The following is a 69007-nucleotide window of genomic DNA, read 5'->3' as shown; positions in this document are numbered from 1 at the left end:
CATAGTTCCTTCATTGTGCCATAAAATGGCCATATGTGTCTGGAAAATACAGAATGCAGCTTGTTTAGTGCTTCGTAGGACACTCAAAAGCGCTTAAATAGAAGTAGAGCTCACAGTCTCCCTCTCCCCACTCACTGAACTTAGTAACAAAAAGGGAGTGTTACTCAGAAAAAAAGTAATTCTTGGATTCTAAAAGATAATCATAAAAAGTCTCAATAGTCTATGAATCTGGCTATAACTCCCCCTATTAGTGAGTCAGATTTTCTCCAGATGCAAGCAGCACGCTGTAATATCTCTAATCCAGAAGGAATGGAAGGGCGAGGAGGGGGTCCCTACATTTAATCAGAATCACCCGACGAGCCAAGAAAGAGGAGAAAGCCAAAATGTCCGGCTCTGATCTGGGCAAATTTGAGTATAGGAAAATGTCAAAAACGGCTGTTAAAAGGATTGAGTTCAATTGGACAGCTAGGAAATTGTGACATGTTTGGAATACTGACGACCAAAACTCAGACGGAGAAGGAGAAGTCCAATAAATATGGAACGGAGTACAAGGAGAAATCTTACACTTAATGCAGATGGGACTAATATGAGATACATTTGGTCAGGTTTAGCTCGAGAAATATGAATGCAATGTACCACTTTGAATTGCACCAGGGCGTGTCGAGCACAGACTGAAGTGGAATGAATCCCAAGTCTCATCTGGAGATCCTTTCACTTGACAGGAGCAAGGAATCTGGTCAGAGTTGGTGGAAAAACACGGATGGATGGAGCTAAACTCGGGGTAGCATTGCTAGAAAACATGTTAGAGGTTGAAAAAGACTCAAGATGGAGGGTGGAGGTTCGCCTTCCAGCAGAAGAACGACACAAAATATACAGCCTGAGCATAGATGGAATGATCTAAACATAATCATGTGTTAAAATGGCCCAGTCAAAGTTCATACCTAAATACCACTGAGAATCATGTTCAGACTATTTGACTGGGCTGGAGTTATTTTGCAAATAGGAACGGGCACAAATTCTTGTTTGGACTTGCAAACACGGTGGCGACACGCCCCAAAAGAAAGGCGGTAGTCACTCAGTAGGGCTCAGCGGGAAACACACGCCACACCTTTCAGATTTTGGTTTGCAAAATAAAAAGATCTGAAAACCATAAATCATTTTCCTTCAACTTCACAATAACTTTCTACTTTATGCAGGATTACAAAATAAAATGAAGGACCTAAAATCCAAAGAAATGCACCCAAGTCTGTGGCTTTAAAGAGACGAAATGTGAAAAAGCTCAATGGACGTAAATATTTTGTTGCAAGGCGTTTTGTTTCATAATCATTTGACGACTGATTAAAGTCTCATCCCAGGATGCTGGAAACATCGCTATGTTCTGAAATTGTAAACAACTTCCCATACGGTCGACGTTTTTCACACATAAGCGCTTACATTAACAGCAATTTAGTCTTTGGTTTCATTCACTGAACTAATATTGTGAATATAACACCACCTAATATGCAGTTCTCCCAGCCCTGCCCTTATTATTCAAACAGAGAAAACATTCTTCAAGATGAAAGACACCCAGTTTCTAGCACTGAACTGGGTCACTCCTCAGATGTTCAGAAATCCTTGTTGCAATATCTAACAGTGACACAGTCAGAGGCCTTTTCTGATGCGAACTGGGTCTGAGAAGTAGTGCAAATAAATATTAATGACATTCAGAAATAAATTAAAAAATTAAAAACAGGCAACAGCAGTGGAGATCTGAAATACAACACAGGATTTAGTTCACTTTCATTGTAAGTTTTACATATAAAAAAAATAGACTTATTTAAAAAAAAAAATAACACTTCTGAAAAGAAAAGTGGAAACACACCGTCTCATTGAAGTCGGTACCTGCTATTGCGCTCTTTCGTCAGCAGATGGCAACATTCTCCTGTGGAGCAACAGGGCTGAACTGCATTTAGATGAACTGAATATTCCTAACCACAAAAGTCGTGTTACTTTTCATTTTTAGCGTCGTGGCTCATTCAATATTTTTACGCCGAGAAACTAAATGAGCTCTAACTGCTCACTACAGGTTCCCGAGATTCTCCTCATCGCCTGAGGAGACGCACCACACACACAAGGGCAACCTTGGAGCAAGAGGCTGATGTGTTGGCGAGAGAAAATCTGTCAGGAAGCAAAACGGTGGATCAACCGGCGCAGACGAAACAGCAGCCTGAGCAGAAGCGATGCGACGAGGGAACACTAGTTTGTTGAGGATCAAACTGGATCCTGAAAGTTAGCCTGAGGGCTGTGAAGATGATAGCTTCACCCACACCGGGACATTTAAAACCCACTCTCTTTCTGCCTGACTCAATAATGCCACATAAATGCTGCCGCATCTCATTGTTAATGGCTTCTGATGATAGAGACAGTAAATGGCCATTTTGTTAGATTATGAGAAGGAAAAACATGCATGAATATAGTTGTGTTAATAAGAAATGGGTTTGCTCCTAATAGATGTCTTCTGATTGTGCTTTTATAATCACACTTAAGAGTTTCAGAATACATTTTAAATGTTATATTTTACTGATATGCTTCCAATTGTTTTAGACACTTAATGGTGCAGTATGTAGCTTTTTTTTTTTTTTTTTTTTAAAGTTGTGGTTTTTTTTTTACATATTTGTTAAAAATTATCATTATGGCATGACAGTATAATGTAACACAGATAATCTGTGAAAAATTTAACTCCTCTGCCTTCTCCCAGTGTTCGGAGAGTACTAACCACAGAAATACACCACTTTGGTAGAAACACCCAATCAGAGCCAGGGGGAGGGTCTTATCGCTGTCAATCACTCTCATGTCTCCTTTGCTCTCTGCTAGACTAAAGCTGGTTTACCACAACATAGCCAACCAGAAATATTAAGAGTAGTTAGCATGGCCATCGATGGTGGCAGACAAACAGTTTTGTTAAGAACATTCAGCAGCACTTACACGAGGTTGCTTGGCAACTCTAAGACCCTCCTCCGGTTTCTGATTGGTTGGTTGACGATGCATTTTTGGAGACAACAATAATAGTACTGCGGGTTTGATTTTTCCACAAATTATCTGTCTCATAACATATTGTCACAACATAAACAGAGTTTTGATAAATATGGAAAAAAAACATATTTTTGTAAAAATCTTACTGCAGGTTTAATAGTAGTTATTTCTGCCCATGGTGGCACAAACAGTTCTAGGTGTAGAGAGCAATTTCTTTTTAACCCAAAAAGTAATTGCTTTAACCAGGTTGACTTAGAGAGCTTTTTCCCTTTAAAAAAATAAATTATTATTTCTGTTTACTCAGTTTTCTTTGTTACTGAAATCTGTTTTTCTTTATCTGAAACATTTCTGAGTGACAAAAAATATAAAACAAGAAAAAAAAAAAACAAGAGGGACAAATCAGAATCTACAAGCTCCAGTTAGCATGTTGAATATTTAAAGTTCATGACCTGACAGGGAAGATAAAAAATTTACCTACCACATTCCTTAATATTGATGAAGATATTGATGAAGATATATATATTTTTAATTATTAGTTGAAGTTGGTATTTTATCTCACCTTTCTTAAAAATATATCTCCAGGTTTTCAGGAATATATTAGAATTTTTGTTAATCGGTTTTTTGTATATTCTTTTCAGAGGACAAATCCGGTCCAGTTCAGTCCAGTCCGGTCCAGTCCAGTGCGGTGCCCAGCATCCATTTCTTCCTTAAAGACATAAACAAATGAAGAAGGCACTAAATGTAGCTCCCGTCGTTTCTTTCCCCTTCCAGAAGCATTTAATTTTATTTGACTGTTTGATCCAGCAGCTCTATGACAAAGTGCCTCGGGTTATTGACTTGTGCCATTGGCAAAGCTGCGACATCTCAAGCCTTTCCTTTCACACTGATCAAGACGGTGAAATATTACGTTGCCGTTTCTATTGCAACAGCAAAAGAATTACTTTCACTCACAGATGCATTAATGGGGTTTGTTTTTCTTCCCTGACATTAGTTGCAGTTTGAATATTCCTTCATTTCAGCTAATGCACGCTTTGGATACGTACCAGCTCCTCGGAATCCTGCAGCAGAATAAAACAGGAGGAGAAATGACCGGATCAGGCCGAGGACGACCTGCAGTCCTTAATTTCATTGAGTTTTAAGCAAATGACAACAACAAAACATACATTTGCATGCGCAAAAATTTTTTTTCTCTAACTTTAAACTAAACATTTTCTGTTTGTTGGCAGGTAGGTTAAGCAACTCTTTCTTTTTGCTAAGTGAAGTGCAAGAATGTTTGAGAGATTTTCTTTTAATCGCTTACTATAAATAGTATAAATACGCTAAGATCACTACGTCTGTAAACAAAAATCCGCAGCGACACAATTCCTTTATCAACATGGACTGAAAGCTCACTCAGCAAGGAAGAAGCAATTACTCTAAAAGCAACATAAAAAAGACAACACTGCAAAAATGTAAACTAAAACTACTAGACAAGTAGTTTTAGTCTAGTTTCTAATCCAAATATCCTAGTGCCCTTGAAATAAGACAAAACTAACTTACAAGTAGCTTTTTTCAGCCAGATAAAGGACCCTGTTTTAAGTAAATAATTCCCTAATATTGATAAAAAAAATCTTAGTTCCACTGGCAGATTATTTCACTTACAACAAGACATTTTTCCCATGTTGTAAGTTATTTTTTCTGCCAATGAAACCAGTACTTTTTCACCAATAATAAATAATTATTTACTTAAAATAAGTCCCCATTTCTTGCAAAAAAAAATAAAAAAAAATTACTTGCAAGTTAATTTGTCTTATTTCAAGTACACTAAGATATTTGTACTAGAAACTAGATTAAAACTACTTGGTAGGATTTTGTGTTTTTGCAGTGAAATTACAGTTTTTCAGATGAACACAGGAACAAATCGTATTACGTCTAAATACTGAAGCAACACCTCAAGACGGCGTTGATTAAAGCTTTACAATGAGCAATGATCGCAAGCAGACCACCAAATTAGTTACACAGTTTCTAAAGGACGACTAAGTCAGTGTTTTGGAGCGGCCATCACAAATTTAGTTCAGTTCAAAGCGGTTGGATTCCATAGATCCCATAGAAAATGTGTGGGCTGAGCTGAAAAGGTGTGTGTGACTAAGCTAACCTACAAACCTGACCTAGTTGGACGCGCTGCATCATGAGAAAAAGGCAAAAATTAAATCAGCCTATTGTGAGGAGCTTACGGAAAGCTGCCCAAAACATCCAACCTAAGTCGCACACGTTGAAAGACAACTCTACCAAACGTTGAGGAAATGTACGCAAACTTCTAAATTTGTATTTAATAAGAACGACATCCTGGCATTCATCTGTTTTATTGTCTTTGGGTGTTTGGGTTTGGATCACTTCTGAGTTCTCTATTATTGTCAAAAGGTCTTGCCATATTTACTTCATCTCTCTCTGTATTTACTGTTGCTGGAAATGTGTCGCCGTATCCGTTTGTTCCTTAGTGTTTGGTTTCTTAGTTTATTCTTGTGTTCTGATCTTTGTGCGTTTGGATTTATTTCTGTCAGGTCAACGTTAGTCTATCTCCTCTTGATTTGTGTTTGATTATTCTCCTTCCCTGCCTGTTTGTTCCCCTCCACAGCTGCTACATGTTCTTCTAATTAAGCTCACCTGGATCCAGTGTCCACTCTCTGCCCAGCATACATACTCACTTCTTTTTTTTGTTTGCTTGTTTTGTTTCGTTCTTTGCCTTTTCCTCCCGTTTTTTCTGCTCCTGCTTTAGTTCCTGTTTTCCTGGTTGAAGCTCCATACGTTTTCTTCTGTCCACTTCATTAAAATTTTCAGCGTTCTCATTCCAAGTTCACGTCTGGGTTTTGGTCAACCTCTCAACTTACAGAACAAGATGCCATCATCTCCTAAATTTAAACAGCAGCGTCACTAAGAGGTCAGCTTTTCTTTTTTTTTCACCAGTAACAGCCGTTTCCACATAATTTCAATGAAAACTAACACGAGGTTAACAGGAACTCAAAACACAGTGGATTATAATAATTGCTGCTGCAGTGGAATGTCACTATCAATACATCAGTCATATTCAAGTCTTTTTTTCTCTCTCTCTCTACACCAAAGCCCAAGTATTTTCATTTCTTGCCAATTTTTTTTATTTTTCCTCACAGGATATTTATTCATCCTGAAGCACGAAAGTACAAAAAGCTGGAAGCTTTTTTGCCTTCAGCCTGAAGAACGAGACCAAATATGAGGTCCAGGTCTCCAGACCTGTCAGATACGAGTGCGTTCTGCAGGAAATGACAGGGTCACACGAAAAGACGGCTCCAATATTCCACAAAAAAAAAGAACCAATATTCCAAAAAAAAAAAAAAGCGGCTTGTAATGCTTTGGTAAGATGTTAATATACGATACAGAAAATGCAAACACGCAGTAGGCGTCGCAACATGACAGGAATTGCAATTAAGGAAATGTTTTTGACCAAAATAATAATAATAATAATAATAATAATAATAATAACCAACACTAAACAATCATGATTGCAGGTTTTCCCTTCTCGGTGTTTTCAACCTCACAATGCAATGTGTGCATTGATTTTGTGACAGTGTAAGGAATGAAGCAGTTAAACTTTGTCTTTCTCTATGTAGGGCATCCTGACAGAATCATTATTTTTGGAAGATTTTAGTTGGGTTTTTTTTTTTGTATTCTTTTTCCTCTTTTCTTTTTACCTTTTTTTTAAAAGCTTTTTAGGCTCTAGTGGACTTTATTGATCAGTGAATAGACAGGAAATGAGGAAAAAAAGAGACAGAAGACACAGGAAGGCAGCAAATGAGCGTTTTGCGTCCTTACTATAAAATCTTTACCAGTTAGTTTTTCCTCACAGGATTCTACAAGAAAGTACATCAACACCGACTCATTCTCATCCATGGACGATAAGTTCAGCAAACAATTTCCCCAAACATGGGCGTCACATAGAGAATGTCTATATTCGCTTAATATGTAAATGCCAAATACCAACAGTCATATAGGCTGTGTGCCTTAGAGTGTTTCAGCTAAGCAACCAACATGTCATATACTGGTGTACAAATATAGGACATAAATTATGTTTTATATTTGATGTCCTGATCCCGTGTGCAAAATTATTCTTAGAATTATATACAGTTTTATAGTTTATTTCAGTTTATAAAGATCCGGCTAGGGCTGAATGAAGACAAAGACAAGGTTATTAAGGGGTATAACCTTTTAGCAGAACTTCACATCAAATATCCTAAACTGTATTTTTAATGTGTCCACTGGAGATGTTAAAGATGTTAAATGATGTTAAAGATGTTAAATGATGTTAAAGATGTTGATGTTAAACATACAAACCTTTTCTGGTCAAAAAGATGAAGAAATGAATACAATTTGGAACTGCAGCGCGTCTGTCAAGCACTAGAAAACAAAAACAAGAGTGAAGTAGGAGTTCTGCTGTGCACCTGACGGAGAGCAGAATATGACCCGTTTAAGTTTACACTAAGTGGAAGTCGTGAGCGGATCCTCAAGCTTGGTTACGTTCGGCTTGTTGTACTCGAAATGCAGCGCAAGGTTCACGTCTCATTCTGGTCTAGACCAGACTGGTTGACACTGAACTGCCCCTTCTCGGTCTACGGGGGATTTCGAGAAATGTTTACATGAGAGGTTCGTGACCCAGCAGGTCGACCAGTGTGTCACGGTTTACAGGAAACCGGTGGTAAATGCATTTTCCCTGACGTTGATGTTGGGCTTTATTTGGGGTTTGCATTAAAGTCGATTTTTGTGCTGTCTTTAATTTTTTTAAAATGAGAAAATTGAGGACAAAGTTAACCGTCTCATCCTTGTCCACAGGAAGCAGCAAGACGTTCGTCTTTACCAACTGAAATGTTTTTGGGTACGTAAGCAAGACCTGCAAGGAAAAGGACCCTAGAGGAGATAATGGACACTGGCAGACAGGAGACTGTCATTGCTGGTTTCCCCCTCTCCCAACCAGTTTGTAAAACATTTACCCTCGTGCTTATCTGACACGGCAAATATCTACCATGTCCTTTCAGTGGCAGTCAAAATCCCTGGAGCTGACAGCCTGCATGGCGGACCTCAGGGACTCTCACTCATCATGAATATTACATTGGGCCCGTTTGCATGCTTTCACATGGACATCAGCTAGGAAGCGTCGCCACGATGTTCTCAGAGTGACTTGCAGAAGTATTTATGTCCGCTTTCACTCCCCACCCACACATTTTGCCATGTTATAACAACAAACTTCAGCGTAGCTTAAAGGATTCGGCATAATGGACCAACACAAAGCAGTATTTTAAAGGGAAAGCAAAATTATACATGGATATTTTATCTTTTTTATTTTGTTTTACTAATGAAGAACAGAAAAGAGCAGTGTTCGTTTGTCTTCAGCACACTAGATTTAATAAGTAGAACCGCCTTTCACCAGTTACTATAAACCTTTTGGAGTATTTCAATACCAGATTTTCAGATTTAGAGACTGAAATTTTCAATGATTGAAATTATCGATGTACAAAGCCACAGATTCCCAGCTGGATTTAGGACGGCGCCATGCTAACACATGAGCACGCTCCTTCCTGTTGTCCTTGTTTATGGTTGCTGACTTGCTGGAAAGTGAACCTTGTCCAGGTTTTAAGTCTACAACGGAGTGTTAGTACCATACTAATAAACAAAAATCTAAAAACGTAAAATTTACAAAAATAAAGTCTCAAGAGGACAGAGAATATAGTCATGAGAATAAAGTCCGAGTACTTTGAAAATAAAGTCGCAATATTATGGCTATTTTCGTAATACATTGTAATATTTCAACTTTATCCCTGTAATTAATAATTTTTTTATTTTCTGGCCCTAAATCTCCCATGTACAAGTCTTCTGCAACCTCTAGCAGTTTTTTTCTCCCTCCTAAGATCCACCTCCATCCATCTTCCTAAGCAAACAGCACACAGCATGACGCGGCCACCTCCGTGTTTTGCCATGGGGGTTGGCATGATTAGGGCGACGTTCAACAACATGTTATGATCTCATGTAGTCAGTCCACCACATGGCTAGTTGCAAACACCAAAGTGAACTTCTCATGGCTTTCTTCTCCTTGCCATTATGCCATAAAGGCCACGTTTTGAAAAGAACATGACCTTTACTTACCTTGTTAGCTCTTGGCTCCTTCTCTGATTAATGCTCTCCTTGCACGGCATGGCAGTTTAGGAGTATATCCGTGTCTTAGTGCGTTTGTAGATTTTTACCTAAAGATTTTTGGTGTTAAAAGATGTTCAAAGCCTGGGAGGTGGTTTTCTAACCTAACTCTGCTTTAAACCCTGACCCATCTGCTGTGTTCCTTGGTCATCATGATGATTTTTTCCTCACTAATGTTCTCTGACAAAAACCTCTAAGGTCAAAAATAAAACAGCTGCATTTACGCAGCTGAATTACATGCAAGTTGATTTGCGGCAGTGGATTTCATCTAAGGGTATCCAAGTAAAGAGCTGAATACACTTTTTGGATTTCTATCGCAAAATATGTTAAAAACTTTAGATTTGCCTGCCAGTTTACAATTATACACCACTTTGAGTTGGTTAATCAGATAATTAATCAGATGTGAATGGGAGGGAAGAAGGTTGTGATGCCTGAAAGAAAGAGCGGGAGTGAGCAGGTTGGTACAGCTGCAGGCAAACAGATGATCCCGTGTCCCCGGGAAACCAAACGAGTTGGGTCAAGGGCCGGGGAGGCGGGCCAAGAGGCCGCGACCCCTGGGGTTGAGGAAAAGACTTCACAAAGAGGTACATCTTCAAAAGCCCGGGGCCCCGGCAGGGAGAACCAGGCACCAGGTTGGGAAAATAAACCGTGCTGACCTGTTTTCACGGTGCACGACTTCCCCCAGGTGTCTCGCTCCAGCCTTCTCGTTGTTGTTGTCTGCTCTCTTCAGCTCCCATCCAGCATCTGCAGCAGGCACTGCATTCTTGCCAGATGAAGTATGTTGGGATGAAAGGAATGCATCCACGTATTCTTCCTTTATTACTTCAAATGGGCTCACAAGGCCCATAAAATGCTAATTAAATCACAAGACTTTAAGTGTGTGCGTGCGCACATGTGTGTGTGTTTGCATAACGTCTGAGGTCGCGTTCAGAGTTCAAAACCTTTGGAGGAGAGAGGACAGCGATCAAACATCTGCCAGCTTTGTTTTCCAGCACAGATTGCCATGACAACGCAAGGCGGGCTTCATATGGTCTCCATGTGAATAAACGGAGCACCTGCTGGGAGAGTCCATCATTAACGACTAATCGACAGACATGCCTGGCGTACGGAAGGGCCCCGCGCGTTCCCATATAGATAAGCCCTCAGCTGCGCAAGCTAAGTGCTGCCATTAAGATGTTTGTCAAGAGAAAAAGCAACTGTAATGTCAGGAAATAGTTTTTTGGGGGCCCTTGTGACTACGGAGGGTCTGTTGTGGGGACTTCCGAAGTCCTTGGCCTAAACACGGTCGAGTCAACGGCGGCCGGGGCGCCTCACATCCTTTCGGCCTCCCGCCGAGGTCAGGAAATCAAAGACAAATGGCCGATTGTCAAGTTTTACACCTTGACCTCCGCTTAAACCCCCACGCCTCCCCTCCTTTATGTTCGCCGCCGCTTCGGCAATCGGGAGGAAATCGAGAGGTTAGCGGCGGTTCAGCCGTGATAAGAATCTTGGAATGGAGAAGTTCACGGAGGGGGAAAGGTTACCGAGAGTTTAAAGAGAGAGAGAGCGCAGCCAGTCATGGGGAGGATTAAATTAAAAAAAAAGGGGGAAGTCAGCGCGGAGGAACTGTGCTGCGGTTTCAAAAGTGCACTGCAAGACAAAAAGACGTCTGTTTTGCACGCTGGACTTGGCGTTCAAAGCCAGTTTAGGGGGGAAGCCAGGCTATGAACTCATCTTCACCTTTAGAAAGCCTCACGCTAAAGCTGTTTCTCTACAGAGCGACACGAGGAGTCGTCAGGCTCGGCCCCTTCTGTAAATGCTGGCACAGAGACGTTACAGAGTCGTAATAAAAGATCCTCTCCGTCAGGGTCAGACACATCCTTGGACACTCGGAGCACATCTGGTGACCTTTTCTGCTTCCTCCCACCGGTCCGTGTCTTTCCTGCTTTTGTTGAGATTCAGCAGCCAGCTCAGGAGCACGAGGCGTTTTTTTGGGAAGGGGGCAAATACAGGACATCCTCTCACTTCACTTTAATAGGGCAGTGTTTGATTACAGGAAGTGCTGTTTGGCTTTGATGTCCTTTTAAAAATAATAATAACTTTTAATATGAGGCCAGAGTCTTTGATGGCGGTACTCAATTTCCCTAATGGTTGCTTTGGTTTATTGGAATTCGATGGAGGAGTAAAACCACACACACATAAACAGGCACATATACAACCCACGGCGAAATAAAAAATAACGAGAAAATAAAATAACAGAAGATCCTGTCTTTAAAAAAAATAGAATCAACAATTGAAGAATGATGAGGAATCGCCATTTATGGTTTAACTTCACAAAAACACGTCTAATATGCAAATGAGCTTCCAGTTGAAAGCAAATGTTTGGATATTTTTTTAAAAGTGCAGTAGTACGTGTTATCGGCATTGGCTTCCATACCTGTAACCGCAGCAACTGTCACAACACAATGAGTTAAGATTTTTAATAACTGTCATAATAATAGACCATATTAGTGGATATCAGGCATCTACACTGTCACAAATGTTTGCAGCTGTTTTTCCTCAGCTGAACAAGTATGGAGAAAGATAACTGTCAAAAAGATGTACCATATAATTCCAACACATTTTACTCCATTAAGGTTCCTTTTACAGGCTAATATGGCTAATCCTCAGCAAGGTGGAAAAATCTACCAACTTTTCACAACGACTCCAACTAAAACAGTAATATGCGTGAAAATCAACACCAGTTTAACAGGTGTTCATTTTCTACACCCTCACAAATAAACTGTGACGTTTATTTATGTCCTCTCAGCTGAACAATGTCTGAATCACTAAGGAAGTTGCCAGGTGGCAACGTGTGAGATCGCTCAGCTGTGAGTTCCCAGTGATCATTTCCAAAATACTCCAAGACCTGTAAAAAGCTTTGTGGAAGTGGCAGAACTGTCACAAAATGAAAATGTTTACTCCACTCTCAGCGGACCTGGAGACGATTGATGAGTCGCAACTGATCAGGTGGATCGACGCAGCCTGGACCAACATGAAAGTTCTATGGAGTAACTCTCAAAAAGATGTGTGCATGATTTCGCACGCATCTTTTTGACAGTTATCTTACTCCATCGTTTAGCTGCTTACTCACATGAAGGCCATTTTTTTTTCCGTCTTTGTGATATGTCATATTGGTAAATGTGGACCCCCAGGTCTCCTGGTCTTGTACTCAATTATGATACTTTGGCTTCACTTTAAACATGATTCTTAATCAAAATTAAAAGAGGGCTCATGCCGTAGAATTCAAAGTAACAGGTTGAATATAAGGGGGAGCAGGAGGGTTTCACCAATTTGCTTCTACATGAGAGTTACAGCGAAAACAACAAAACAAAACAAACAAAAAAGCAGAAAAAATGAAGTTATAGCTCATCACAATGTACAGTGAGTTAATGTTTCTGGCTCTTTCTCCAAAACAACTTTCAGTATCTGGCAGTTATTCAGTAATACTCTGTGTATTTAACGGTGCAATAACAGTTTAAAGGCCAAAACAACAACTTATGCCAAATCCCATCTGTGCAGACTTGATGCTAAAAAGGAAGGATCAAAAATGACTACAAATACAAAACATACCCTAAACGGACTTCTGTCCAGCTCTTACTGATTATATATCATAATGTAGTCTTTTGAGGTATGTGTTACTAAGGCAGAAGGTTCAGTTGAAAGGCAGACCAGCAGTTGTCTCTGTAGATGACTGAATCTGTGGGTAGTTTGGACTTTTAGAGTGAACATTGGGAGTTGAGGGAATCTTCCATCGTACAATTCCTATGGTTTTGCGTTTCAAGAAAACTGCAATCGGTGCAACTCTAATTTAGCTTGGAGAGGCGATTCTGACTGCGGTCTGGCTACAGGAGCAGACAGCCTGACAGACTGCCTTGTTTGATAAAGTACGGAGTAGAAATGCCGCTACTAAAATGAACTAAGTGCATATTTTCCACGAGTCTGTATATTTTACAATGTTATGACATCACAATTATTTTCTTTTCACTGCATTAACAATTGTTATGCTTTTTGTTTCTAAAAATACTACGGTACATAATCATATGCAAATCTGTTTCAGATATTTGTAGGAAACGCTAAAATACTGGCGAGAGCGTTATATTTACTCAAGGTTAGCATACAGTCAGGATCTCAGACCAGCCCAGGGTTAGCCAAAACAACGAAAGTCATTGGTTCCATTTTTAGTGCAACTACATAAGGTGACCACTCACCCATAATCAGGCTAAGGCTTTATGTGACATCTAACAAACTCACTCAAATGTTGCTGAAGCTGATTAATTCATGGAGATGCTCATTTTCAGTTTTAACCAACTGTTAAGATATTCCAACAAATGGTTATAAACTACAGTTCTGCTTGTAATGCCAGCACACATGCTCTCTGGCGCTCGTTCTAGTTATACCAGTACCAAATCATGTCCACATCAAGCAATTCTCTCTGAATTTATCATTTTCTCCACAAAATAAAAACGGCGGTAATATCATATTTGTGTTAAAGCTTTACCAAATGTTTCAGAAAAGAACTTGGAAGAGAGCAAAGGTGGAGAAACAGGAGCCCATTCATAACAGGTCATGCATTTTAGTACTTTATTTTTGAAGATATCAGTGCAAATGAACACCAAAAATGAAAACATAAAAAAAATGAAATATCATTTCAGATCTTCACATGAAAAAGAAAAAAACCCCCATCATTTTATATATATATTTATATATATAGATATATTTGCTGCTACAAATGTATTTCTTAGATGCACAATGCAGATCTATGATTGTACGTCAATCCCCCACTAGAGCCCCATGCTCATTCACAGAGCTTTTGTTAACCAGTAACAGGAAAGAAGGAAAAAATAAAAATCACAAAAATATTCAATCCACATTTATTTTTCACACCTCCCCCCGGCCTCCACTCAGCCTTCAGCTTGGTCAACAGTCTGCTGTTAGGGGGCTGCTCATAAAAGCCGACCTTTTTGCTCTTTGATTCAGGAAAAAAAAAAAAAAAAGAAAAACTGAAAAAAAGAAGAAGACCTATTTTAAGACTTGACATTTTCCCCCATCACCAGTAGGGATACACAGGTAGTTCCCATGCGTCTGCATGCAACAGGCAGCAGTGAGGAGAGTCAGACATTATTACACAACACAGCGCAGGATAGATTATCATTTACCACATAGAGACACATGCAAAGAACAAACCAACCAAAAAAGAAAAAAAGAAATAAAATAAAATAAAAAGATGGGCATAGTATCCTCTGCCTTCGTATGTACACTTGTACGCATATAATCAGTATTTACATTTCAGGGCATTAAAAACTAGGGCAATATCTTTTTCTTTTTTTTTTTTTTTTTAAACATTACAAAATAGTCATCTTCCATACTGAAAGTACTATTTACACAATTTATTTAACCATCGTGAAAACGTAGTAATAATTGAAGACGTATGTCAGAAGTATATGTATTAAAAAGACCACAATACTAAATGAACAAAGCAGAGTGAACTCAACCGGAAAGATTACAGTACGATTGAAAAATAAAGAAGCTAGATACCAGATACCCTTTAAGACAAAAGGAGTCTCGGTGATTAGAGGGCGGGCGAGCGTATCCAGCTGCTCTGAAAACAAATAGAGTACCTGTGGTCTTCTCTTCATCAACATGCAATTCTTTTTGATGTGTTATGAGTAAGAGAGATTGCCACCGAAATAAAACATGTGATGCAGAGCACAATGTTTAAGAAATTATGACAAAGAAAATCACAAATTACCAAATTCAGAAAAGATAACAATACTGACAATATTTTCCCCCCATTACATGCTGTTAAATTATACTTTAAAAAAAAAAAAAAAAAAAGGACACAGAGGGCTCAGTTTCGATAGTGCACACTCCAGGTAGTCTTTTATATTGCATTAAAAGAAAAGCGCCATGTGCATCACACTGAAACTTCTTTGTGGATCTGTCTCTCTCTCTCTCTTTCATTCTTTTTTCTTTTTTTTACCAGGATGGCAAGATAAGTCACTCAGACAAAGCAGCCTTTTTTTTACTGTTGCTCCAGAAACCCGTTTACACAGCGTTGCTCAACTGTAAGCGCCACACGCTCTCATGTTGACCCATCTGCTCAGAACTGCACAATCTGCAAACACATTACCCCGAATTTGCACTGTCGAATCTCGCCCTTAAAGGTTCAGCACAAAAAAAAGAAGAAAAAAAAAGAAGAGAAAAAGCAGAACACAGTGAGTGAATCTCCACTGATGAATTCTTTCCCCACAGCCCTGAATTCTGAGGAAAAGCAAGACAAAAGCATTCATAGTGGCACAACCTGGAACGGAGGGTACTGCAGTGTGAATCTATCGTGTGCGTTGTTTTAATTAGCCCACTGTAACTGTCTGGGAATGGCTTCATCTGAAATCCCATCTGAAATTAGTAGGACGTTATATTTTTGACAGATGTTCTGATAAAGAAAATAAAAACTATCCACCGAGCTGAGCACTAACGTTTTTTTTTTTTTTATTTGAAATCATCAATTATAAATGATGCCTGAAATGTTCTCTAAATGTTTGATACGAGGCAACATCCAGAACGCAGGAAAAACTGATGTGTGATAAATTAAATGTGTAACACAAAATATAATAAACGGGGACTTTACATTAATTAATGTAGTGCAAAAATAATGGTGGATGAGTAGGGGCTAAAAAACCCCCGACGTTTTTGGATCAGTTAGGCTAAAACGGACCACTTTTTCTTTTTTCTTTTTTTTAACCATTCCACGTTGAAGCTATTTAAAATTGAGACAGCAATACATTTTTTAAAATCAAATTAAAAACAAAAAAAGTGAAAAAGTCCTCTCTTTTTTCCATCAAACCAATTTGGCAAGGTACACAAAAAATGAAAACAAGAAGGAGTCAATGGACTTGATTCCACTTTATATGTTTTTGTAGTTGATACAACTGTTTACTGGGACGACTGGCTCAACCCCTGGCCCTCATGGCTGTGCTTGTCATTGTGGGTTGGTGATTGAGGGGTGGAGCTCAGGCTGCGTTCATAGGTGTGCATGTCACTGACTGGCTCCTCTTTGACTCTGATCGCGGGCCGGGCTCCTTCTGCCTGGTCCGGCACCTCTTTCCTCAGCTGGATGTTGCCCTTCTGCAACATGTAGTACAGGATCGGGTTGGAACGTGAAAGCCGCGGGGAGTCCGGGTTCGACTCACAACCCTCGTCCATGCCATCGTTTTCCTGACTGCTCCACCGAATGGGGCTCTCAGGCTCCTGTTTGATTAAAGTAGGGGGCTCTCGTTTTTGCGTGGCGGGCCATGGAACCGGTTGGCGGATCCATGGGGCTGGGCGGACGGGGTTGTTGCCTTCAGGAGGGGTGGGCAGTGGTCTTAGATGATTTGGAAGCCCTGAGTTGAGGGAACCATGGGTGTGCCAGCTAGGCAGGTGAAGGAAGTTATGATTTTGTGTAGGCTGACTGAGAATGTTACCATTGGCTTTGCCAGTGGTCTGCAGGATAGAGGGACTGGGTCCCTGTCGCGGCTGCTGGGACAGTTCCTTCAGACAGTTGTCAGAGAGCAGCAGCTGTTTCAACACGTTGAATCCACGACTCTCTCTGGTAAACGTTTCACTCATAGGGCTTCTTGGTGGAAGCTCCTCCTCTTTTAGACCCCTCTGCTGCTCAGGGTCTGCCTGAAGAGTAGATGAGGCAGACATGTTTGTGTTACCACTGTCCAATGCTCTTGGAGAGCTGATACTGTTCAAGCTGCCTGTGTGTTCGGAGCAGAGCCGTCTCCTTTTAGGACTGGGGTTTGGATAGTCCCTATTCTCCTCTTTGACTTGTCTGGATTGTGGCTCAGGCTGCATTGTTGCAGCACTGGAGTAATAGGTAGCGGTCTGTTGTTTAAGCAGCTGGCTGAGGAGGCCATATTTCGCTATGACCTCTGCAGGCCTTGGTTCCGTCTTTAGGTCTTGTTGAGAATCGGAGAGCGGGCTATTCTTCCCGTAGGAACTCAGTCTCTTTTTGCCGCTCAAGTCCTCTGACTTAGTAAGGGATGACCCTACATCCTCTGGAAGCTCTGATTTTATTTTTACATCCAAAGGGGACCCATTAGAGCTGTCACAGAGGATGGAGGCAGTAGGGCTCCTCTCAAAGCAGCCGCCCTCCATTTCAGCACTCCCTTGGCCACTTCCACTGGGTCTTTCTTTGCGGCCGGCTGTAGCACCAGTTGAACCAGTGCCTAGAAGTAGCTGCAGCACAGTACGTCTCTCCAGAAGGTTCTCAATTTGTGAGGAAGGAGGGGAAGGTTCCTTACGACTGAAAGGTGTGCTACTGCCTGAAGCTCCATCAGACAGCGGGGTAGGGGTGGTCCTGTTGACAGGAGTATTGAGTCTTTCCAACAGAGCATGGGGCCTGCTGTCATTGAGTTCCTGGCTCGCCCCTTTTCCAGAGGAGATAGGTGGGGGTGGGGAAGTCGTGCCACACTGCGCCAGATTTTGTAACAATTTACTGGCACTGAAGGCAGGCTCTGATGCTTTGTCAGCAGGGAAGGTCTTAGACTTACACAAATCAAGTGGACTGGACTGGACATGGGGAGAGGGGTATGAATATGGGGACATTGAAGGACCTGTGTCACGACTAAGTGAGTAGACGGACTGGGACGGGCCTGCAGGCCTTTCGATTGGGCTCTTTGTTGGACCCTCTTCCCAAGTAACTGACCCCTTTTGTTGATTTCGTGACATGTTAGCCATAGTTATATCAAGGGGCGAATCTTGTCTACCTGTGCTCTTATTAGCCATCTCATTATTTCTGCGCTCAAGAAGAAGTTGCATGAGAGTGACCTTGGGGTGGGATTTTAAGTCTGGGTTCATTTCAGGTTCTTTGTTCTTGGACACAGTTGATCTTGATGGCTCTGGCTTCCATTTGTTTAGTAAGGATTCTGTCAATTTGTCCAAGGAAGAAGTGGAAAAGGAGGAGGAAGATGACGAAATTGGATATGAAACAGAAGAAACAGCCATAGAGGAAGGAGAAAAGGATGTTGTGGGAGGCTGGGTAGGAGCTTGAGGAGATATTGTTACTGGGGGTGAGGAGAACACAGTTGTAGAAGAGAACATGGAGCTGGAGGAGGAGGAAGGGGGTGTACTTTTGGGCCCTGTGTCCTGTAAACTGCTGCGGCCTCTCATCGAGAGGTCAATGGGAGAGCAACTGGAGTAGGAGCTCTCAGCATCACTGCTGTCCTTGGTGTTGCTCCTCTCATGGACAGAGCACTCACTGTCTGATGTGACTGAAGAGGAGCCACTTGGTGGCAGAAGTCCACTGATGTCCTCCAGGTGCCCATTCTTGGTCAGTTGCTTCTGGTTGTTGTGGTTGTTCAGCAGCAGCAGGAGCAAGCTGCTGCAGGTTTGGGGTGGGCGGGTTGGACGTGTGTCAAAGCCTCGCTTCTCCCTGGTAGGCAGGCTTGGAGCATGTGGGGGAGAGGGTGGAGAGTTTTGGTTGTGGCCTCTCTGCAGCGAGGGGCTCTGAGGATTGGTAGCAGCCGTTCGAGGGAGTGTCGTTGTTATTGTGGCTGTTGTCATTCCGTTTTGAGTCGATAAGGAGCTTACTGTGTCTGAAGACCCCCCCACACTTGGTGGCCTTCTGTCCTGTCCGTGCTGCTGGTTTGCCATGGCGGCCAGTCTTTCACTGGCAGATCTTCCTGAGAGCTGAGCTTTGAGGGCATGCTCTCTGGAGTATTGCTGGAGATGAGCTTCGCTGGACAGCAGAAGGGCAAGTTGACTGCAAGCTACGCTGGGCTTGGGTGAGGGTGCGGGACTAGAACGGATTTTAACCATGTTGGCCACGGCCTTCAAACGTTCTGCACAGGACACAGAGTCGGTCGCTGTGGGAGCTGCAGGAGGTGTGGCGCTGTGTGCTGACCTGGGGGACTCTGGTGGCCTGTCCTGACTGTGGCCCCGGCGGCTGTAAGGGGTGTTATTGTGGTTCTGAAGTTTGCTCTTCCTCATGAGGCCTTTAAGGCGACCTGAGGCTGTGCCGTAAACAGGTAGTGGCTCTTTATCTGTAGCTGGTGCCTTGGATGGAGAAGAACACTCACCAGTGGGCTTATTAGAGTGCTGAGACATTGCTACACTCTGAAGCCTTGAGCTGAATGACTGAAGCAAAGACGCCAACAGGGTACTCTCTCCAGCATGGGGAGATCCCTCCAGGGCACCATTTTGCAAGGTTCCCACTTGGCCATTCAGCTCCACTGGAGGTGAACTCATTCTCTGGTTCCCTGGATCATTCCATGCTCCAGAGCGCAGCAACCGGGCCTTCTTTAGGTGTTGTGAAGAACCTAGCTTGGGCCCATTGGTTCCAGCCTTGGGTACCATTGGGTCATGGTTTGGTTGTGGTAAAGGCCCACCCACTTTATTGTCCTGCTCCTGATTGCTGTTGGAAGCCTCGGATCTCCCACCTGCCGTGGCCCCAGGCCCGGCCACCACTGGATGCATCAGTAAACCTTCCAGATAAGTTAAAACAGCTGAATCCTTGTGTGTCTCAGGGCCAGGCTCCTCCCCATGAGTCATGTTCAATACTCAGATCCCTTCTTATAGCTCAGCAATGCTATTGGTAAATGATAGCTGTCCAAGTCATCTGGCTGGCAGTTGCACGCACTTATTAGAAACCAAAAAGAGGTTGTGATTTGCAAAGAGTGAGTATAAAGGTTTAATTAAGGGTGCACCGGCTGTATGTGATCCCTCTCTGTGGTTGGCTTAGTGTGGTGAAACAGCCACCATGGCTGGAGGAAATCTGGTGCAGGCAAGCCTCCAAGGCATTGTTGTATGCCTGTAACTGCTACAGGATCCCAGAAGGCCCACCTTCACGCTCACATGAGTGGCAGTGGCGAAGTCAGTGGGACTTTATCACAGAGATGTTGGAATAATCCATTGTTGTTGATATCCAGTGTGTCTGTCCTTCAGTCTGGCTGTTGCTCTGTCAGTGGCGCCTTTATGCTTTGTAGATCTCACAGTGTGTTGCAGGGTGACCTATAGGAGTGAGGGAGAGGGAAAAAGAGGGAGGGAGACGTGGTCGGGGGGAGGGAAAAGAGGAGAAAAATAAGAAATCGTGTGAGAAGCAAGGATTTGCAGTGCACTATATCACATTCATTTCCCCACCTTGTCTGCCATCTCTGTTACTTAGCAACATTTCAGACTGACTGCACACGGCTCCTTCTCCTCTCTGCACTCTTCCCTCTCAGCCACCCAACAGATTAGGCTTGATTAGATCCGAATTGAAAATTCAAGCCCACTACCTTGAAAACATTCAGGTCTTGAGCAGCAAGCCTCTCCCGGCAGCGTCTTTCACAAGTGAAGGGCCTTGTAAGAGCTGTGCATAATTCTTTATGCAGGTTGTCATTTCAGCAGATTATCTCTCTCTACCACCTCCTGCCTTCTTATGCACTTGAGTTACATCTCACACAAAGCAACCCACGGTCTCAGTGGAGCAAAAGCCAACCACCCACCCACCCACGTACACACCAGCAAGCATTTAAGCACTCAGGCTTAAACACACCAATAAGCTTTAGAATGAGGACATACAATAAGGTTCACTTGGAAGATTTTATGTACTAGGACATTAAATTTGAGGTGAATTTAACCTGGACATATTAGGTTAATTCAGGCTTGCCAAAACACACACACAAAATCAAAAATCAAATGGAATACAGATTCATTCTACCCACATTGGTTGTAGAAATTGAGAATGTGCTTAAATCTAAAAAAGAGTTGGTTTAGGAAGCTTACTGCTTTGGAACATAAGCAGTCTAACACAATCACAAAAGAAAAGACATCGACAATGACTTTCATTATTTAGTAGTGCAACAAGATTTAGATTTAGGGACCGCATGATATGAAATTCCATAGCATTTTTCGTCAAGTTGAAGATCAACGTATATTTTCATCTTGAGGCCTGGACATAAAGGGGAGAATTTCAACCTTGGTTCTCTGCATCGGTATTTAAGACTCACATTGAAATAAATAAGCCAGCAGCTCTTGAGTCCTTGCCAAGGTGGCTGACAACCCTCAGTTCCACTAATATTAGAGAGAGACGACTTTGGGGGCACTGTGTGTTGAGTCAGAAAGTATACCAAAGATTTATAATTGCTGTGAGAATAGCACAACTTGCTAACTGTTAGCTGCTAAGGTTAGCATATGCTTCACTGCTTTCTACCAGTGTTAAGCTAAAGGGCTGTTTCTAAATGAGTTTTTACGATTACCACTAATCTCTGGTTCACAATCTAGAACAAGATAATTCTACTTTATTTCTTTTGAAAAAAAAAAAAGAGTTTAATGTTGATGATATCTTTATTTTATCTTTCTAATAAAAAACACACATTTGTAGCTTAATCTTTTTTTGTCATTAGGAACACTTCATGCAGAAACAAGTAAAAAAAAAAGCTGCAAATCTAGAGGTTAAACAGTGCAATGCTCTAACAAAACTAAAAAAAAAGAACAAAAAAGAACTAATTCAAATAATAAAATAGAAACAAAACCAAAAAACCAACTATAGGCTAAAATTCATGATAGTTTAAGACCAGACCTTCCTTTTTTAATTTGGCAACATGTTTCAACACATATGGATCATTTACTGGGAGAAATCCTCGTCTCTGTAACACATAGGCCAAAATAATAATAACCAAAAAAAACTTGATTCAAGCCAAAAACTTTTTTTTTAAATAAAGTATATTTTTCTCCTTTTTTCAGACGTCAGAATATTCATGCTGAAATATAAATTTACTTGAACACATAAGAGTATGCGTTTCTGAGCAGGGGTTCAGTGTCGGTTCATTTTCTAAGCTCCAGTTCAAATTCCTCTGTGGCATCAGCGCTAAGTGTGTTTAGCAGAGATAGAGAGGCCCTGGCTCTTGCCTGTTTTCGAAGTCTACCTGTGACTCTGCGTCTTCAGATAAATGCAGTCCTTTAGCTTCTTACGTCTGCTGTAAGAAGATCACGGCACCTGAGCTTAGATTTGTCAAGCTACCTACAGAACTTCTAGAAAAAGTTCCCTTTCACAGATAACACCGAAGCAGCAATGACTGTCCACAATACACCGAGGAATCCTGATTGGGATACACCTTATGCAGAAGAACAGTCAGGTGTGAGTCAATTTTTTTCTTGAACGAAGAACATAATGGCACCTCAGCTAAGTCTGGAAAAGTTGTGTTAAAAAAACATACACGAGTCCTGAAAAACATTTTAGCCAAAATCCTCAGACATAAATAAGTCTGCTTGTTCCTGGTACAAAGAGCCATGTTTGAAGAAAACATATCAGCACAAATACTGCATACTAGTTGTCAGAGATTGTGGGGGAGGGTTAATGATCCAGACTGGGTTAACAGCTGCAAAACTTCGGCAACATTAAGTTATGAGTTCCTTGTAATGATAAAGTATCTCAGAGTCAAATGTGAGGTCGTAAGACAGCTTATACTTGTCAGGACCTGAAACAAGATCAGGACAGCAAATATAATCTGCAACAAAACTGCTAAAAAACATTTTCTGAAAGAAAAAATAAATAAATGAGGCATTGCAATTGAATAGGACTGGTACAGAAGAGCTACTGAAAAAAGAAAGGCAGAATTTCGACATTAAATTTTTTTTTCACTGGCCCTAATTCTCTTCCATAATCTGGTGGACTTAAAAGAATAATAAATGATTTTCAACTAACTTTAATAAAGTTTAACAGGGATGTGGCCCAGAATCTTGAGAAATTCAGAAGATGACTCCATGCTATTAGTGGTAAAAGCAGTTTGACAGGTCTTTCAGACAGCTCAACATTTTGACGTTGTTCTTAGGAATAGCGATATGGCGGAACTCTGACATGCATTATTATCTAGTCTCAGCTATATTTATCTTATCTGGTGAGGACTAGATGAATACATCATGACATGACACAGAAAACTTGAGCATTCAAACAGGGGTTATGTTTTAATATGACCAAACACGGAGTGTAGGAGCCATATATACATTTTTGGAACTTAATACAAAATGTTATTTTGTGTTTACGTGAGTTAAATTTTTTACTCTGCTATTTGAAAAGGATAAGCATCTGTAATTGTATTGTGCTTATGTGGTGCTTTTTGATTGGTTAGTGACTAATTCATTTATAAAAGATGAAAGTACTTGCTCATTGTAGAAGTCAGACACCTTGAAAGTAACAGTCTTTTGACCGTCACTTTCTATTTGTTTTGAATCTGTTTGTTATTTTTATTTTCTTTTAAGTTCAATAGACTTAAAGATGACCGTCGGATTCAAGACCTCTTTTTTTGGAAGAAATGTGTCGCGTACAAAAGAGCTTTAAGGGGCTAGACTAGTGAGAGCTTGCCGCACTTACACAAAGAGATATATAAAACATGCATAACGCATAATAGCAAATGGACCTAGACAGCTTATGTATTAGAATACAAGAGCAAAAAACATGAAAGGACTTGACTAGCGTGAGGGATGTTCACTGGTAAAAAAACCAACAAAAAACAGAGGTGCAGTCGTAGAGAAACAAAGCAAGGATATGTCAATAAAAGAAGTTGTACTCTGCTGTCAGGTGTGTGTGTGTGTGTGTGTTTGCACAGACATTACAGGTTCTCTCGGAAATTGGGCGGACCTGTCACAGCACACCATTGTCAGGAGGGCAGAGTCGGTAACACCGGGGTGCACGTCGTGCCAGTTGCCATGACAGTGTCAGCGGTGCTGCCCTGGGAGACCTCTGCTCTGAACCCTGTCAGCGTGGTTTCCGTGGATACAGGGCACCGCCGACAGTCCAGGCTGCATCTCATAAAGGTTAATTAATACAGAGCTTCCACTTCGGCTCAGCAGCTGTCCTTGTCCTGTCCCGACGCTGTCCTCACCTTTTGTGTCCGCTAAGCAAGCAGACATTGCAGGTCACATAGCAGGACAGCAGACCTTGTTTGTGAAGAAAGGCAACAGAAAACCTACTTAGCCACAAGCCTGAACGTTTCACAGGGAGCCGAGGAAAGGTCAAAAACCTAGATCAGCCTTCCCATCTCTGAGGTCAAGGTTCACAGGGTGCCACAGGATTAGGTGGTGACAGCAAGGGCAGCGAGGTGGCACAGTTAATGCCACCTTGAAAATGAACTGGGATTAAACACTAGAAATAAACTAATTAGCTTAGATTTAAATCTGAGTAGCAGAAGGGAACAATCACATCGACCTCTTTAATGCTTTCTCAAACTAAAACTTCACATGCTAAGTTTCTTCAGGCTCCGACAGCAGTGAAAAGAACGAGTCCACCGAGAACGCTCCGTCACCATCGATTACAGTTTAAAGACCATCTTTGAACTGCTGACCCAAATTTGGAAATGACAAAGAGCCAACCTGGTCACCCTGGGCCATCTGACGTCTGCTGTCATGCTAATCTTAGCTGCACTGGATTAAGACTATTTTCCCGCCAGTGGGTTTAACACCGTCCTGATGGAATACCCCTAATGCCCGATTTGATCAGTGCAGTCAACATGTAAACATGTTTACCTTGGCAAGATGACTAATATGCCAGGACTGGAATGCCTAGTGAGCAGCAGGGTCAAATGGAAATGGAAAGGAATCACAGACACACTTTCTCTGCTGCTGCCAGAGAACGTTGGAGTCGCAGCCCACCTTTTTTTGCCCAAAGACATATTTCAGTGGATATTGTACCACTGCAGTATAGACGTTCCTACACAACTCAATCCTTACATTTACCAATTACATTTATAAAGTTTTCCATTGGTCACTCAGTTTTTCTTTAGAAATTAGCACAATTCTTTTAAAAGAGACAACTCAGGATTTTTAAGGTGAGGTTCTGTTAAGTGGTGATAAGCCGCTCATTTCTCACCTGGAGACACCACAAACTTTACATTAATCAAAAAGAGAGGCCAACCAAAGCCAACCTTTACTAACGTAAAACAACTAGAGCCAAAAACTTCAGAGATTTATCTGAAGCCAGCTTTAACATGTTTGCACTGGATGGCTCTTTAATAATAGGTCGATAGTTACTTAAACGGGAAATATAGGATGTGGCGGTGAACCTCTGATCTTTCTGAACGAAGCAAATACTCGGAATGGACCTGGTAAAGTGTTTTGAGTAAATGTCTGATGTTCAAGTAGGAAACGGTGGAGCCCTGCCTATTCATCGTTTATTATTTGTAAATTTATTCTATAAAATTCACCTAATTGTAATTTTTCTTTTCATAAAGCACATTTAAAAAAGCTGAAAGAAAATGCAGCTGGGAAGCTGAAATACCTAGGCGCAGTGCTAATTGATACGCTACAGGCTAGTGTTCACAACGTAGCCGATCTAAGGGCGCAATTAATTTCCTTTGGCGGTGACTGACTGTTCCAAGAGTGGAAAAAAAACTCCACTCTTGGTTTACATTGAAAAATACTAATGTATATTTGGAGTATAACCTATTAAAATAGGCATTTATAAGCAGTTTAAGAGGGGATGTCTCAAATATTTGTGAATTTTAGCTACATGAGAGTAACTGTGGTCTGTTGTGCATTGATGATTTTAATGCTGGCATTTGACAAAGTGTAATGTTTGTTTCCGGCTTCATAATTGGTGACTGTATGATAGGTTTATTATGTTTTTATTTCTTCATAATGTAAAACACTTTGAACTACTTTGTTGCTGAAGTGTGTTCTACACATAAACTGGATTGATTGATTGTGTTTAGTTTGGTAATGAATAACTACTAAAAAGTGACAAAAGGTTCCTAAATTATGTATTTGATTGATTTTCAAACTGCCTTCCTTTCCATTACATTGTGACTGACTGAAAATGTTTTACACATTCTGTTCTCAGGTTCACATAGAAAGATAATTGGCAGTGCTCCGCCTCCTACCTCAGCTTCCTGTGTTAATAATCATAATTTTCAGCTTGAATAACAGCACAATGCGCGCTTGAGATTGGAGTCGTTTTCAGACAGCAGAAGTCTGGGTCAGTCTTGGCCTGTGTCTGACCAGAAGTCTCAGATATTTCAACTTTCAAGGTTTCAATGAAACTTAATAAAAAAAAAACATAACAATCCCTCTCTGATTAATTTTCTGGTAAATTTCTACCCTTATCAATTAAGACAATTTGGCAACTAGGCATGTCAAAGCAGAAATATAAATTTTCTGATCAGGTATTCTTCTGCATTTTTGCTTGTTCAGACAAAAAAAAAGAAGAAAAAGAAATGGCAACCAAGAGACAACATTTTTACAAAAACAAATAGGAACAAAAATCTCCACAGTGACGAATGTCTGTTAAACACCTGACCTTAATATAGGGGGAGCTGTCCTCTGTACCGAACCACTAAAGCACACAGCGCTCCACCTCTCCTCACTGAGAATTTGTGATGTGTGCATTACTATTACATTATCTCCTCTGCTGTATACATTGCGAACGACCTTACACATCTGTTAACATGTCATCTCAATGGTGGTGGCACCCAAAAAGCCTGACCTCCACCACCTCCTCCCCCCACAGCGGGACACCACGGCACAAGCGAGCAGCTCTACACTTTCTGTGGTGATTATCCATTATCCTTGACAATGTCAGCCAATGACAGAGCAGGCACCGTTCTAAAGTGATTTTTACCCCTACAGTCTGCCACACACACACAAGGGGTGGTTAGTGATGGGGAGGGTGCGGCTTCATCATCTCCTGGCTGGTTGGTTCTTCATCTGTTTCCTTCTCCCTCTCTTTTCATTTCACTCCTATGCTACTTAAGAGGCATCAGCAACAGGAAAGGTCACTGCACTCCAGCCAAAGAATAAGGTGCATGTTAGCACCAGAGGGCCGGTGTGTATGTGTGTGCATTTATTAGTGGTGTGACTCGATTAAAATTTTAACTGCAAGGTCTTTAATTAATAATCACAATTATATTTTAATTGAAGACTACATATTGACAAGTTATTCACTAAGTAGCCATGTAGCTCAACAAAGATATTTGTGCTTTTTAATCTGATATTTAGGTTATTCAGTCATCAGATTGGTGCAAAGTGCTATCATTAATGTTGTTCAGCTTTTAGGTTTTTCAAGATCCCCATTCATAGAACTTCTAATAAAAGAAAAAACTTCTTAGAAATGTGAACGCTGACAGTGTTGGGGACGTCTCTGCTTCCTGTAACATGTTTAGCACTGAGATGCTATTTTAGGCTTGAATAGCTGTGTTGATAGGCCAACTCCGTTTAGCACAACTTGCACACAATAGTCTTTTCCAGCATTCCATCTGATCGTTTCTTGTAGCAAAAATGACCCGCAGCGGGCCAAGAGAAGCCGCTTTGTCGTCCATTGCTGTTGTTTGCTTGTGTGACAGATTTATACCTGAACCAGGAACACAGTACACAGGTTCAGACTCCAGACTATTTTATGTAAAAAAAAATGCAATTAATTGTATTAAAATTGTTTAAAAGGCTAAAATCTGTCTAATTAAGTCATCAAAATGAACTAGATTATATTAGCTTGTTAGGTCTTTCATATTCTATAGACAGCATAAAGTTAGAGCATTCTGCTCAATTAGCAGTTTTACTAAAAACTATTACTTTCTCCAGTCAATACGTCTCCTTTTGTTCAGAGAAGATAATCAAAATATCAAATGAACGTAGGAACTATTAAAACAAAAATATCTTAATAGATACGCTTTAAATTACATCTTCAGAAGTGGAACAAACTGCTGCTGTTCAGTTTGAACAGAAATTAGACGATGTTCACATTTACTAAAAGTTAACATACGATCAGAATGTCATGGTCAACCTTGACATTCAGTGACTCTTTTCGATGCGAGCAATATGACTCGCCACCCAGGGTGTCACTCTAAAAGGGGCAGCCAACAAAAAGAGAAATAAAAATAGCCGTCTTTCCACAGAATAGTGAGATTCTGATTAAATGCGAACGTGGAAGGATGTCAGTTTTTTAAGATCCTGAACTGTGTTTGATCATCTTTAGGACCAGAGTCACACTTACCAGAGACTCTTTAAAAGTTCTGTCGTCTTTGCTAGCCAATATAAGCATGGCCACACCTGCTGCTAACACTCTTCTTTAATCACACAAGAACTTAGTTGCTAAATGACCTTCAATGTCAAGAGTGGTAATCCATTTAAAATGCATGAGAGCAAACAAAAGAATTAAGCGGGGGTTAGAGCCGAAGCAGCGGCAGACAAAGTCAAGGTCATTCATCCCGCCAAGATTCCTCCACTTGATGCAACAGCTGGTGTCCATGCAAAGCTCTGGGCGTTAATAAAAAGTGACAATCCTGCCTGAGCAGTGTGTCTTCCTAATGTCTGACACCAGCCTGGCAGATGTGTTCTCCCTGCATTTAAGGGGAGTCAAGGTTAAAGGAATTTAAAAAGGGGAGGCGATGCCTAAACACTATTATATCATGTAATCTGCAGCCTAGCACTGCTGCACACACTCAACAGGGTAGCTCCCTTACACATGCGGCGTGACCGCTATTTGTAAATTCAATATGGCCTGACATGATTAAATAAGGCAAAACATAAGCTGCCGGACCAAATGCGGCTGCTCCGAGACCTCCGCGAGCGCGTGTGTGTGCACGCGAGCGACGGGAAGGTGGAATTAGAAGCTCTTGTTCAACCTTGAGAAAAGGTAAACAAGAGAGCAACATGCCGCCGAACAGCAGGGGAGCCGGAGCAAGTAAATGTTTCTGCAGATAAGTCAATCGGGACAAAACAACACCTGAAAGGGAATACGCTGAAACATGCATGCCCACACAATGAGAACTAGGGCGCTGTGACCCATTTCCTTTAGACACACTGACTAAACAAGATGCTTCACACACACACCCACATGTGCGCACGTTGAAACAGATGGATGTACAGCATCACAACGGAAATGTGATACATCAGAGCTGAGAAGTCGAGATACCATGGGCTATGTACTGAAAAAAAAAAAAAAAGCAGAATCCTTTGACGGTGTTTGATGACTAGTTTGTATCGTTTAAGACTTTGGCCTAAACGAGGGCCTGACTGCGAACGTTCTTGGCTGAATCTGGCCTAGCATGAAAAGCGCGGGGGCGGATTTTAACCTCATCTGAACTCATCAGTACAAGGAGTTCTTGAGGTTGAGAGAAGGGAGAGCTTGAAGGAATTCATCCACGCTGATGAGTCATCTAACTGTTTCAGCGGCCAGCTGAGCGGCGGAGGATGGAGAGATGATATCACCGCGCTGTATCGCAGACCCAGACACACTTTCACCGCACTCTACATGCCTAAACAGGTCCGAGTAGATGGGCTTCCAAAGATGTTTGCATCCATGGTAAATATTTGTGTGCCATTTGGAAGACCCACCCAAGGGCCATTTCCTGAGTGGCTGAGAATTAGTGCATCAATTAAACACACACACACATTCCCTCCTAATGAGCCGTGGCTGCCATCAGTCCACACCTGATCCATTTCTACCAGGGCTCAGAGGTAATCTTATGCTTGCATCGCAAGTCTGAAATGGCGCTCATTTCCCTCCCGAAACAACATGCATTTTCCATCTGTAAACATGGGCCTGCAAATGGGAACAGCTGATTGCCCCGTGGCCGGCAGGCTAAAAGGCAGAGTTGGGCCCTTGAAACTGACTGCAGTGATGATGTCTGAGGGAAATGGGCCACTTTGCAATTGAGATCAAATGTCCCACTGTCAGGCTGCCCTGAAAGCTGGATAAAACCAGCTAAAAACCTTGGCCTTTAATGAATCATTTCCATAATATCCCTGGCATGGCTCCTAAGGAGGCCATTGCTGTGAGTCAGCAAGATATCTGGCTTTATTGGGTTAAAGAGAGTGCTGCTCTTTTCTTTTTACTGTGGATAACTCGGGATGGTTTGGGAGTGTTATAGCCGAGCTGCGATGGATGTCTAAGTGATGGAAAGAGAGGAGGACGTATCTCTGCTATCATTTTGCCTTTCATAATGCTCTCATTGACCTACTTCCTGGTTTAAATCATCCTAATGCTTGCTTTGGGTGGGATTGGAGTATTATATTACAGGGCACCAAGATATGTGAGGGAATATTCCATTAGAATCATCAAAAACTCTGTGGCTGTACCTTTCCACACATCTTCTAGAACACAGCCTGATTCAAAGTTAAACAATTAAATGGATCTTTTGAAACAATTATGCAATTTTGACCCAATAAAGCACATGACAACTGCGTTTAACTTTTTAATGGAGAATTTCTTTCAAGCAGCACTGGTCTGTTTCACAGAACGTAGTGCATGCCAATAACCAGGAGACCTGGTGTCTGCTCTGGTTCTCAAACAGAGGAAGCTTCTTCAGCTGCAAAAATTGCTCCAGACTTCTTTATCTCCACAGTCTCATCATCTAACTCAGTCACCATAACTTTTAAATCAAGTTTTTACCCTGAATGCGTCCGTACATCTGTAAACTGCGTCGTGTGGGAATATGCTGATCTCTACATGGATTTTGCACAGATACGAAGTTACAGATGTAGTTCCTCTAGGCCATTTACTTGGACCACTCAACTTGTCTTGATTCATAAGCATGGGAAGTGAACTCCTTTGCAGTATTATTAGCATTTTCTCCAAATCATCACTGACGCAGACCAAAACATGAGACAAACCAAAGCCATGTCAGGTGGACTGGAATCTATATATGAAAGAGTAAATTGATAATTATAAACAACTAGTGATGATCACATACAGTGTTGAAGTCCCTGGCTAAATTTTAGCTCTTGATACCTTTTGGTGGCTGCTGCTTGTGACTTGGTCAGCTCCAATGTGGTGTGTCACTACAATTTGTAAGACTATTTTCTAAAAAAAAAAAAGTAATTTGTTCAATCTTTATGTGTTCACAGAATGTAAAATTGATTACAGTTCATGGACATTTTGTTTTTTAAGGAGTTTGTTTTCCCTGAGATTCTATGGGTTTTCACCCTGAATGTTGGCATGTTTAGAAAAAAAAAACTGTCAAGTAAGCTGATTCCAAGAGCAGAGATAAGAAAGAGTATAAACATTAGCTCCTGTATACTAGACAGTTTCCCCTGTGGCTATTTAAGGTGTATTTTGGTATATGAACTATTACAATAGGCAGTTATACAGTATGTATGTGTTAGATGGGGGTCTCAAGCATTTGCAGATTATAGCTACTCACAGGTGGCCGTGGTCCTTAAACCTTATAAATACTTGATATCTACAATACTTAAATGACCTAGATTGGTATCAAGCATAGAATTTAAAAAATAAAATAAAAATCAGGAAATCTTTAAATTAGAGTCATTTTATTCAACTAATTTCGTTTCATTTACAAGTATAGTAAAAGTCTGAATTCAACTTTTGTTTTAACCAAAATGCACACATTTTGAAAGCAGCATTTAGTTACCCAACAGGGCCAGTATGATAGAGTACATAAGTGGTCTCCAATACTAACAAAATGAAAAATTATACAAATTAGTCAATAAAAGCTTTATTTAGCTAAAAATGTGCACATTTCACCAACACAAACAAAGCTACAGTGATGTACCTGGCGACACAGTAAGTAAGGGACTGATGCTCCGTCACATTCATCACTTTCAAAAAATACATATATTTTTTAAACAAAGTGTCCTAGATTTTCACTCTTCCACCACCACTAGATTTTCATTAGGTTATAAATAAAGGATTTGCTGGTAAAATGAGTTGATATGGCCATCATTAGAGCTACTATCTATTTTCCACTGACACCAGGCAGAATAACAATGAACATGGACTTGTATAAATATTGACTGAACGTTGCACAGGGCGGTTTTGTAATGAGACTTTAAAGAGTCAACGACTCAAGCCTGTCGTATCCTGTGATGTGTGCTTACTTAAGGAAAGTTAGGATCACAGAACCAGCAAATGACAGCAGAGTTGTAGGTCGTATTAGAGAACTGACGGTTCTAAAGGTCATAGAAACGGCTCCGTGACCTGCTGCTTTAGCAGCTCAGAGACACGACAACGGTAGATTCAACTTCAGCCCGGCCATTCAAACAAGGGTTCCACACCAAATGCATTGCAAACCATCCAGATCACTATAAGAACCCAACATAAAGTGTCTTGAAAGTACAACTGGCTAGATACGCTGATAGCATTGACCCAGGGTCAGAGAACTATCAGGCTCTTGCTCAAGATAGCCTGAAAGGCCACACTACTGTGGTTTTCCGCCTATAGGATGAAGTAATAATTTAGCCGTAATTCACAACAAACATCATCATGTCACTATTCAAACTACACAGTTTCACGAGGAGAAAAAGAATTGGAAAAAAGCTGAATCTTTGCAATTTTTTTAAAAGGGTGTAAATACGACTCTTAAGCTACAGCTGGATATTCTAAGATATCAAAATATTTCTTAATCTGAGAATGTCTAATTAGCTGTGTTGGACATTTAAAGGGCTAACCACTCAAATTATAATTCACCTGAAAGATGATTGCATTTATAGCCTACTACAAGTTGTGATTGAAGTAACATGCATTTTTGTTCTTTACTAAAAAAACCCGAACTACCAAGAAATGAAAATATTATGGATTTTAGCTATGCAGTGCATGCGTGACTGTCTAATACTTAGTGTTTTTCCATTGTGAGCATGTCTTCAGATCACTAATTATGTTGAACTAATAAATGCACCTGGGCACTGTCAAAAATCATATGGTACCAACCTGTTATACCACCTCAACATAAAAGATCAGTGTGTTTTCACATTAAAACTCGAATAAACAAAATAACAAATTATTGCTGGTATTTGCATATTTGCTACTGATGCACTGCAGGCAGCAGTGAATTCACACATTACGTTTGGTACCTACATATAACGAGGAGCACAAACATGTGAGCTACAACATGAAGGCCAAGTATTATTAGGTTTTCCTCTTGGGCCGAACAGAACTTTCCCGAGTGAACTAGCCCAGTATGCCATTTCCGACTGAACCACTGAAGTTGGATTTGGTTATTTGTGAAAATAAAAATTGTTTCATTCAGTTTTAGAGCGTCCATGTGAAGAAAAAACCAGTCATCTTTCCATCAGTGGAGTCAGAGTTTACCTTCATATCTCCAATTTTAACTTAAAGGAAACAGAAACATTCTTCTAAACATCATAGTATCACATAAACTACAATTCAACGTTTTGGATCTAAAAAAAAAAATACTTACATTTAACCTAAAGACGAATTAAATATTGTAACACATATCATCCAATGATATGATCCTGGCTCATTATGATTACTAGAAGAGACAGTTTGAACTTCCTCCTTCTCTTTCTGATCTTTGGTCCTGCTCTGCATTCATGAAGCCTCATTTTCAACTCCTCAGGATTTGGGGTCATAGTTCAGGTATTGTTTGAGCTTTGGAGAAGCTACTCAGCTGCTCCCAATTAAATAAAAACAATACCTTGTTGGTACTATTATGCAATATAAAACAACAGTCTGAAAGTAAAAAAAAAAAGAAAGTAGTAGTGAAAATCCTTCCAAAAAGACTGATCAAATCTAATCAGAAACATTTTGGGTATTTTGCTGCATATTCATATCCAAGGATTGGACCCAAACTCCTGACTGAATTAAAGGTACATACACACGCACGCACAGCAGGGAAGGAACTAACTACACACACGGTACTTTGCGACTAAACTAGTGTAACATTTAAGAATTTTAACACAATAATAAATTATGTGTTCACTGACGCAGCTTGATGGCGACAGAATTTTTATAAAATCAAAGTCATTGAAGATATCGACAAACCACAGCAGTCACACTTTGTTCACTTTGCATGTGAACAAAGTGAAAGGTGATTAGCCTATCATCATACACTAATGACTGGACTAATCCCATCCCCATTTTAAAGCTGAATAAGACCCAGTGAACACAGTTCTTTTCACTACAGATCTTGCAGTAAAAGCATCAAAGATCAATCTCCTTTAAAGGCTGTGTGAACTGTGAAAGTGTTTCTGCCAGATTTGCACCAAGAAATCAGCTGCTGATAAGAATCAGACAAATTTCAACTTGATCAAAAGCTAAAACATCTGTTATTTTTCTGATTAGTGAAGGCGCCATGCTAAACGCTACAAGGTCACGCTGACAACACTCTAGTGTGAATGCGGTTGCTGAGGGGCGAAAAAAAAGGACTAAGACTAACTTGAGGCTTTGTTTATTCCATATAACCACATACTCAGTACTAACATCGTTAGACACTATATTTGTCATTGGAGTAGTATTATACATAAACTAAATATCAAACAAACATCTCTTAAATTGCCCCACAGATGGAAGAGTCAGAGGTTCTGAGCATCTTTATGCATGTTTCCAACAAGCTCAGAGAGGAAATTCAGTCATGTTTTAATAATCCTTTCATGCTGTGGGGAAGGAATCAAGAGTTGGTGGACTTCTATATGTCCAGATCAGAATATCTACGAGGAGCTCGTCTGTCAATCGATTTAGTGTCAAAGAAATATTTTAAAAAGAACACAGGGCTACAGTTTGAGATCGTCAGCAGGTACACTGTTGCCCTCAGGCACAAAACGCTGAGTATTAGGTTATTCTCTCTCTACACACATCTGTTCAAACTCCAGAACTTCCCAAAAATAAACAGAAGCCTTTAAATTTGGCAATCCTGGCAACTCATCCCTGGTCAGGTTGGACACAGTTTGCTATATGTGAAGAATAAATGCCTACACAGACTGCAGATGGTGGGCTGAGATATGTGCGTGTATGCAAGTCTGCAGAGTTATGGACCTCAGGTAAGAAAGGATTTTCGGAAAAGCAGTTTATTAAATTACTTGATTATTAAAAGGAATTATTCCACAGAATACTAAATTAAAAATATTAAATGGCTGCAGTCCTAGTGCAGATATATCTGTTGTCCATACAGGCTCCCAAAGAGCAAAAGAAGTACAAATTGTGATATACTTCAAATGTCTTCTATCCAATAACAGCTATTCTGTTATAGCTGCATGCATGTACGGTAACTGGGGATTGTAAAACAGACTGTAGGTGTGATTGTGCGTGTTTTTTTCCTTTATCCCTGTGATGGATCGCTGACCTGTTGAGGGCGTACCCTGCCTCTCACCACAGGACAGCCGGGATAGGCTCCCCTGCCTCTGTGACCCTGAACAATACAAAATGAGTATGAGAAACAAATGACTGCATGAAAATGAAGAAGAAACTGTCCTCTGTGACATAGCTGCTTTAGTTAAAGGTGAGAAAAGTAGAAGTGCTGATGAACACGGGCACACAAGTAAGTGGCTGTCCCTTCTGCTTGTCATTACTCACAGTACGTCTGGTTTTCCATCTAAGCAGACATTAATTGTTATTAACTGCCTTCACCTGGCAGCCCAGGTGCAATCAGTCCCCAACTGAGTAGGAAGAATGAAAACTGGCAGAGCTCTGGAGTAAAAACTCTTTTGTTTGTCGGCGTGTTTTGGTGGAAACCGTGAACTCGGCTGAAGGGTTGACGAAATTGATCAGGTTGCATTTTCCGTAACCAAGAGAAACCCACTAATTGTCTGAGATGCAGACGAGCACGGGGCCAAGGATTACAGGAAATGAGTCTTCCCTCTCTCGGTCAGCCACTGACTATTAAATCAGACAGAGACAGATGGACGAGGGCAGCACCCAACTTCCACAGTCATTTTGCCGTAATGAAGAAGATCAAGAAGACAGGGAGAACTCTATCAGATGGTAAACGGAGGGAAAAAGTGATCAGGAGAGTATTAGAACAAGCTACACCAAAGGCAGATGCTAAAACACCTTTTGTGCTGCAGGTTGGGAGGTGAATGCGGACACACATCATGCTCCCGTACCTTGTCATCCTTAGCCATGGAGGCTGATACAGGTAAAATGCAGTAATCAATTTGCTCTGCTGGCAGGAGCGCTCCTTGAGAATACTAATGAGGCATCCCACCATCCTCTGCTGCCCCCATTTCCCCTTCTCGTTCCTCGTTCACCTTTCTCATGACTTGACACCCCCTCCTCCAAGTGCCCCAGACCTGACCAAATGCTAAAGGAGGGCGGACTGTCTTCTGCACAGATAACTGCTGCCACTAATCAAGCCTACGTGCAGTGGGGCGTGGGATTAAAAGAGCTTGCACAGCTTGACTCAGGCACTGAATGGCGTTTGGCTCTCGCACACACGCACACAAGCTGGTGCGGGCGAACGCACTCGCACAAGATCTAAATGAAAACCCAACGGGGAAGCCGGCACAGTCTTGTCCTAGAAAACGCGCATGTACACAGGAGCCGTGGACGAGCAAACAGCACAACAAGGTCAACTTAAAAGCTGCTGTTAGGTGAACATTCTCGGGCTACAAAAGGAGCACAAGCACAAACACTCTTGCGCGCAAGGAGATTAGATCTAAATTTACTCCGCCAGTCAGAATGGGACTCGGTGGTGAGCCACCCATCTCTATCGCTCTGAACACGTCACGCAGGGGAGCTGCAGTGTTGCGAGCATCTAAAGAAGGAAACAGGAACAAACTTGACTGGGAGTTGACGGGGTCTTAATTCCCGTTCGGTTTCCATTTGGAGAGACGGCTCACAAGGTGTGTTTTGTGTGCAGGCGAGGAAGGGGCTTCTGCTACATATCAAACACACTGTAGAAGTGGAAACAAAGCTTCTTTAATGCTATTTTTATTTTTATGAACACACAGAAACTCTGTTTTTGAGTCAGTGCAAAGTTTTTGTGAGTAGAAGACGTTACTGTGCAAAAAGCACGGGCCATGTCCAGATACTAACATCAGACTGTTACAGTTTCAACCTATTTTCTGTCCCAAGTTGAGTTTATGTGTATAGCACATTTCAGCAACAAGAAAGTTCAAAGTGCTTTACATCATAAAAACATCATACAGTCATCAATTATGAAACAAGCAAACATTACAATATGTCAAATATCATGATCAAAATTACTGCGCAAATGCACATCAAATATGTTGCTCAATCTTCCACTTACTATTAATCAAAGGCAACTCTAAATCTTGGTGGGTTATAAGCTTCGATCTAAAGGAACTCAGGGTTGTGTTGCAGTTTTCTGGAAGTTCCTCCAAATTTTGCTGTGACATTAGTCTTTTGAGCCAGGAACTGTTCTTCAGGTGATAGAAGGCTGACTTTAAAAGTGTCTTTAAGTGTCTCTGAAGGTTCAGAGACTGAGTCCTTTACCACACCCAGATTTCAGTCAATGGTAGGAGCACAGCAAACAAATATATGAATAATCTGAATACCAGGTTCTTATGGTACTCCCATTTCAAAATGTTTTCCAGAGTCAAGATTTTTTTTTCTATAACACAATGAAGTAAAAAAAAATGCCCTAGTTGTCTTTATTATAAACTTTTTGTCATATAATGAAGCACAGTAATTGTGGTGGCTTATCATTCACCAGGGTGATAAAGGGCCATTTCACTATTCTTTGGCATCTTGACTTGGATCAGTTAAAAATCTATACTAAAAATCTATAAAATTGATGGCGTTATACAAGATTAAATCCAGATCCTTTACATCTCAGTTTGTGATTTATTTTCCAATAATTTCCCAAAATAGTAATAAAAGATTAAAAGATAAAAGAATAAAAGTTTATTTTTGGCATCTACACGAAACCCTGTTTAGCCCGTTTACACTGAAGCCTCAAAATCTCCATTAACCCTTTTAGGTGTGAAGGGGTTAAGAATGTTGGGTTCATTTTAAAACCCATCAGTAAAAGGATTTAAAAAGCCAAAAATGTCCTTTTTCATTTGAGAGTGAAAAAATACTAAAATGATTAATCAATTAGAAAAGAAATCTAATTTGTGATATGGCAAGCCAAAACTAAAGGTGCTCACTGGAAAAAAAAACACTTTTACATTTCCAGACAGCCTGACTTTTCCGCTTCCCATGATGGAATGAGACTTTACAGTCTGGAAACTCAAACTTTTTCACAATGCTAACTTAACTTTCTCTGCATTTCCAGACATGGAGACCAGTGTTAAATAAGGAGGTGTACTAATCCCACAAATACTCAAGTAATTCAGGTAATCTAATCTATGCTTGACCAGGTGATCCCTTGACCCCTTTTGTACTTAAAATCCCCAAAAAGCATATGCTTTCCCTTAGAACCAGTGGACACAGACACTTGTGCACACCCTTTTTCCACCATCTACAGTCAATCTGTTTATTATATACCAGAAACCCTTCCAAGGAAATATCCTTTCTACAAAAAAGCTAGAGAGTCACTTTGGTTTTAAGTACCTCTGTCCAGAGATGAGCAGTCAGGATTTGTGCAGCACTAACTGAAAAGGAGAAGGCTTTTGTTTATTCTCAGACTTTCTCTGACTCCATATAAATTTCAGGGCACTGAGCTCCTCCTTGATATTCTAGGTTGTAAAGGATCTAATCAGAAGTTTTCCGGGATTCCCAGGAGGACTTTATGTAATCGAGTGATTTGAGGAATCACTTCAGCCCCAACTCCATGTGTGAAACGGGAGAAATAAATGTTAGAATCGTAATTATACATTTTGAGTTTTAAAATGTGCTATTATTAGTAATAATGTGTGAAATTTTCTCATCCGTTAGGAGTGATGCGGTGGCCGAACCTTCTGTATACATACAGAAACATATTCATACTAGCATGCGCTTGTCAGCAGTAGCAGGAAACAACGCCACCCAATGCATAAGCAGGGATATTTCATTATGTACATAACGAGTACCATTAATCGCTCTTAACAAGAGGACACAACCTCACCTTGGCAGTCTCAAACTCAAACACGCAGCAGGAAGAAGGTGGTGATGGTGGTTAGGGAAGGGGGTGAAGGGGAAAGAGGGGAGAGCGGGGGCATGGAAATATCTATAGAGCTGAAAGGAATTAAAATTCTCCACACTCAAGGACCTGCTGCCTCCTTTTGACCGAGCACATCGCGGCCCGTGGGCGTGTGGAGGCGAGCCAGCAGTCACACAGAAGCTGCTCGTCTGAAAGGCGCATAAAAGAAGTAGAGAAGAAGAGAGGAGGCGCGGAGGAAGAGGAGGAGAAGGGAGGAAATAAACATGAGAGGAGAGAAGAGCGCGGTGGGGGGAATGCCGCAGTGGGGGCTCGTGCCCTTGACATACTGACTTAGGTTCACAGGAGGGAGGGAGGGGTCTGGGGGGTATTGTCATGTGGTATTTGTCATTTAAATGTCTGATCCTTCTCCTGTCTACCTAATCACCTTCATTCCAAAATTTTTTGCCCACCTTTACTTGACCTTATCCCTTCCCTGACCTGGAGGCATCAACCAATCGTTCCCTCTGCTCCCCCACCGTTCTGCAGTACCAGTACCCCATCCGCCCCTCCAACGCCCATGGACTCCTCTCTCTCTCTCCCCCTCCCTCCATCCATACCTCCACCCCACCCCCCCAGCGGCTGTGCAGCAAGGTCAGGCGGGTCACCGTGTCCTCATCTGTAATCCGCTGCCATTCGTCAGCAGCCCTGGCCCGGGCTGGAGGAGAGGGGGGAGAGGCAGCCGCTCCGACGAGGGGAGAATGCCCAATTAGGCAGCTGTCACACACACGCACACACACATAGCTTGGTACAGCAGAGCAGGAGAGAAGGAGGGAAGCTGCAGAATCAGCCCACTGTCCACAGACGTGGAAGGGGGGTGTGAGGTGGGATAAGGGGGTGTGTACAGGAATCCTTTCAGCTGTGAGGGTGCGTGTGTGTTGTTTCTGGTGTGTATTTGGAGCAGTTGGACAGGGTCATCTACAGTGTGGACATGTATGACTGCTATGTGTGAGCTATGAGAACAGGGAACGAGGAGGGCAGCAGACTTCTGAGGTTACAACAGTCATTTAAAAGGTCCAGGACACACCACTCTGATCCCAAAACAGACCAGCATTCTGCTTTTGTCAAATATCTTCTATTTTCTGAAAGAATCGTGGACATAGACACAAAACTTCCCCATCCTAACGTCCAACTGATCCGTTAAACAATCCCTTTTTTTATGTATAGACACACACTAACAGCAGGTATCAAATGGGTGACAAATATTCCATAATTGGACCATTCATCACCGGCAAACACATCTGTTTTGAGTAATGGGAAGAGTAATCAGCAAAAATGATACAGAGGCGACTCCACGCCAGGCAGCAGGAAGATTTATACCCGAGCAATTCAGGACTCAAGCCTGTACGCATTGATTGTTTAGTCTAAATGCCTTTGCGTTTAATCAAAGGGAAGAGTCGAAATGGTGCTATGCCAGCTGGGTGATGCATGGGCCTGGCACAACTAACTGTTAACCATGTAATCTTGCATAACTCTGAGAAACGTGATTGTGTCGGCAAAAATCATCACCATTGCTTTTGTGAGGAATGGCTGGATGAAAGGACCAAGGCTTTCCATCATGACTCATTGGGAGTTTATATGCTTCTAATAATGTTAATTAGCACAAGGCACGGGCTGATTAATGATGTTGCGGTTTTAAAAAACGTTATGGTTACAAAATCACTGGCAGCTTTATAATCATCCCATCATCCTGAGGTTTAAAGTTTTGTTAATGAGATCAGCGTGATGGGAGTCAGTATGGATCGTAGAGTAATACACAGCTGCCCCTCCTCCACATGTTGCTGCACATTGCTGTCTTGCTGACTAACAGAGGACGCCTACATTTATTATTATATAATTATTTTTGGTTATTTCCTGGATTGGTTGCTTTGAAACTGCCAGCCACTATATGGAAAAATCAGCAAATGGGCACATTTTCTGCAAGTAATTAAGAGAACAATCCGAAAATCTGCGAATCCTGAACCGCTAATAGACAGGGTTCCACTGTATAATAGTAAGAATCAATACATTATTTCAGTAGAAGCGGAAATGATTGTTAGTTTTATGATTTAAACAAAAGCAGTTTGACTATTTTATATACCTCTGTTTGAAATTCTAGTGCCAATACGATAATCTTGTCAAGCTGTGATATTTTCTCCAAGATTATCAGACAATAAAAAAAAAGAAAAGACCATCAGTAGCAGTATTTAACAATCATTTACCCAAATCATGGCAGTTTTATTTACAGTTAGGAGATTCTTTTAGAAAAAAAGCAGGAATCTATTTTTCCTCCTACTTTTCAGTACCTTTGAATGTCAAAGTTCAACAGAGTTCACTGGAGCTTCAAATCCAGCTTTGAGTGGTCAGTGTTCAAAAGGATTGCGTCACCGGCGTTAGGGACACTTATCCAGAAAATCCCGTCTGAGTAGAAAGTACACTTCATGGGGACTTAGGCTAGATGTCACCCGGGCTGGATACACAAGCTCCTCTACCCCATTTTCCCCCGGCGACTGTTCCGAGCTGAACCCAAGTCCCTGCCAGACATCGAGCCCACACACCATCGCTAAGTTCTTTAGGACTGTGGAAGAAAAATACAGTTTTTTGCTTACTTTTATGCAGCTGTACCTAAAAACTGATCACTTTATTTCTTCGAAGGTACACCTACCTAGTCTCGCAGTTCACAGAACACATTTCAGTCTTGTTTATACAACCATCACCTATCCTATCAAAGCAAAGTCAAGATTTGAATTTTCCTCAGACATAACAATCCCTTGACTTTGAGAGAAATGTAAACAAACGATTATGCTGAAAAAGTAATTATGTGCAGAAAAAACTCAGTAATTCCACTGTTATTATATGAGTGCAGACATGGACGGCTCCAGTGGGCAACTTGTGCTGAGGTGGCTTAATTATCAGACTTGCATTTTTTGGCCATTTTGCTGAACTATTTTAGAAGGTGGCTTCAAGATTGATATGCATCTCAGTTTTTCCTAGAATATTATGGAAAGGTTTTGTGGGGCCAGGTGTACTTTCAAATGAGCCAGGTTCTCACAATAAAGCATTTCTCTGCTACCAGCTCTTTATTATAAAGAGAAAGGATGCGTCAAAACATCAAAATCTGTTCCAAGTATCAATTTAGTACTTTGAGACACATAAATGTGGTGACTTTGGATATGAGAAAAGGCCTCACCATCAAAAAGTACAGTTCATTCATTTTTTTAAATACATAAAATAACACGAGGTGGATGATCCTGATTCTAATTCCAATAATACCAACATCTGTTCCTGGCCTGTCCAAGTCATGTGACCTGCTCTGTGTAGAGCAGGCCATAGAAAGCAGCAGAAAGCACTTTTTATTCAATTTTACAACATGTAAATCAAAGAAGGGATGAACTGAACTGAATCCAATAACAAAATCCGATATCAGTATTGCTGTTTTTGCCAATAACCAATGTTACCAGAATTATCTACATTTCTCTAACCTTTTGACATCATGAAAAACAACTACAATGATAACTTTCCCGATTCTAATCCATGATACGTCATTTAAACACCCCACAATCCAGTGCAGCATCCCTATTACTCTCACATGACCAAACCTCTCCTCTCCAGAAACACAAATGGAGAGGCAGAAATCAATATCAGTTGTTAATTATTAGACATGTTTTAAAAAATTACTAACATCGGCCGATACCGATGTTAATGCTGACATATTGTGAATCCTCAAAGCAAAACTTAAATTTTTTCTTTTTCCAGTAACTGCAACTAAACAGAGCAGAATATTTGTTGCTGTCAAGATAGAGAAGTGTCTGGAACGTCATTAGTGAGGGAGGCAAATCCTCCACAATCATAATACTAATGCAGATCATGTAGCATTGCTGCACCGCAGTGTTTTGGTGTCAATCCATTTTCTATAAATGCTTTCCTTGTAAAGTTGTAGGGATGAAGGAACAGTTTCTGACACACAAAAAAGTCCTGAAACAAGCATCTGTAGTTACAACTTCATAAAGAATTCAGTGTATTATTAGCCACCTCTTACACACTTTTATCACCTTTTGAAATCCACAAAGGGATCGAAATCAACTGCATTTCCAAACTTCTCAAAAGCTAAAACAGTCCTGAACTTTGAACTACGAATCAATATAATAATACTATGACGCCATGTTAAACACAAGATGCTATTAGGTTCAATACAGTCAAATCCCTATTAAGCCCCACAGCCTCACGACAAGTATCCATGGGTATACTTAAGTAATTTCTGTCAAGCTGTATCATTGCACGGCTCCACCCATCTCCGCAATTGTTATTATAATGACTCAGTGCTTTTTCGGCCAGTTCTCGCTCTGTTCTCCCTGCTCTGAAAGTACCTAAAGTGCTCCCAAACTCTAAAGATTGTAATCTGGGATGTCATATTGATGCATAGCCTGAAGCGGCTCCATTAGCGGCCTGGAAGACTGACTTTGTGGACTCCAACAATGAATCCGCCTGTACTTTTTTCCATCTACAAGGGAATGTAGATGATGGTATGGCTATTTGTTCAACTCCAAAAAAGAAGAAGAAAAAATAAATTAATTTGTCTATGTCTATCCTCCCCGCAAAATAACAATTATTCTCTGCATTCACATTGAGTTTCTCTTCCACCACCTGTATGCTAGTGTAAAACAACAGACTAAGTAGTTCTTCTAATTCCCTGCTGAGAATGATAAAAGTTGCTGTGCTACAAGGGGATGACGTACCGTCATGGCCAACAAAAAAAAAAAAGTTCTGTAGGACACTTGCAGGTTTAACGGTGTTCCTGCCGATGGAAGGTAAGACATTAAAAAAAAAAAAAAAGACTTTTACAGGTCAGTTCACTGGCACTAACACAGACTGCAGCGCAGATCCTCAGGCTGTAGGCCAACCCTGATGTGTGCAGCTGTGTGTTGCTGTCAGACAAGACATTGCTGTTGCACAGTGTAAGCTGATACCAGGCTGACCAATAAAAACACACGACCAGAGTGAGAACAAAAAAGGGGAGGGGCTTAAGTACTATCCTGTAAATCCTCTTTTCTGCTGATGTTTTGGTCATTTGGACTGAAAATGACACAAAGCCTTTTGACTAACTCTGTACCTTTAATACTTTTACAACAGTTTGCACACTGAACTGTTCCCAGATTTTAAAAAGTTACCATGTTTCTCTATTATTTATTGGCAAAAACAAAAATGTTGTGTTTCTTATCGTACCGTATGAATGTAATCATTTTAAAGGTGGCAGACCATCCTAATTGGATATGTGGTAAAGGGTAAAAAAGGAGGGGAAAAGGAACAAAGGGCTAGTGATGCACCAACATAAAAATGAGGGCCAAGACCTTTTCCTTGAGTATGCAACTTTTATTAAAGAAAAATATTTTTTTACATATTTGCTGAAAGTGTCACTATGATGTGACAGTCTGTAGGAGACAGATAATCTGTGGAAAAATAAAGCAAGCTCCTCTGCCAAGAGGAGAGTCTTAGCGCTGTTAATCAACCTCATGTGCAAGCTGCTCACTCCCACTCTAATTCTCCCCCTCGTGCTCTCTGCTGCACTACAATGTATTCCTGACAGCACAGGCTAAGGCTAGGAAGAAGTGGAGGAGATCGATCATTTCAGAGTTTACCTGTCTCATACTGTCACAACATGGAGACAGTTTTATCAAACATGTTTTATCAAGAAGCATACTGCTGCTTTAAACCACAGCTGATGTCTGCTGCAGGATTGATAACTGTTTACAAGAGATACTGCAAATGGGCATACTGTCCTCCCGACTGTTTACATACAAGAAATTGGCAAAATCTGATCACATATTGGCTTTCTGACTATTCCTTTTCCCAGTAAAACAACTGCTGCTTAAATAAGGTGCCAAAGGGTGGGGAGCGGCGTGGGCGAAGGGATAAAACCAGAAAATGAGAGTCGGTCCAAGACTAAAGTCGAAGCTCTGATTTTCCTTTTTAAAGATGAGCTTCATCTCTCTATTAATGTCTACTCCAATTTCAAGTTTTTTCTAGTCAGTATTATTGTGTGACAATTCAAAACAAAAGTACAATACAATCCATTTCGAACAAACAATGATCAAAATGCCGAAATGGAACTGCTGGTTCTCTGTGCTTCTGAAACCTGTACTCAGCATTTCTGGGCTGCGCCGTTCCCTGTAATGGAAAATGGCCTGGGTGGATAAAGCTTTGTGGGTCAGACATAATTAAGATGTTGAGCAATTGCACCAACATGTTTATATTCACATTACAGGAGCAAAGCTGCAACTGGAAAACGGCATGCCTTAAACTAAGAGCAACAGTTAAAAACATTAAACACCTGGAATATGCAACCAAAGCCCTACTTTCCCCTCTGAAAACACCTGCTGGTGCAGCAGAGTGCGCTTTCTGCAGCCAAGGCCTGATGGCAAATTCTACTGGGTCGAAACCTCACCTAACAGCTGAAACAAACGCTTTCCTCTGGATCGCTGTACCTTTAAGTTTTGGACCTTTTCTTCTCTTCTCTCCCACCCTCTCTAGACGTTTTATCACCGTGACTTTTCTCTTCCGTCTATTCGTTCAACCTTTACGTCTCACACAAGAGTTGGCTGGATGTGTGGCAGGCAACTACAAAGCAGTTAGCCAAGCATCTCTTGGCTTGGTGCACAGTGAATAAGACACTCTCATTACTGCCCTGAAAAAGCTCTTGGCCTGACAAAACCCATCGTGAACACCAGACAGATGCGGGAGTGTCACAGGAACGGCCGAAGGAGTTAAAGGCGACTTTCACCCCAACAACTCAATTGGCATTTGAATGTGTGTGTGCGGGTGTGTGTGTGTGTATGTGTGCGCTTGTGGCTGATGGCTTCTGCGCCCCTACCCCCACCCCTCCCTTCCCCTTTCCTGTTCCTCTTTAATGTCACAGGACTGGCTCATATGACCTTGAGCGACAGCGTTGGCACGGCAAGAGCGAGAGTTGCCTCGCCTGCAGGCGCCCTTGAACTGGATCTGCAAGACAAAAAAATAAAGAGGGGGGAAAAAACCCTCTCTCACAGGCTGATAGACATCTCTTCTCTCCCCCTAGCCCAATCTCCTTACCCCTTTCCCATCTATCCTTCCCTTCTTTCTCAACAACTCTGATCCAATCAGTGCCACTCGTTATCTGCTCTCCCCGGTGGAGAGAGATTTATCGGGATGCTGTATCTTTAACCTCCCTATCGGTCCGAGATAGAAACAGAATTTCAAAATGTCTGACTGGAGCGTGTGGATTTATTTTTAACCTCCTACTCCCTTATGCGCAAGCTCGGTGCCATTTCAGGGAAGGGGATTCTACAGGGGGCCAGGAAGGAGCTGCTTTAGGGAATACACCTGTGTGATGAGAAGGTCCTTCACAAATGTAGGTGTTGTTTGCCGTTTGGAGAAATTCCAGACTGTTTTCCTGCTGCCTGTGCTCCGAGCCACTGGCACACGGTGACCCGCCGCAGCTTCCAAACAAACACCCCGACCTCTGCCCTGGGGATGAGCACGGAGCTCGGCAGCCAATCAAAACTCTCCTGCTCAGAGAAGGGGCGGCGACTCGGGAGAGTTTGTTTTGACAGGTTGATGATGATCTGCTGGGTTCCTCTGAAGACCTCGGATTTTCCAAAGTAAACACTGTGGTCCATAGTCCAAAGTCTCTGACTTCACTCTGCACTATCAAAGTCAACTTTCTGCCTGAGAGAGGAGCGCAATTCAGCGTGAAAGCACAAAGAGGGGTTTTATTGGCAGGCAAACACTAAGGCACCCTTCCTGCAACTGAGACGCAGGCAACCAAAGTTCAACTAATACAGTCAATATTTGCACTGCCCTGCTCCAAGCAATATGCTCAATAATAAGCCTGGAAATTCAGCCATTGTTAAAGTATAATGTGGGCACATCCCTTCATTCTTTTTACATTATGTCCGAGGATAGTAGTCTGAAAATATTATATTCAATAACAGTTAAATTTGAGTATTAGCTACTTTATTTTGGTAATAAATCATACTGTTATTAGCCATGTTCATTGTAAAGTACGATAAAGTTGATATGTTTATATGAGTTGTATTATTGTTGAATATAACAAACGGTTAGAAAACTTGGGGTTAAAGTTTTTGTGTTGGAGGGAGTATTTGTTTGTATCCAGCTTTTAGCTGCCAATGCTAATATGTTAGCACTAGCACTAATGCTAACATCCCAACAAACATTTAACATTGAGGCAGTCGTTGTTAATCAACGGTATTATTAGATGTGGTTGTTAGGGGAAAGATCCACATAAAAGACTAACCAATCAGCAAGCGTTTGGAATCGGCTAAAGATTCAATTAAAAGAAAGCATCTACAATAATCCTTCCCATCATTTTCCATCCACAGTGCCTACGCAGACTAAACAAAGGCATATACTTTGATGGGCTTTATGTGATGACATTCAGGATCCTATACACATTAATGCATAAGTTAGGATAATTTTGGAAATCCTATATTTTCTATTAGATTCAAAACGATTACCTCTGTCAAAGAAAGTGAAGCCCATTCTCTCTTTCATGAGTCAAGTGTAGCTTATATCTACCCAATAACAATCCTTTAAAGAAAATGAGGAATGAGGAAATTCCTCCCTACAGAATCTAAATCAGCAGGTCAGACCTTTAAGGAAACCAGAAGTCAGTATCGGCCAAGGAAGTCAGATTGGTGCATCTTAAGTTTTTATCCTTCATTTGGAACTGATTTCATTGTCGTTTCTTTTTAATAATGGAATTTGATTGATAGCTTGATTGATTAAGTGCACTTTAAAAACTGCTTGTAGCTGTTAAACCCACATAATTTCTACTCTGAAATATTAATTAAACTCCACAAAACAGGATGTATGCAAACTGTTCTACCAATTACACCATTTTAATTCTAACGTCCGCCTTCCTTCTTGACCAAGGTACTGATTGTCTTTAATCTTGACCTTTGGAAAATGTATTGTTATCACATTATGTCATAAGCAGACCTGCTGGAAACCATCTGCTCAAGGCACAGTGGTGGCTCCCCATCACACACACATGAAAGTAAGAAAGAAAGAGAAAAAAAATTATGACAAAAATACAAAACTGGCTGGAGTGGCAGAGTTCTGGTTCTGACCAGTTTTCAGCTAGACTCGCCTCACCTTCGCGCACACAAATGTTGAGAGACAGGCCGCGGCACGCATGCACTTCCCCCCCTAGGAGGCTGCTGTTGATCGACACGAACAGTCTCCGCAATTAGCGTTAAGGGGCTCTGGCACAGAGACATGAAGTTCTGGGGCTAAGAATAACATTCGACAGGTCTGCTGCCCGCCAGCACCGCGGGCCCAGAGGAGAGCGGGACATGCGGACCAACACGGACTTTTGCCACTAATCCGATCCCCCCGCCACGTTTAGCCTCACCTCGGGATATCATGCCTTGTTTGTTAGCGCGACACCTCGGCTAATAAGGCTGTTTTTAAAACAGAGCGAAACCAATGCGATTAGCATCAGCTGAGACTAATATATAAAAAAATATTTAAAAAAAACAGAAACGGCACAAACACTTAATTGGCGCGAGCCTGTTTGCTCCCATCAAAGGCCGAGGATCTACTTTTCATATCAGGGAGATGTGCTAAAATATTAAAAAGGGCCTACTCTAGCGCTCTTCCCTTCCAGAAGAGCCAAAAGGAAGAAAAAAAAGAAAACACACAACACAGAGTCGTTTGTGGAAGCACCACAGTGTCCTGAGAGATTCATTACAGGCAGATTTGTTCCACATAGTGAAATATGAGTGAGCTCTGCTGCCTGAAAATTGCATTGCTCCATAAGTAGACCCCGACGCCTGAATAAGCCTGCGATTTTCAGTTCTAAAGGTCTTAGCTCAATATAACAGCTAGTGCAATTATTTGTGAGGAGGAGATCAAACCCAGTGTTTATCCCGCTTTGTCTGTCTGAGACACAAAGGGTACAAAGGAGCGAGCGGCGCCGCCTGCGCAGTCAATATTAAAAGTGCAGTGATTTAAGACTCTTCTTTACCTGCCACTTCACGGCTTTCCGCCAAACGATTCTACTGGAGCAAAATCTGGAAAACATGTTTCATGTATCAATTTCACACAAAAATTGATAATATGATCTTGCTGCCGACTCGGCGATACACCTGGCTTTACTGCTGAGGCTACAGGTAGATGGGATTTCATCATGATTCAATGTTAAATCTATGTTTAACCTGGAATTGAGGCAAGGATTATATTTTGGCTACATTCAGTTGACATGACAGAGATTTTAATCCACATGAATTTAATAAAATTTTACACGCGATCATTAATTCATCCATAAGGATAAACCGTGCCTATAAGTCATAGAGAAATAACAAAAACTTAACTAATTTAATTTCATTGTGATTGCTGTTCTTGCCCACTGAACTTTTTTTTTACTATGCTAAAATTGAGACATATTCAATAAATTTGTTAAACTAAGTGAAACAAATGTAGATCAATTCCACGTAAAATTAGGTTTTTAAGCCTTTATTTCTGTTAATTATGATGTTTGTGGTTGCATTTGATCACGTGACACTGAGTCAGGATTAGTGGTCATTTCTTTGCTTCAACTTGGAATATCCCAACTATATATCCTCTTTATTCGATGAGTGTGTGTACTGGTAATGGTTTTATTATCGATGCAATAAAATTAATTACTTTTTTTAAGCAGTACAAATAAAACTCCTACCTTATCTACCTCAGACGTTCTGTCAGTGCTCTGCCTTTGTTTTACAAGCAACTGAGTCACAGAGGTACAGCTGCTTTACGAGGGCGTACTAGTTCGGGTAGAAAACGACGATTCTGGAACACTGACATGTTTCTTTGATGGCAAGCTGAGCATCGACTCAGGTGATCTCAAAAACGTGTGTTGTTGTCAGTGGCACAGCCTGTGAAGATGCTACGGAAACATCTGTTAAGTTGAATGTTTAACAGGACTGTTGCAAAAGATGTGCATCGTTTTCATCCGCCGTTACATTAAAATATGGTGATGTGTGTTATGCCAAGTTAGGGATTTTAGTTCTCAAGCAAACAAAATTAAGTTAGGATGATATTACTAAAAACTATGACAACAACAAAAAAATCAATTTGTTTTTGCATTTAAGTTTGGGGTACTAAAGTTTTTTTTTCTGTTGTAGAAAAAAACTGGGAACAAAACTGTGGTATTCTTCTTTCAGCCTGCTGACAGGCAGTGTCTAGCTACAGGTGAGGCAGGGGGCGGCTCCATGCACAGCACTCCACTCACTCCAATACTTCCAACAATATAATGAAAATGGTTCCACATATCGAATCCTAACTGTTAATCTTACTAAAATGATTTCCGTTTCAAGGAATATAAAATCTGACTTACGCCAATTTTAAACTCACATCCCAGGCGCTGACACAGATAACATAAAAAGGGGGTCATTACAGCTGAATAAGCAAATATATATATGGCTCACTTGTAAACCGTGGTTGAACTTGTTCCAGTAAATAAACTGACCTGAATAAAGCCAGGCAAATCTGGGGGAAAGCCGGATATATTTAGAAAAAAAAAAAAAACAGCCACCGGTGTGACAAAGAAGGAGAAATGTGAAAAGAATCTTTACTTAAAACCATGTGTGGCTTGGGGTTTGAGCTTGTCGGGTCTGACTGCAGTAATCAAACGCTATTACTGGAGACTGAGCGAGGGGAGGGAGGACCTTAAAGGAGGTGGCAGTGCTTTAGAGACTCTGCTCCACTGTAAGGCTTATACTATGAAGGGGTTTTTTTTCTTCTTTTTTTTTGAAGTGAAGTGCGAGGCTGCAGAGAGAGGAGAGACCTCGGTGCTCAGCTTGGGGCGTATAATCTATGGTTCATTTGCAGCTTTTCTCCCCCGGTATGACAAGCCGTTTACAAGACGTAGCCTCTGCCGCTGACCCAGTTCTGAGTGGCTGCGTCTCGCGACAAGGCCCTGCCTCCCCATCAGGCCCCGCTCCTCGTCTAACTGACGATAACACCGCCACCCTCTGCCTCCGTGAACTGTGGGAAAAAAAAATAGGTCGCCCTGACCCACTTTTCTTCTTGCTTTCTTTTTTTTTTCCTCTCCCTCCTTTATCCCCTCCCTAAGACCGTGTGAGGAGCTCTGCAGAGCGTGATCGAGGGAGACAGTAAAAACGGGGGGAGGGTGTTGGTGGTGGGGTGTTAAAGAAGAAAAGAAGTTAAAAAACAAAAAAAGATAAAACGGACACACGAACTGCTCTGTGATTGATCCCTGCATTCTGCCTCTGGATTAAAGGAACCCATATTAGCTGACCTGGTGTATTTTTGGCAGCAGCCCCTCCCACGCCTTGAAACAACAACCGCTCCTCAGGGGTTAGCATCATCTGCAGAGTCTATCTCCAGGTTTCCATCTCTCATCCTCTACATGGTCATTATCTCGTGTCTCACTCAAAACGTCTAAATGAGATCCTTTGCTTTTTTAAAACACAAGCATACACACGCACACACACCCACACGTCATTTAACACCAGCTAAGGTATGACATGTCGTCCAAGTTGAAAAATTATGAGCCTCTCCTGGCTAAGAGAGGTGTTCCAGGGCTAAGTGAGCCATGGGCTGCCCTAGTGCTTGGTAGCATGACACTGGCCCCCTTTAAATTCCTCCATGACGGTCAGGACAGCACATGATATATCTGAGATCACACACACGGTGCTCTCATGCAACCACTTCCTTTTCCGAGCCGCGCTCTCTCATTCACCTCTTATTTTTTCTCGCCCTCAGCCCCCGGTCTGTTCACCACATCGCGCCCCTCTCTCACAACCGCTGACTCTCTCATTCATTCAGGACGGAGTTTGTTCCGCCGGGAGCCCGTCTGGATTTCTCGCCGCCGCCGATCGCGCAAAACGCCTAATCAACGCGCACCTTCCACTGCTAATTTAAATATTTATTCACCTGCCAAAAACCATCGCTCATCACTCAACGGTGCCTTGCTGTTGCTTAGCAACCTTTGTTTAGTTCCACTCAAGAGCTATATTTGTAGGTCTCGGATTGACATTTAATTATTACCTTTTAAGAACCTTTACAGACTAATTCAGCAATTCTCCTTGAGTTGTGGAAGCTTTTTTTTAATGCGTCACAGTTGCTCCCAGGCACTGGTTGCTCTGTATTACACACAGAGTCAGACATCTCAGCTCTTCTGTAAGCAACACCTCCCTTGTGCCGGCAACATGCAGGTATTGTCAGAGGAATACAAGGTTTTTCATCTGCTTTTCCAGCCAATATTTTGAAATTTCCATCAGCATAGTTGTAAATTTAAGCTCCAATACCAAATACACTGTCGTTTTCTCCACAGTAGCACAGTATCCTGAGTGTGTCGGACAAATAAACCCCATGTTTCCTGTCTGTGTCATGTCTTAACATGTAGTAGAACATACAACTGTGAAAACCAAGTTGACGGCTTACCTAATAAAATAGTGCTAAGGGCTTGTAAACTGTGGTGTAAAGTGTATGTGCCTGGAAAAAACATAATAACCACCCTCAATACAAGTTTCACAAATGTTGAGCATTTCAGTGGTGGCCACAGAAAATTTTCAGTGACCCCTCTCTCTTTCTATGAAATATCTTGTATTGCTAGCTCGAGTGTGTACATCGATTCGTACGCGCTCAAACCTCAGATGTCTGAGTTTCGCATCAGTTATTTGCCAGGCTCATGGTCTTCTACCACAGAGTGTGGCACGAAGACCCGTTAGCAAGAGCAAGCCCGGAAAAGCTGGTTTAAAAAGCGAATCTGATGGCTGCAATCTGGGAGCAGAGTCACCAAATGATTCTGGTGAACCATTGGAACCAACATGTTGTAAAACAGCAGCTACTAAACACGACGATACAACACACATGTATCTGCACCTAAAACGTAACTGTCCTATGCTGCTTTCAAAAAAATTTTAGCTCTGCCTTCTCCCAATACTAAATAGAAATAACCAGTTAGAGTCAGGAGTAGGGTCTTAGCGCTGTCAATCATGCCGGTGTGTGCGTTTCTCACTGCCTGGCACAATTAATTTAAACCCTCCAGGAAAATCTGGCATCATATACAGTACAGACCAAAGGTTTGGACACAACTGTGTGTCCAAACCTTTGGTCTGTATTCAGTACAGACCAAAAGTTTGGACACACCTTCTCATTGAATTCAATTAGAAAGTGTGTCCAAACTTTTGGTCTGTATTGTATATGCCAGATTTTCCACACATTAGCCGAATATTGACAAAGTTGTACACACATTTGTAATAGAAATACAGCTAGTGAAGAGAACTACGAGGTATAAATGAGGTCTTACTGTCTTCCAGTGTAAAACAAAACCCCAAAATTAGCTAAAATGTCTAGTAAACAGGTCAGGCAACTGAAGGCACAAACTTCAGGCCACATCATGTTCAGCTCTACTCCAGTTCAGACTATGCTCTGGTATTACCAATGATCCATAAAGACACATGAGAAATAGACACAGATTTCAATTCACCCCTCAAACATTTACAAAAAATTCATCAACTTGTGCAGAATCTTCCGTACAACAGATTTGCTCATCAACCTTTCAGTTGTTGATTTTGGCGCACTCTACCCGAACAGTTGGTGTCGCTAATGAGAAAAATTGCACTACTCCAGTACAGGAATGGCTGTAGAAGCATAGTCCTACGACACAAACAAAAACCCTGTTTTCATCTGAACAGCTTGGATTTGACCAAAACAAGTGCAAAAAAAAGGAAAGAATGACAAATCCAGATGTTATTTAAAAGCTCCACAAATCAGTTAACCTTCACATCCATAGTTGATGCATTCTCCAAAATATTTGTTTGGTACTCACATTTTCTGTGACTGACAGCTGTTAATACTCTCACTGGTGTTGTGTCTTTTCTTTTACATGCATTTGTGCAGCAAAATCACTATTGGAACAATATCTGGTGTTTTAGAAGCAGTAGTCGTTGTATAAAAACAGTGAGATCTCTTCTGTTGTTTTTCTGTTTAAACAGAGTTTTTCCATCTGCTCCAGATGGTTATTTTCCCATCAGGCTTTCATACTGACCCATGCCTACTCAGCAAATGTTTTACAAGTTTGTTACATTGATCTCATTAAAGGAGACATTCCTTAAACATTAGAGTGCCGCATGCTAGCGCCTCCCCATCAAACAGATGCCACCGTCTCCGCGTGTTCTTGTGGTTCCTCCTTAGCGCTAGCCGCAGTTTGACACTTTTAAAAAGCAGACGAGGGTTGACCTGCCTCTAAACTCTCACCATCTCCGTGCTAAGCCCACTGCGTGCTAACGGTGACCCGGTGCACACAGACATGCCGGTGCCTCGGAGACAGCCATGAAGTCCTCTGCTCCACTTTCCCATGCTTCCATGCAAGCACTGAAACTGCTTTGTTTTATACTTTGTATTTTAAAGCAACTAATATGGACAGAGGAAGAGCAAATCAACTATTGGATAGAGGAGAATGAAAGCCCTATTTTTTTTATTTATTATTTTTTATTCTGCAGGGGTTGGCGGTGATAGTTCCAGTTAAGGGGGCGGATGTAGGTCAAGCCCTGCCTCTTCGTAAGTACCAAGGTCAATGCTGAATGGAAGGGAAGGAGGCTTAGACACAAAGAGGCCCTGGATAAAGCACATTTGTCTGGCTCCTGTGCCAATGTTCGACTTGTAAACACGGTTATACAAGCACCTAACTCCTCTATGATAACCTTTGGTGTGATCTCAGTGCAACAAAACAGAATCACACATATTACACGAGCTACTTGAAGCTTCCACCGTTAACAGCTGAAAAGGACATGCGAGTTAGTAATGTGTCAAGCGTCTTATTGGACATAGGGCAGTTACACAAGAGGAGCACCTCTGGCTGGTCGAGTCTGAAAATAATCAACCAGTTTATACTGGCTACTGGTTGCTTTTACTGTGTCTGTATGGCTCATAGTTAAACTGAGCAGACAGCAACTGGTTTTCGATGTCACAACGTGCTGCCACACATAGAGGAGAGGTCTAAAGCCCGTTCTGCAGTGGGTCAACACATCCGAACATCCAGCTGGCCAAGACAAGAAAGGAGCAGAATAAGAAAAGTCTAAATTCTTTGGGTAACCAAGGTTGTTTAAAACAGGGGTCCCTAAACTTTTCCACTCCATGGGACCCGAAAAAGCATTAGCTAGGAGGCTTAGAGACCCTCTTTGCAAACCAGCAAACAATACTGCAAAATATTTAAAGAGCAAACTTTTAGAATGTTTTTAATCACTTTTACACTCAATTATTATTACATTGAGTAATTTTAAAGTTTAGCATGTTGCCTCAAAAACTTCTGGTTTTAGTTGGCCATGCTATGCTAGCTTGAGGGGGAAAGTAGTTTGCTAAATCTGACTGGCATCCAGTCAGAAAGCATGCCAAATAACATTTCAATTAAATTATTTTAAGAAATATTTTATAATGAGGACTGACATGTAGATTAGCTTGTATGATTAAAAAAAAAATCAAGATTTTCTGACTGAAATGTAATGGATAATTTTTTTCTCTCATCTGAGTCACACTGGTTCAACAGGTGTTTGTCACTAAATTTTAATTACTTGACTTATGTGTGTTATTATTCCAAATTTACAAAATAAAATATTCATTCTATACACAACAGCAGAAGAAAAACAGTGATGTGATTTGGAATGGAGTGCACCAATATATTGGCCCTGATTTCCTAAATTTCGGGAGATCAGCAATTGGCCGACACTTGCATGAGAAACCAATATTATCCACTGATTTTATCTACCTGCACAAAGACCGAGCAGGTCAAGTCTGCATCTGCGTAGTTAATAACAGTTCCCTCACTGTTGCCAACTACTTGTAAGACAACAAAATTCATAACTCAAAATTCTGATTGTCACTTGTCTAGGTAAAATAAATTAGAGATGCACTGATGTGAGAATTTGGGTCAATATCGACATCCAATATTTACTAATATTATATATATTAAAGATATTTCATATTTCAAAACCTTGAAAAAAAACGTCACCGCTGATTCTCTGATTCAGTTAAAATCCCCCCAATCCTGCAATACAACACTACCACATGACCAAACAAATACCACGACTCGTTTTTATTTATTGGGCCAATAATGAATTGGTGAAAACGACCAATATCAGCTGACACCAATATTAATGCCGATAAACTGTGCATCCCTAATACACATGTAAATACAGTCAAATGATTGAGCTTTGAGGAATATTTACAGACTTAAAAAAAGAAAGCAGATAAACAACAGCTAGATGCTGGCTCCCCAACACATCTACCTGTCATCAAGTAGACTTACTTCCTGTGATCATTTTGCAAATGATTCTTTTATCCTGCTTTAAATATCTGCACTTAAAGTTACAAATAAACCTGAGACTTCAAAAATGGGTGGTTGTGTTCAGAATTTGTTTACAGAGTAGTAATACGCTGCATATTGTCCAATTTTAGACTTTAATTAGGCCAAAAAAACAAACAGCAGAATTGATCACTGATTTGATTTTCATAGCATAAAGACACAAGATATTCTGAAAAGATCACTGACACTGTTCGGATGAACTGCTATTTGGGTGACCCCCGTCGGAGTAGTTGTATAAAGTTAGCTTGGGCCTTGATATACCCAGGCATATGGTAAACATATCCATGAGGCAGAGATGTGAACATAGTAGCATAAAAATACTCTGGGGCAGAGACAGCAGGGAGCTCTAAAGTGAGACAACGAGCCAGTGAGGTTGAAACAGCAGGGCAGCTGTAGAGTGTCAAAGTGAGGGAAGGCAACTGCAATAACAGGAATCCAAGCGGCCAGCTCACTCTGCACATGAATCATTGTGCACAAGAAATGACCTTTCCCTGACATATGCTGGTTTAAGTGATTGAGAACCGAGAGGATGACTAAACCTGCTCAGTTCGTCACCGCAGCCGAAGCAGGACACAGAATAGCGGTCAGGCCGTGGTGCAGCTTAGACAGTCGGGATGCGTCTGGCACGACCTCAACCCCGTTTGACCGTGGAGTGATTACCAACTGAATGACAGCCCCTACAGCTACACATAGCCCTGTGGCGAGCGTCCTCCCCCCAACCCCCACCGCCCCTCCCTTCATCCTCATAAACATGCAAGGTCAGGAGAGAGGATAGCGGGTGAGGCTGGGTGAACGGTGTCACATGATTGGATCTCCTTCTGGAGAGTTACTTAAAAAGCCTCAGCAATCAGGTCAAGGTCAGGCCTTAATGCCAAAGGAAAAGAGAGAAGTCTGTAAATGCGTGCATGTGGAAGAGTGCACAAATAGAGAGGAGCTGGAAGAGGTGGCGTGTGGAAGGCAGGAGGGAGGAGGGTCCATTCGCTCTACACGTTCAGCAGTCCTGGGTCCTTGATAACTTGAAAACAAGTTATGATTCTATTAGCCATATTAATCTTCCCGCTTAGTAGACACTTTTATTCAAAGTCACTTACGCGATTATCACTCTTCCACATCTCTTTTCATTTCTGCAGCTGGATATTTACTGAAGGAATCCAGGTTAATTGCCTTTGCTCAAGGGCAGAGGGTGAGCAGAGCATGAGCCAGCAATCTTCTGGTCACCAGTCCATTTTCCCTAAGTAATAGGTCACACGGCTGCCTCCAGTCATCAGCCCATTGCTCTCCATCTCTTCTCAAATGGCTCCTCTCTACAACCGGGAGCCTTCTAACACAATTCTGAGAAAGCTGTAGTTCTCAACCACAGTCTGTTTACATCCCACAGTGAGAACTGTAGTGCATAACACCACCTCACTAATGGATTTACAAGTAGGCTGGAGCTTCAATAGGAAGGACAGCATGTTTGAGAAACTCACAAGAGCACTTGAAGGGAGACTGAGGTTATGCCAAACGACCTCGGTCCTTCCTCTGTGGCAAAGGAGTGCACTTATTTTTCCATTTAGACACATCGCAAACATTCAACTATGTTTTACTGAAGAAAGTGCAATGAGCCATTTAAGTGTGCATTGACAATATGGATTGAGAGGTCTATCTGTAATTTGAGAATCATTACAGGGAGATCTTTTGCCTCTCTAATAGAACATCTTGTTTGATGATTGACAAATCTCCACTTGGAACAACACAAATAGTGAGGCATTTCAGAGGGAAATGCAGTGCTATGCTCCTCAATGAAGCATTCTGATAAGCCATCCAAAGCGTCGACTTGTCACCTCCATTCGGACAGGTACTCCTGTTGCCCGGCAACCATTCAGCTCATCATTAGTAGCCAAAAAGTTACACAATACCAGATGAAGCAAACTGAGTTTCTAGAGTGAATTTGTAGCATAAGTGATGGTAATGAATGAACACATTGCCACAAAAATGTGAAGATTTAAGTTTAGTTAAGGGTTTTGGGTCAATTTCCCTTTGGCATTTTGCCCTAGCTTACTTCCATACCTGTAAACAAACCATTTTGTAATTTATCAGCCAGCTACATAAACCAGCTTTCACCCACTTTAACTGTGTATTGTTTTCTGAACATTTTATATTACAACTATTTGCAGTGATCCTATGTGGGCCACTCGACTTAATATATGAAATTATGACCTCTCAACAAACCAAATTAACACCATGCTCTTAGATAACATTTAGTTGAGTAATATATCAAACAAGCACACTTTGAGTAGACTAAAGTGCTCTCTACATGGCGGGGTTGAATAGCAGAAATCAGCTCCCATTTTCACGTGACGAAAATTGCATCATTTTGTTCTCAGCCTCATGTTGCAACTATTCAACTTTGAGAGGTCAGTTTTTCACCCTGAGAGCAGGATGGATAGTTTTGAGGAACAATTGTCTGAGGCCATGAGGAAGTACCTAGTGTTGGACCAAGACACTAATCTCCCCCCGTTCGGTTCTGGTCCAGTGGAGCGGGCCGACATTGACACCTCCTGTCCTTTTTTTACCCAACAACATATAAAATAAAATGAAATCATTATTTCCTCCACCGCAAGAACTTGTGAACTACATGATCATGCGTCGACAGTTCGACTTCGGCCCAATAATCAGAGCCCTGAATTAAATTACAAAAGAATGTATGAAATTTCCATTTTAGGTGGGTAGAAAATCCTGAAATTGCTGTTGGTACCAAGCATCCTGTGGCGGACTGCTCCTCTTACCTTTCCAGGTATGAAATGACTAAAGAAGGGGTGAAATGACCAGAACCCATTCCTTGGAAATCACCCAACACCTTCACTCTCATTTTAGCTGAATTGAGCTAATCTTCACTTTATTCACAGTAAAAAGAAATTCCAGAACCAGAGCCCTCAATCTCATACTGTAATATACATGCCCTCTTCTTCTCCTCCACCTCCTTCTCTCTCTCTCTGCTGTCGTCCTGTGCAATATATCCATCATTCATTCATAAATTCTGAAAACTCCTCTTTAGTTAATTGCCTGGGAAAATTTAATTTAAAAAGAAAGCTTTTAAAAGAGAAAGATATAATTAAGTTGCAGGGATTTCTCTGCCCGCTCCTTGTCCGGGAGGGGTGTACCGAGGGGACATGTGCTGCGAGCCGTGCTGCTCTGCACCGCACCGCACCGTGTCAGGGAAGTCATACACCCATGTTTAAAGCAGAACATTACGTAAAGCCTCTCCCTCTCTCCACAGGCTTACTGCACCAGACGCTGTGTCCTTGCCTGGGCTGCTCAAGGTTCCCAAAAGGACAGGCTGCTAAGAAGTTGGGAAGGACAGGGCCCTGTGATAGCCTGCGAAAAGAGAGGGTGGAGGGGTTGGGTGGAGAGCTGCTGCCTGTGACAGCCTTGGACTTTGAATTCAGCGCCAGACAGGCTCATGCATCAATCCCTCAACTTACAAAGACAAACCACTAACCTTGACGAGGCCAGGGACTCTTCAAGAATGAGTGGCATTTTCACTTAGCCGCAGCTTCTCGTTTGCACTCCAGCCACATAACCTGGTTAAAATAAGATCCAGCTGGATAACGGTCGACCTCACCCTCTGAGCTCGGTGACCCTGTGTTCTGGCCTTCAGCCCTTAGGCCGCTTAGGTACACGGCAAGAACCTTTGCAATAATGCACTTGGACGCAGCAGAAATAGTTTCTGTAGAGAAGGTACTATAGCTTCTTCCAATAGATGAACAGCTACAACAAAGCCCAGCACAGATTTAATCACATACTTGCATCCTTAGACAGCCACAACAAAAGCTGAAAACACTCATTCCTCTGTGAGAAGCAGACATTTTCTATTACATGCACATCCAGGCTTGGCAGGTCTCCTATCTGCAAGCGTCTGTCCTCGCTTCCCGATACTGCCGCCCACTCTTTCGCGGCAGTGACACTGGCCTGCTTGTGGCAAAAAGAAAAAACAAAAAAAAAGGGACCATTCCCTTCTCTGACTGCAGTATCCTGACTGGGCTTTCACCATGATGGTAGCGAAACCTTCCTACTGCACCTCTAAAGCCCTCAGGGCAGCAGCTCTGCTACAGGAGCAAGGGAAGCAGAGAGAGAGAGACAGAAAGAGACAAGAGGGAGTCAGTTCCAGTCCATTCCACTGTGGTCTGGCCAGGAGAAGTCAGGTCCTCTCACGTCACCCAGGAGGTTCGCCGTTTTGGTCTGCATCTCTTTGATTGTCACCAAATGTAGGACAGGCGGGAGGTAATTGGGTTTTGGAACTGAGTTTATAACTCTCGGTACATACTAGGTACAGGAGCAATCCCTCATTGATCAGTAAACTTTGGGTTGCACAGCTGTGCGACTTGAAAGGCAGTAGGGCTGTAACGATTCATCAAATGATTTGAGTACCTCAATTATTAAAATTCCTCAAGGCAAATGATCTGCCTCGAAGCTTTGTTAAGTTATGTTTTACTACGTAGGGTCATGAGTTCGGTCCCGATGACTGTTTGTGTTGCACAACGCTCTCATTTCCGCCAATGAGTTGTTGAGAAATGCTAAGTACTATTGGCATAGCATAGGGTGACCAAACATGCTCTGGTGTATGTGTTTGAGTGTGACGAAGGTGAAAGAGATCCCGTCGCTCACGTAAACACAAAAGCTACTAATGGCCGTGCAAAGTGAGAGTTCATCTATTAAATTGACGGAAGCTAACTGCGGAGGCTAAAACATTTAGTCTACACATTATTTTTATTATTAAATCGACAAATTTCAGATTTTGTTGATTTAAATAATGAGCTGCTTTTATTATGGGTTAGTTTTCTAAGCTACAGAAAAGTAAATGATAAGGATGCACAAATATGTAAATTTGGGCTGATACTGATATCCAGTATTAATGCTGCTGTTATGGTAGTATTTACCAATATTTTATTTAATTACGCAATTGTCAGAATAATCGATAGATTACTCGAACAGCCATAAAAGGTAGTTGTACCTTAAACATGGAATTTATTTGACCAGCAATATCTCCCTCGCTAGTCCTCCTTCCCTTTAGTGGGTGATTTCAGCAGGGTCTAAATAATTCACAGCAATTGCAATCAGCAGCGATCAATTGGTGGGGATAATTGAAGGGCCTGTCATTGCGCCAAGGCCAAGGTGAAAAACGAAGGCAGAGGAGTGACAAGCTGGAGGTGACGCTTGACGGAGGGTGTGGAGAAAGAGGGAGGAGTGTCCCTCTGATGAGCCCAGGTTAGTGCAGGCTTCAGGGGCCACAGAGGAGGAGTTCATCTTTCATCCACACATCTCGTCATTCTGCCCCTTTATCTGGGAGCAATGGCTGTAAAGCGGCATTTAGCAGTTCCTGCTTTGTCATCAAAATGACTTCCATTGACTTTGGTTGCCTTCTGTTTCAGGCAGATACAGGAATCGGAGCGACTGTCTTTGAATGATACAATGCTGATATAACAGAGAACCCATACTTACAGCTCATCATATGAACAGCTCACGACACAAAGACACTAAAAGTGACCACGCTATGATCTCGTAGTAGAGTACAGCATAGTCCTCAGTAGGGCTTTCTTGTCAACTTATTTATAATCACGTAAAATAATATTATATAGTTTTAAAAGCTTTTCTCTGAAGAACTAGCAGAGACACGCTACGAAATGGCCAGAGTAGGTTGATTTTCAGCCTGACAGGACTTGACTGGTACTCCGGTTGGTCGGAAAGTGACCCAGTTGTAAACTGAAAGAACGTAAACAAAGCGTAAAAGTGGGGGACTTTAAGTGGAAGTCTTAAATGAAAGATTCTACTTCTAAGAAGGCAACAGACCAATGTTTTCCTCCTTCCTGTTAAAGTAAGCATTTAAAGGCCAGACCATCTGTGTGGACCTTTTACCTTCACATGTCTTGAAAGCCATTATGATAAATAGTGCGTAAAAATTTGTGGCGGGTACTGATTAAAATAATTGCAGTGTGAGTAATTAATTAATCACAATTTTAATCAAAAACTATATCGACAAAATAGTAAACATTTTCAATTCAAAATCCCTTTTTGCAGCTAAATTACTGAATAAAGACATATAAACTTAATGATATAAAACATTTATTGTTTTTAATCTGTTATTTGGGTGATTCAGTCATCAGATTGGGGCAAAGTGCTATTATATTCAATGAGTTTTCAAGTCTTTCAGGAATCAATGGTCATTCATAGAACTTATTTCAAAATGTGGACTGAACGCTGCCATTGGCGCTGGGGACGTCTGTGCTGCTGCAACATACTTAGCATAGAGATGCTATTTTAGGCTTGAATAAATTTGGTGACAGGACAACTCCTATTAGCTCAACTTGCACACAACAGTCTTTTCCAGCATCTCATCAGAAAACTTTTTTGAGCAAAAATGAATCTCCAGTAGGCGAGGAACAGCGGCTTTGTCGTCCTTCTCTGTTGTTTTCAGAACTTGTTTGTGCGTCAGATGTGGCTGCTAATATTTTTCTTTATGCTGCCATTCAAAAATAACCATTCAACTCAGCAAAATTATAGAACCAAAGCTGTGGCAAAAAGTTCATGCAGAGTCGACTTGTGTTATCTTTCAAATATCACACATTTGAAGTCATTTACTATAAACATTTAAGGTTCAGATATTAGCCACAGTTACCGTATCAGGAAGCATCAAGGTTTTAAAAGGTTCCAAAATGTCCTCCTATTACCACTCCGACAGCTCCGAGGAAGTGCAGGAGTGATGGGGAATTTTCTTTTCTGTCCCTCCCCCACTTGTTGCTCGTCACTGCTGTTCAGACAGCTAAAAGTCGGCTCCAAAACTAAAGGAGATGAAGCCCTCCCTCTCATTTAGAGGATGCCGTTTCAAATCTACAAATTGCAAACTAAAAGCTGCAGGTCTGATTCGCAGACGGCTGCAGGCTAAAGAAGCAGATACTCTGATGATCAACCAGTTAATATCAGCTCATTATATTCCAAGTCTTTAAAAAGCAGAGCACAAAGAAATCTAAAATTTAGCCGGCATTTATTCAGAAAATAAATTGATAGAGATAAACATTAATGAAACTATAAACAACAAATATGCTTTCTCATAATTGTTGCTTTTTGTTTTACAGAAGGAAAAAAACAGATACATTTTTGCTTTAAATCTTAATCACCGTTTTCGTACCACGAGACTAACAGGACTTTAAGTCTGTTAGATGACAGAAGACAGATATTGCATTTCCAGAGGAAAAAGCATGGATTCAAATTAACAGTAAAAACATCAGATCATCATTAACTTTTGTCTTGTTAATCTGAGAGAAATGCTTCAATCCCAATAAGAAATTTACAGCCTAATTGCTCTCCGCCCAATAACAGCGCTTTGCACCAACTATTGTTGGGGAGTGTTTACTGAATAAACAATAAAACCATTTGGCTGAATGGACACTCAACGTGAATATTATTGAGCCCAGACAATCAGAGAAATGAGGCGGCGGCCTAAAGGTCTGTGGTTTGAATCCCCAGTGGGCTGACAAAAGTGCTGGCCCATAAGGAGATGAGAAACGTATTGCTGTTCCTCAACAGCCACAGTCAAAGTGCCCTTGAACAATGTTCAGTGGCCAACAACACAAGTGCTGGGCATCTCCCAGGTCTATAATAAATCAAGAACTCTGCAGTAAATGCACAACACGTGCTCTGGTGGAATATACATCAATCCTATCTCCTCTCTTGCTTCCAGAGGATCACAGTCGTCAAAAAGCAGGAGACCATCCGCTTAGAAGATACTGATTGTTCGATATCTGTCGCTAAAATCAGCCACACCGCAACACTCCGAAACCCTTAAAAAGACAGAGTAGCAAAACGGCATGACATTCTGTGTTTTCATCACACCTGCGTGACCACGAAGACGTCAAAACACCCAACGTTCCCACGGCAGCAGCAGCAGCAGTTCTAGTTTTATTTGATGGCAGATAAGATTTTGCTGTGATGAAAAGCAGCCGGTACACAAGACAGACAAGTGCAGAGTCCAGTCTTGTGACCGTTCAGCAGCCTTCACATCATTTGCATCGGGTCATTTGAATGTTCTCTGCTGTTGGTTGCAGGTTACTTACTACACATCACTCACCACAGCAGATGGTTCAGGCAAATCAAGCTCGTCTGACACGCGGGTTTACACTGAGCTACAACACACGGGCCAGTGGAGAAAAAAAAAAAAAAGGTCGCTTTGTCGAGCAGCTTTTGCATTCAGGCTGTGTGTGGAGGTTTTAGTAATCTAAGGCAGCAGAGGACGAGCTGAGCTACCTTGAACATCTTGTGTGAGTTCAGGTCAAATAATTAAGCAGCTTAAATGTTCGACAAAAGAAAGGCTAAAAAGGCAGACCTCCAGGCGCAGACGGGACTTAGAGGGCTTTAAAAAGTTGCACTCCTTTTTTTTATATTACTTCAAATTGTTGTGAGTTTTTTTTTTTTTTTTTGAGCTGCAACTGACTTCTGAAAGAACTTTTTCATTCAACCTGATGTTACGACACAAAAATGATCCAGTAAGCAAGGTAATTTAGCCTTTCAGAATCTGAATTGGAGTTGTACTTTGCCCTCTCACGAGCAGCTCTGAGAAAACTTCCGGCCCTGACCTCTGCCTCCGCACTCATCCAAAGTCCAATGAGGTAACAAGAACGCCTATGGAGAGTCCATTCCAAAAGTCTCACAGCTGGTCAAAACAAAAACAAAAAAAAAAACCTTAAAATCTTTGAAATCAATCAAAATATATCTGACCTGATGGTACAAAGGAATAGATTACACCGGAGAATCAGCTGTTTATTATTCTAAAGAACTACGAGGGAAACAGAGAAAGGTTTCCGACAAGAAGACATGGCAGGGGGAGTTTAGGTAGCAAGAACAAACTAAATCAGCATTAATGAGGATCATTAGCAAAGCCATGTTTCCAGACCACGGCTGTTTCATGATGGACCAAAGGAAGGAATATCATCTCAGCTGTGTTGGGAGATTTGTTGTAGCAACACATCTATGCAACATTTTGTAACAACCACTACCACAGTGTTTACTCTCTGGTGCCACTGTTTGAGCTTCTGGCTCCGGTTCCCTCCACCCCCCGCTCCGGCAATGTGAGGCTAACGTTTAAAAAATGAAAAACTCTAGAAAAAAAAAAAAAAAAAAGGTAATTGGAGAAGACAAAAAAAACCAGCTGGTAAAAGTACTCTGACTAGTCAGGAGGCCTTACAGAATACAGCTTTTGAGCCAGTTTGGTGAATTACATTCCAAAGGTTTATACTCCAGTCATAACTACAGTCTATTGTGTGGGTTTTATGAAAGTACTGTCCCACACTGAGCCCTGGTGATGTTTGCTTTTCAGTTAAGGTGTCTGTATTATGTGGACGTCAGAGACGCACTGAAATATCAGAATCTGACAGGGTCACTGGCATGTCAGAAACTCAAAAGTAATATATTATTTCCTGAATAGTGAATTAATCGTTCGTGAGAACATTTAGGTTGGTCTAAGACAGCGTTTTCCAACCTTGGTCCTCAAGGCACAATGCCCTACATGCTTTAGAGGTTTCCCTGCTTTAATGTGCCCGATTCAACTGATTGCAGTTCAACAAACGCCTGTTAATCAGTCATCAATTAAAATCAGCTGGACTGAAGCAAGGAAATACCTAAAACATGCAGGGCAGTGTGGCTTGAGGACCAGGGTTGGGAAACACTGGACTAAGATGACTCAAACCAATCTATTTTCAGGACGCTGAGGTGTTTGAATGGAAGTCACAGGGAACAGAAGAAAAAAACTTTTCACAAGGAAGCCATCTCTTCTATGACATGACTCTTTATTCAGGCTGCGAGACAGCAAGAGAGAGCAAGACTTTCGACGTACAACAAGGAAGGCCAAAAAGAGTACAGCTAAAGTACTCTGTATCATAAACAACAGAGAATCTGGAAATATCAGTTAGGTATGGCTCTACAAAACACACAGAAAGCTATTTATGTAATGCTAACTGTGCTACAAACTAACATAAGATGCTAAAGTCATTTTCTATGCAATTCATGTCAAGTAGTAATCTGTAATGAGTTGATTGTACCTGTTAAAATGTTCATGAACAACCTGTCAAGTACACACTGCTTAAATTATTACATAACTTCTATAATTTGATTCAACATTTAAAATACATGCTATTCTATTCTTACACCTGTTTTTAAAGTTAAAACCTTCTGTTTAACAGATTTTATTTATAGATACTGTTCAGAAAGGGACATTTGGATTCTTCGTTTATATTTATTAAGGCAGGCTGTAGTTATAAGCGCACTTAGCGGCTGCTTGAGGACCGTGGCTGGGCTGGACCCCTGAACAAAATCTGATTTCACCCAGGACAGATTTCCAAACGCACACTACAGAGTTTAATAGCTTTGTTAACATTTTTAAAGATAATTTAGTCATTTCTGTTGCTTGTGTTTGAGCTAGAAAAACAATGTCACTCAAAAACTGTTAATAAAGACATAACCAATAACTATGTTTTTGTGATATTATTCTCAAGATATTACTGTCTGTGTGCAAATATGCGGTGCACCCACTGCTGCTCTGAAATCTCCTGGCTGACAGCAGGAATGTGGTAATGTTTGAATTTACCTTCTATATTTTTAGATAATTTTGTTTATGTAATGCAGTGTAATGCATTTCTTCTGAATTAAATAATAACTTTCTATTTATTACAGAAAGTTATTATTAACTGTCGAGCCTCACAGTCTGGTGTAAGTTAGTTATCCAGGCTAACTGCTTTTCACTTCTGTTGAAATTTGGAGCTGCAGAAGGACAAATGACTGAAAATTGTTTAAAAAAATAAAAATAAATAAATAAATAAAAATAATAAGAAAAAGTAATCAACCTCAAATTCTTTGAATTCATAAATTATCTAAACATCTGCAAATACATATTTATTCCTGTCTTCTATACTAAAAACAGCTTTATAGAATTTTAATATAGAAAAATGAACAGACACTAAATATTTTTTTAAATGCATTCTGTCGTAATCAATTATGGTCATTGTTGGGTCAATAGGCAACTTTAAAATAGTTGTATGAATTGCAGAAAGCAACAATAACCATGCACGGATCACATTAAAAATCCCCAAAACAAAGTCTGTTAAAGTCCTTAATTTACCTGTATAGTGCTTAGAGATGCAGAACGCAATCAGGTATTGGAATCAGACAAGTTCTCTTTTATTTGGTCTAGACCATGCACAGCAGGTCCAATGCTGAAAATGCCAAGTAATTGACTTCTTATTCATTAAATGCACCAAAATTAAGAATTACTACCATTTAGTGTCAATAAAGAAATTAACTTTTCATTTCTGCCTCATTTTAAAATTAATAAGGATTTGGGGGCATCTGCTTCGATGCATAAATGGAAAAGAGGAAGCCTAAATTGGACTTGCCAAATCAATCCTATAAAATCGCCTGAAAAGTGTTTGCACTACTTGCCTTATACTAATATTTTTGATAATTCCTCTTTTTATTTGGTTATCCAGGAATAATAAACATTCCAATTATCAAGAAATGGTACCTAACAAATTAAAAGAACCGGAATAGCCGACTCTTTCGTGTGAGGCGAGCCAAATGATCCGAATCTCAAAAATGAGCCGGAATTCCCATCAGTATAAGCTCAAACACACTTAGCGGGAGGCTTATAAGATATCCGTGGTCAAAATTAGTAATGGCAACTGTGTCTTCGACAACATGTACTTACACACCCCTTCATAAACGTTTGCTTAATGTTCTGGTTTCAGGCGGAGAGGACCGGAAGGCTGTTAGCTAAAGGGCTGGCAGCCTCACACAGCCACTTCTTTATGCAGCCTTGTCAGCGCTACTGTGTGTCCATATGTGCCCCTGCCCACTTCAACGACACAAAAACAGCCAACCCCATCCTTAGCAAGAGACAATTTCAACTGTCATAATGCTCCACATACTGTCGACCGAGTGTTTCCCCACCTAAACCAGCTTTTACACCAATTCCCACATATTTGGCAGTGCGTTCATGTGCGGCACGTAGACTCATTCCCCTACCTGCTCGTCCACCCAACAGTCAGCCGGAGAGGCGCATCGTTATTATTCGACAGGAGGGGAGGCAAATCCAATGAAAGCGGCCGCGACACTTTTGGCAGCAGGCAGATAATGGCGAAGAGGGCTTGACAAAAAAAAAAAAAAAGAAAAAGAAAAAAGGGAAGGTAAAAAATTTTGCTCCTGACAAAAAAAAAAAAAGCGATACCAATTCAAACTGCGACTGTGCGCGAACTGCGGTGTGGAGCGTGCAGTCTGTGGGAATTGTTTATTCTCGGAGTCCCCTCGATGTGGAGAAGAGAGCGGAGACTGCCACACTCCTCCTCCTCCTCCTCCTCCTCCTCTGACTGCCCCTGACACCACCCTTAAAGGAACAAGCCTTCGCTCTGCTGCTGCCCACACACTTCCACTGCCACAGGGAACAAGGATGGAGCGAACACTTTTCATCTTGTGCCCATTTCCAGAGCTAAAGGCTTCATTGACCGTTCAGTAAAAACACGAAGCCGTACGTAGTGTTGTGTGGAGGAACGGTGTTCCGGTGCCATGCAGATATGCCTGCTGAGCATCATTTCCTCATACTGCCTTCAGCAGAACAAGCTTAAAGTTTAACCGAGTTGTTTTTACAGTGCTGACAGTAACTAAACGCTGCATTAGTTTGGCT

At 41.3% G+C, this 69007-nt stretch overlaps 1 protein-coding gene across 1 annotated transcript; it reads right to left on the bottom strand.

Moving 5' to 3' along the window:
• Positions 1–13795: 13795 nt before the first annotated feature.
• nrip1b (nuclear receptor interacting protein 1b) lies at positions 13796–68677 on the bottom strand. The gene is made up of 2 exons (XM_032576784.1): positions 68353–68677; positions 13796–20223 (listed from the first exon to the last, which is right to left on the bottom strand). The coding sequence occupies exon 2, from the start codon at positions 19762–19764 to the stop codon at positions 16162–16164; it is 3603 nt and encodes a 1200-aa protein (XP_032432675.1). The 5' UTR covers positions 19765–20223; positions 68353–68677; the 3' UTR covers positions 13796–16161.
• Positions 68678–69007: the final 330 nt, after the last annotated feature.

Source organism: Xiphophorus hellerii, chromosome 11 (assembly GCF_003331165.1).
Source record: "Xiphophorus hellerii strain 12219 chromosome 11, Xiphophorus_hellerii-4.1, whole genome shotgun sequence".
Taxonomy (NCBI): domain Eukaryota; kingdom Metazoa; phylum Chordata; class Actinopteri; order Cyprinodontiformes; family Poeciliidae; genus Xiphophorus; species Xiphophorus hellerii.
Note: the sequence above shows the minus strand (reverse complement) of the source record. Positions and strands in the feature narration are given on the sequence as shown.

Excerpts from the sequence above, each read along its gene's own strand:
- nrip1b (XM_032576784.1), bottom strand. The coding sequence starts at position 19,764 with ATGACTCATGGGGAGGAGCCTGGCCCTGAGACACACAAGGATTCAGCT.